This window comes from Rosa chinensis, chromosome 1 (genome assembly GCF_002994745.2).
Source record: "Rosa chinensis cultivar Old Blush chromosome 1, RchiOBHm-V2, whole genome shotgun sequence".
NCBI classification, from domain to species: Eukaryota; Viridiplantae; Streptophyta; class Magnoliopsida; order Rosales; family Rosaceae; genus Rosa; species Rosa chinensis.
The window spans coordinates 28,293,385-28,362,098 of record NC_037088.1 but is presented as its reverse complement, the minus strand read 5'-3'; the positions used below and the strand labels follow the sequence as shown (position 1 = coordinate 28,362,098).

The following is a 68,714-nucleotide window of genomic DNA, read 5'->3' as shown; positions in this document are numbered from 1 at the left end:
GCATTTGCTCCTGCAGCTTGACAATTTTCGAAAAAGCTACACTACTTTTAGCCAAGTTCACCTGTTGTCCGGAGGCTATATCATAAGTACGCAGAATATTCCGTATTTGCTGACATTCACTGATTGTAGCCATATATAACAAAAAGAAAGGAACCATCAGCAAAATGATGCAATTTAGGTGCTGTTGAGGCTAGTTGAACTCCTTGCAACAATTCTGCTATACAAAATGAGACGAAAGTCCTTCTGCACATAATATATACAAATATGGAGACAGAGGATCGCCTTGTCTGATTCCTCTTGAAGGAACAATATATCCACGAGGCTCACCAATAAGATTAAAAGGATACCTAACCATTGTTAAACATGACATAATCAGGTCCACCCAAGAAGCTTCAACCCCTAATTTAAGCAACATGAGATGTAAAAAATCTCATTCCAACTGGTCATACACCGTATTGATATCCAGTTTTAGAGCAAAACTACCATAACCCACTCTTCTATTAATGTGCATCTAATGTGCCACCTCATTGGCTACTAATTATATATTGTCAGAAATAAGCCTGCCTAGAACAAAAGCGCTCTGTAGAGGGGAGATAATATTGTAGATACAGGAAATTTAATGAAAATAAAATTCATTAAATAAATCGGTCAATCTTTGAAATTCTGACTAAACAAGCTTAGTTGATACATGAGACCTATAAACGGTACACGTGGCTCGTACGTCACCAAAATTATGTGAGCTTCGAGGATGACACATGTCAAAACACGGTGGTCCACTGATGGAATAATGTGGAAGCGTTAATTTATCGTTGATCGGTTGTTACTCGAGTTAAGCATTAAAACAGATCAATCATATTAAACTGATTGATCTCGATGAAAATCAAGTATTCAATACAAATATCGATCAAAGTAAACTGTTTAATTCTAATTGAAATCAAGTATTATATACAAATATCACTCAGATTAAATTGTTTAATTCTGATTGAAATCGGGCATTAAATCAAATCAAAATTGATTGGCATATTCCTTAAATCAAAAATAATTAAATCAATCAATTAAAACTGATTGATTTAATTACACAATTAAGGTATGTGATTAATGTTGTGTCATCAATGCATTTCAAGTTGAGGGAAAAGCTGACACTATAAATACCCCCTCTCAAATCAAGAGAAGGGAGGACGACGACAGATGACAAACAGACGCAAGCAGACAGAAGAAACCTCTTCAAAGCTCAGAAGTCTCCCAAGCTCGTGAAGAACCATCAAGCTGCCAAAAGTCAATCTCTTCACCTCATCGACTTCAGGCAAACAAGGGAAATCACCTGCAAGCTCAGAAGTCGTCAAACTCGCGGAAAATTAACATGCACCAAGAAAATGTCCCGATTTATCCGCTTCAAAGCCATACTCGCCACGTGACATCTCTCGTGGTTCAAGTCTGATCAAGATCAAGCCTCTTCAGCCCTTGATCATCCGTCGTCTTCAAGTCGTCAACAAAGCAAAGATTCTGCTAAGTTCTTCATCAAGCTCATGGAGAATCAACAAGCACTAAGCACACGTGCCGATTCATCCACCATCAAAGCAAATGAACACTCACCACGTGAAATCGCTCGTGGTTCAAATCCGATCAAGAGCAAACCTCCATCCCTTGATCAACCGCCTTCTGCAAGTCATCAATAAAGTAAATCCTCTACAAGTTCTTCATCAAGCTCATGGAGAATCAACAAGCACCAAACACACGTACCAATTCATCCCCTACCAAAGCCGAAGAACGTTCACCATGTGACACCACTCGTGGCCTAAATCTAATCAAGATCAAGGTTCTACAGTCCTTGGTCAATCATCTTCCTCAAATCGTCAACATAACAAAAAGTTCACATTACAACAGTTTGATTCAAAATCAAGTGCAGGCCACCCTTGGATCAAATCAACGTTGGAGATCGAATCAGAGGAGATTCTTGTGAAAGAGCATCTACAGAGTTTGCAACCATTAAATTCATTAATAAAAAATATATTATTTTGTACATGTGTCCTTCATTCATTGCAGGAAATTCGTGATTACAAATATCTCCCAGCATTTTCTTTAATCGATTTGCTAGCACCTTTGCACAAATCTTGTAAATAACATTACATAATGCAACTGGTCTCAACTGTGTCATATCTACTGGATTCTCCACCTTAGGAATAAGAGTAATGTGAGTATAATTGATCTCACGAAGCATAGAGCCAGACTTTAAAGCCTCCTTTACTGCAAAACAAAAATCCGGGCCAACTGTATTTGAGTACTTCTGATAGAAAAAAATGTGACATTCTATCCGGTCCCGGGTTCTTGGCTGGATGCATTTGGAAAACGGCTTTACTAACTTCATCATCTTTGTACCTTGCTCGTAATTTGGTATTCATTGAGGGTGTAACTCATTGAGAAACAGAAGCCAAAATAATTCCCAAAGCTTCCTCATTCACTCCTTGTGAGGCAAATAGGCGATCATAGTAATTGGTAATAACTTTTTCGACCTCCCCCAATCAGTAACCCACTATCATTCTCATTATTCAAATATCCAACAATAGCATTATGTTACTTTCTGTTTGAAGCTAGTCGGTGAAAGTAGGCTGTATCCCATCTCTCAACCAATCAACCTTACTACGTTGACGCTAATACACGTCTTCCATAGTTTGTAACTCATGGAACCGGGCTATCAGTACTGTCTATTCTTCAACTTGTGATGGTGAGAATGGAGCACTAATCAACTCATGTTGACGTTGCTGCACTGCTTGCAACTCTTCAGGGCAATGCTGGAAAAACGCTGGCTTGCCATGTTTGCAGAAATTTACTGGTTGAATTAATCTTTAAACACACCTACCTTATAGGATCATCCGTGACGGGCATAGCCCAACCCTTCGTTACTATATCAGTACAGTTTCCATACCTTGCCTAGTATTCCTCAAACTTCAATCCTTTCTTCCACTGTTGACGGGGAAGGAACAATGTTCTACCTAATTCCACCGGTAGAGGGACATTGTCTGAGTCTCCAGGTTTAAGGTGGATTGTACAAGAGTGTGGAAATAGCGCTTGAAGGGAAGATGTCCAAAGATTTCTATCAAGCCTCTCCTTGGTTTGATGACCCCACCAAGTGTAAGGGCTACCTCAGAACCCATTTTGATCAAAGAGCAGTCTACAACAGCTACTCTAAACCAAGGTTTCAAATTTCGGTTTCAATTTCGATACTTCAAATTTAAGGAAATTTCGGAGAAAGTTTCGATTTCAGTGGAAATTTCGGTTAAAAATAAAGAAATCAAATTAATTGCATTTATAAAATGATATTTTTGAATGAAACTTTTACATAGACTAAACTAACTTATAATAAACCTATTTACAATGTAACATCTCTAAAATTATACATTTATAATAGAATTATGATATTTTATATGGACGAGTAATTAACTAGTACTGTAGTCGGTTGCTAAACTAGTATTTTTATCTATGTGTATTGATAATGTGTTGTATATTGATAATGTAAATATGATTTACTTTTTTTAATAATTAGAAAATTACAAGAGGGTGGGGCGGGGCACGTAAAACCAAAACCCCGTGAATGAAAATGAGCAAGTACAACAAAAGGAATATAAAAGCTACTATGATGTGGTTCGATGTAGCTGGTTGAACTGCTTTCATTTAGTATCATACAATATTGCTCCCAAGTATATGAATTTTGGAAATGATTTTCGTACTTCATCACATGATTATTGTATGTGTACGTGTTGTTCCATTTCCACATGCAATCCATATATCAGATATTGCGGAATTACCTAATATGATGTTACAGTGTATGAAGCATACAATATTTGAGACGAAGTAAAAAGGAAATCATGTTATGGTTGGAGCATTCAACTTTGTAGCAGATAAAAAAAAAAAAAAAGGTTTTTTTGTTGTATTCAACTTGATTGCAAAAAAAAAAAAAAAAAAAATCAAAATTTCATATTTTCTCTATAAAAGTATGAAGTAAAAATTCATTGTAGGTGACATAAAAATTTAACAGAAATTTTGGACAAAATTTTGGTGTGAATTTTTAAATATATATATTGTGTATGTAGATATTTCGGAAATTAAGAATTTCGTGGAAATGTACGGAAAATTTCGGAAAATTTCGGGAAACTTCTGACGGAAATGATATAGCATATGAATTTCGTTTCGGTACTTTCGGAGCAATTTAAAACCTTGCTCTAAATTCATTCATCTGTGATATTTCGACAAGAGGCATTGCCTGACTTCTCTCGAGAATGAAGAATTTCATTAAAATCTCCCACTAATAACCATGGCAATGTAGACTTAGAATGCAAGTACCGCAAGGTTCTAGGTGATGTTTCTCTGCGGCGTAGACACATATCCATAAATAATAGTAAATCTGCATTGATCTGGATCCCCTGGTGCTCTAATCCAAGCATCTATATGAAGAGCCAAAAAGTGATGGAAGTTCAGCGACATCATCCACATAAGCGCCAGACCTTGACTAAACTGGCCTTTTTCTTGACAGACAGCATGATCAAACCCTACTTTAATCCTCAAAGTGTCTATTTGTTTTTGGTTGCACAAAGTTTTGGCCAGAAAAATCAATCGGGGTTGTTCTTTACGCAAAATATCCAACAAATTTCACTGGGTAACATGATTCACAATACCATTACAATTCCAAATCAAGATCCCATAGGCCATCCAAACGACAGAATCACTGAGTAGTAGTGGCTAAAATTCTTCACGGCGGCTAGGGCGACAAGGGCGCTCTGCTAGGGTTTTTTTTAATGAAGATGAGGAGATTATTCAGGGGCTTACAACAATTCACATTATAAATCATTCTTAAAACATTACATTTAGTATAGAAAAACAACTTCTTTACAACAATCTCAGCTAACCTCACATATTATGTAAAGTTGTTTATCTTATATGCATCTATTCTGGGGTGAAGTAAGGCTATAACTTCATACGAAATAACGAAAACCACAAGCTATAGCTTTCCACTAGAAGAAAATTTCTTAGAGTGCTATAACACCAGCAACATCCCTATCTAGACTTGAGGTCTGAAAATATATGAACAAAAAGTTAAAAAGTCAAAACATGGATTGTGGGGAAGTCAAACTAAAGATCATAGCCCAACATATAAGGGTTTCTTATAGTCTTACATAATCAGAGATCCAGAAAAGTAGGAACCTTTGGATCCAATATCATCAAAACAATAATCTCAAGTCACAGCTAATCTTTGGTTGCCAAGAAAATGCAAGACGTTTAAAAGTTAGAAGAGTCCACATCCATGGACAAGATACCACATTTTGAAAGACCAATTATAAAAACCAAGATTCAAAATTGAATTGCATTTTTTTTCTTCTGATATTCTGACCAACAACTTGAATGTTTCCTATTCCCAATCATTCATCAACACTGGCTCGCTGATCACGTGCATGAAGAACTTCCCCAAGAGCCGCAACTCATTTTAGGGCTTCTCAAGTGCTACGTCGACCTCAACAGAGCCGTTGCTCTTTGTCAGTCTAGTAATCTCAAACTCTGATCTGAAATCAATGTCAATCAGCACCTCCCCCATTCATGATCACATCAAAACTGAGGAGGATTTGAAATCAATTATTATAATCCTTTATTTGGCTGCCATAATTTTTGATGTTTTGAGGCCGTCTCGGTCTATAGAGATAGAGAGAGAGTGTGGCACATGGTAATTTTACAGAGGAGCTGAGCCTAAAATTATCTTTCTGCCTTTATATGGGGTGTGGCGGCACACAAATCTATTAGTAGGATAACTGGTTTCCTGTTGGGCCAAATTTAGGCATGTGGCTAAGGCCCCTTAAAACAAACTTAGTAAGACATGGCCTAGTGTTATTGTCCTGCCTAACCATATCACTAATACCTAGTTTTGGAGTAAACAATACACCAAGCATTTTTTTTTCAAGAGAATAGATAATTTCATTACTTTTTCATGGCTAGAAGGCAAGTACATCAATCGTTGTCTTACACCAAAATTATAAATGGCACATTGCCCCGCCAAACAAATTGACATGTACCCTCGTTGCAAAAAAATAAGCTCACTTATTTAAGCTTACACAAAAGAACTCAAACCTAACAACCTAACTCCCCTTTATAGTAAAGCCAATGGCCTGGAGACCTCAATTGGTGTACCACTAAAGAAACTAAGAATTAAGAAGACAGAGATCAAAATCCAATTGCAAGGAAAAGCTAAACAAATAGATTAGATTTTTCCTTTACCCTTAATGCTAGGGCTAACCGCATCACCAGCAATAGTAGAATAGGTAAGACGCAAAGGGATAGCACCTTGCTTCTTTGAAGCACGAGAGTTCTTGTTCTTACTGCACTAAATTAATATTTAATCCAAACAGATACTTTGAATTAGCGGATTTTTTGTGGCACAAAATTTTAAAGTTAATATCAACCCAGGTCTTAGTCATCGCACTAGGTTTAATGTGAGAAAGACCAAGATCGAGGCAATGCGTTTGTTCTACCATATGGTCTCATTCAACATTTTACTGAAATTGAAGCACAAAATCTCCACAATCATGCCTTGCAGAAGAAAGATCAAACACATAAGATTTACTGAATTTAAGATCAAACACATAAAGATTAAAATCCTTGATAATATCTTCAATCTCTTTGTCACAACTAAGACTTAGGTAACACTAGCCTTCCCCAACTAATATCAATCACAAGCATATGTTGTAGTATTTTGAATAACTATAATTGATCATCATTAATCCTTAAAGAGGATATTGATCATGACCAGTATGCAAAAACTGAAGGGCATGCCTTGTACATAACTCATGAATTGATCTTGCACGTTAACTAATTAATTGATAAATGATAATTAAACGCAATTGTAGGAGTGTTTTCCATTAGGATGTGCATGGTAATAAGATACTGCAGATTGCAGTCCCTACTGCTCTATCTGTAGCTACTGATTTTATCGCTTCCTTAATCGACATAGCATTCATTGGTCATATCGGTATATATGTATGCTTTAATTACATTTTCTTGATTTATTTCAGGCTGCACTAAACTTGTCGGAATTCATTCCTAGGATAAATTTTGCTTTTGACTAATGTATGATATGTCCACATCCACACTAAGCTATACTTGTACTAAGCCCTGAGTAAACTAGTCAATTGTTTAGTGTATGAATATGTCCACACTCCACACCAAGCTATACTTGCACTAAGCCTTGACTAACTAGTCAGTGCTTCATTGAAAGATTCAGTCATGAATTTTGATTTTTTGTTTTCAGGTCCAGTGGAACCTGCAGCAGCATGAGCATCTATTGCCTTGTTCAATCAAGCTTCAAGGATTACTAAATTCCCACTTGTTAGTATTACCACCTTCATTGTTGCCTAGGAAGATACTTTAACAAAAATGAAAATAAAATCAGGAGAAGGCCAAAAATTGAAAAAGGGTTCAGACATGTTTGATGACATAGACGATGAAAATGGTGAAGCCGCAAAAATGGGTAAGATTTTGGGAAATGATAAAGACAAGGAAAATAGCGAGAACTCAGCCAAGGGACTAGATGAAGGCAGTGAATCAAAGAATTCCATACAAGAAAATGCTAAATTGGAGAATGGAGAGAAAGATGTACCTAAAACTAAGGCTGTCAATTCCGACACGACCCGATAACACTACTCGAAACCCGCACGAAATAAAGCGGGTTGAACCCGCACGATTAAAAAGCGGGTCAGCCACGGGTCAACCCGCCATGACCCATTTAATAAATGGGTCGGCCACGGGTCAACCCGCCAACACGAAGTGAACCCGTATAACCCGATTATGCTATATTTTATCCTGAAATTTTAGACGTTGGGAGTATTTGATCATAAGATTAGACAATTTGAAATATTTTTCTTTATAATTATTTATATTCTTCGTCTTGTGGAGTTTGTAGCAAATTTAATCAATTTATGCATTTTTTTAGTTAAATGGGTCGCATTGTTAACCCTTAAATGAGTCATTTTGTCAAACACAACACAACCTATTTATTAAATGGGTTAAGCGGGTTGGAAACGGGTAACCCGTTTAATAAATGGGTTGGGTTTGGGTTTAAATTTTTGACACGATTATTAAATGGGTTGAGTTTGGGTTTGTATCTTGTAACACGATAAATACCTTGACCCGACACGAACCCAACCCGACACGACCCATTGACAGCCCTACCTAAAACCAATGAACCACAAGAAAATGGCACTCACTTCCTCACTCAAATATTAATGAACATCTTGATAAAAAGAATATTATGATCGTGACATTTGGTATTAGTTATTGAGTTTTTCTATTGGGACCTCCATATTTACTCATTTGACCTCTCATGCTCTTTACACCTCTTATTTGCTTTTTAAAAAGTAAAATTTGCTATCTAAACCTCTTTCAAATACCTAACTTAACCTTACTTATAAATGAAATATTTCGAGCATTAAAGATGGGTTTTAGTCCTTCCATAATTATTTGTTTGCCAAAAAAAGAAAATTTAGAATAATTATTGAAAAAAAGTCATAGCTTGATAACTAATTAAAAAAATATTACCATAATTATTTTCAAGCCTAATTTTTCATGTTTTATGGTTATAAAAATTAAATTTTCTCATATACAAAAACTTCTTCTCTTAATCAACCCTAGCAAGGTGAACGTGCTCTCTCCCGGCCGAACACCGCTGGCTTTTCCGCCGCAGCGTTCCGGCCCGAAAGAGGATAGCGTTTCTGAGTAGTGGAGGGATCTCAAGGCAGGGGCGTGGCTCTGGGAGAGAGGATGGGTCGCCGTTTCCGGTTTGGGTGGATCGATTTCGATCTGTCTCTATCGGATTGAGGGCGACGATAGCGAAGGTGCAGCGACGGAACTCGGAGTTCCAGTGGTGGATTCTAACGTCAATGTCCCTGGTTTTTGGGCTATGGCTGATCAGATCTGAATGTGGCATTGCCGATCCCAGAAGGGATCTGTTGCGGTCTCGGTTTTGGACTTGTTTGAGGTCGTTAGCTTGATGCAGGTGCTGTTTGTGGCGTGTCAAGGTGGTGCAACTGTTGAGGCTAGGGATTCGGCGAGGTGCAGTTTTGACACGTGATGAATGAAGGAATGGATGGATTTCAAATTTTTTTAATTAGTGCGGAATTAGTTTAACCATTAAACTACTAACTAAACATAAAACACATTCCTTTAACCCATGATCTTGGCTTATTATGATATGTATATAAACATAGCATGCTTAGTAAGGAAGAACAAAGAGGGAGTTTATGTTCTACTCACCCTTGGAGCGTGATCTCAATCCGATCCAAGTTAACTACCAAAGTTCCTCTCCTTGATCTCTCCTTGTGTGTGTCTCCTCCACCTTGAAGCACCTTGGATTAAGAACTCCTTCTTGTGCTTGTAGACTCCTCCTTGATGTTACAACTAGAACCACAAAGGATGTGGCCTCTAAGGATCTTCACCAAGTGAATCAAGAGATGAAGAAAGATGAAAGGAAAGGAAGAAGTATGCAAGTGTTCTTCCTTCCTTGTTATAACACCAACTTGTGCAATTAGACAAAAGGGAGCACTCTCTCTTTTGAACTAAAAGATGATAGTGTGAAGACACACTGAAGCTTACTTCTCTTCCTCTCTTTGTCCATACTTTCACCTTTTATAATAGGAAATAGAGATAATGACCAATAACTACAAAATGACACTATTAATTACCAATAGCAGACTCCAAAATACGGAGTCCGTGCGGCCAACAACCATTAGCCCATCGTAAAGAAATAACTCTCAAATATTAAAAAAATTATGAAACATGCCACTGACCAATATAAACCATTTCTCCCAAAATCAAAGCGATCCCAAAATCTAAACCGTATGAACTAAATCGACATCTAGGGCTCCGGTGAATCTAGGAGACGAAGCAAGGGCGCGAGCGCGACCCTAGAGGTGAAGCAATCGCGTGACCCCGGCAACAAACCGAGCGCGCGACCCTGAGGCTAAGCAAGGGGACGACACGGCGGCGAAGCAAGCTCTCAACCCCGGCGGCGAAGCAAGAGCGCGACCCTGCGTAGAAGCAAGGGCGCGACCTCGACGGCGAACCAAGCACGCGACCCCGACGGCGAACCAAGGGCGCGACCCCAGTGGCGAAGTAAGGGCGAGACACCGGCAGGTCAGTAGCTATAGTCTTGAAGGTCAGTAGAGAAATTTGTAGTTACTAAAGGTCAATAGCTATGGTCTGATTTTTGTGCAATGCATTCAACATTGTCGAAATTTGATTATGTTTAGCAGCTTTACCTGAGAAATTTTGGTTGAGAAATTCTGAGGGTCAGTACCTTCAGCCTCGTGTTTTCATAGTCTCTCCCTCAGGTAAATGATTTTGGTTGAGAAATTTTAATTATTCTCAATGGTTGAGAAATTCTGAGGGTTAGTAGCTTTAACAAATTAAGAAATTAACATTTAGGCTATTGAGGGTCAGTAAATCTATGTGTATTGCAATCTCATTTTTATGTGTAGCTAGGCGGTGAAAATTGATGTTATGTGGCTGATAATAGTACAAAATGAATTGTCTGAGCTTATTGACAGTTAGTAGCATTAAAATGCTGCAATATGTGCAATCTATGATGATTAAGAGTCAGTAGCATTAAAATTCCGCAATATGTGCAATCTATGATTATATGGACCCTCTAAAGATCATTAGCTTTAGTTTCTGAGGGTCAGTACCTTTAGTTTATGAGATTTCTTTGTTCTGATGGAAAATGATGAGTTCTGTGACCAACAATAGTACAAAATGAATTGTACGAGCTTCAGTTTCTAAGAGTCAGTAACCTTAGCTTCATGATTTCACTAACCCTACGTTTATTGCAAGCTCATTTTTATGTTTATTTCTAAGGGTCAGTAGCTTTAGCTGATTTTATTAGGCTCTATGGATATTTGATCTTATTATTGCTGTTAGTCTTTATTTTCTGCTTGAAATTCTGGTCATTGATTTGCTGCAACTGTGAGTATCTTTTGATTAGGTCTTTTGCATTCTTATAAGCTATAATGGTTTTTAAATCAAATTGAGGGTCAATACACTATTGAGGGTCAGTACTCATATATTTGCATTTATCATATACAGATTAATCGCAAATAGCAAGGAGGAAGGCTGCTGCAATAGACAAAGAAGATGTATTGATTGAAGAACATGAGAAGAACCATGGTGGAGAGATTTCTTTTATGTGTATACAAACAATCCAATAGGTTAATCATTTAGAATTGCCTCTAGAAACTGGAAAGAACTGTAATTCGTGCATGTCAGAATGATACTGAATCTCAGTACATTAAATCTGCAATGCCTCATAATGATACTGAAGCTCAGTACTTTAAGTCTATAGAGGTTATTTTGGTAATTTACTAGTTAACAGAATCAATTTAAAAAATGGCCGCATGGGCTTGGACCTTGCGCAGGGTTCAACCACAGTATCTCAAGGGAATTAAAAAAAAACAGGTCTGCTAGTGGTAATAAATGGGCTGAGGTTGTATTTATTGGTAATTTGCTATAGGAAATAACTCCAACTACTAAAAGTGAAATATTGACTTTCACAAAGCCAATATGTTGGCTGGTCTATAGATGCTATTGGGCACTAAAAATGTGTCTTGGACTTTCATTCAAGTCTCACTTAGTGAACCCCAAGTCCACACCAAAACTCGTCAATCGTTTAGGCCCAATAGGTTCGGTTTTACCCGAAAAACCTAATTATGTCCAAATAATAAATCTAATTAATTATTTGGTCATAACCAACTCTTGTTTAATCTTCTTCATATACTATCTCAAGGATCCACTTATATGGTGTGTGTGATCTTTTAAGGCAGTGAAGTTTATAGAACCATTCTATTTCGTTTACGAATCAAAACTCTTTTTTGATTCTCCCTTGTTTTTAGGATCATAAATGATTATCAATCCTCGGGGACTTCACAAGTCATGAGTGACGTCTTGCAACATATAATACTACCCTAGTTAATATAGAATTACAATTAACCTATTCAATTGGAATTACAATACAATACGGTCCTTCTCTAACGCGATGTTCTAAATCACATCATTGGGGTATGGAATTGATATGTCAACCCCCTAATGTGATTTCCATTCTTATGTGATTCTTAGAATGTGATTAGAAACTCCTTTTTAATCCCATTCATTGCTTTGGCCAAAGACTTTTGAATAACATCTTTGAACATACACCTTATTTACTTCAGGTTAGAGATTCCTTATTGTACACTCACATGTCTCTATGACCGAATTGATTACACCAATGAATGCATCAATCATATCCATTAAGGGACATAATATTATTGTATCATCAAGAGCTAATCCACTCACTCATAAGACAACCATGGTGTCTCAGGTCAAAGGACTAATTTGTATTATTGCAATTTAGAGTTCAAGTTTGACATGTAAGTAAAACTCCATACAAGAACTCTAACGATCGCGTTCAGTGTACTCTTTAAGATAAGAGCACCCACATACTTGTATTAGTGTCTCCACACGAATGACAAGAGACATATCATCCTCCATATTAAGCATACATAGTATGTGCTAGTCTTTCCGGATTATCAATGTCCAAATGATAATCCTATGACTAGGAACCTTTTAGGATAAGAGTGTAAAAAAGTAAAGGTCTCACACATCTAACTCAAATTAGTTTCTCTTTAACTCATATTCGTTGGACCTTGTTCAATCAAATATCAAATATAAGCAATTAACAATAAACTTGCCCTTTTGATTAATAATAATTACAATAATAATTATATCAAAATGATTGTTTTAGGACACAACTCCTTCAATGAAGGCGTGTCAGCGTTGGGGCTCACTGGTAGCGGGAGGGTTTGCCTGCTGCATTTGCCCTTGGCTGGGGATGGTGGTCTTTGGGCTGGGCCTATGTTCTTGGGCCTCTCTGGTGTGGTTTTTGTGTACTGTTGTTTAGTTATTTGTTGTTTGGTTTGTGGAGAATAAGTCCCTCCTCTTGTGAGCGAGGGTTGGGGGTTTCTAGGTAGTGTCGATGCCATTGTTTGGTGTCTTGGTCATTTTGGTGTTTTTGGTCTTTTGTCGGTGCTTTTTGGTTATCAGCATGATAGTGAATCACCCTTACACGTGGTCTGGCTGTTTTGGGACGCGGTGTCCGAACGGGTGAAAACAGTTCATCTTAATGTTGGTGGCGGGGTTGTATTGTTATACATAGGTCTGGTTATAGGTTAAATTGGGTTGGGGTTTAGCTTTTTTAGCTCATGTAAGTCCCTCTCGTTGATAGTCCGGAACTTTGGATTCGATGATTTGTAACTTGTATGGTTATAATAGATTGTTTATTCTCTCAAAAAAAAAAAATTAATTTGCTCATTTTATTCTTTTTATTTAACTTTATCTTATATGCCGCTTTATAGGCTTATTTAGTTTAGTTTACATGATGGCTCTCTATCCCTGGTTTCATGATCTTGTTATACTAATGAGATGAACATTTATCTAATATTTATCTATTGCATCATAGCTTTGTTCTTGTATAATTCACCAAGTAATTTTAAATGCATTTTCTTTTGAATCTTTTTAATCTTCGAAAGCTTTCATGAATAAATAAAATCATAAATGAGATTTGAAAATGGAAATGAATAATAAAATTAGTATAAAGCTTTGGAGAGAGAACAAAAATGTATATTTTTTCTTAATATTTTGTTGTCTGTAACAGTTTTTTCATATAAGGATATATAGGTCATTTAATAATTAAAAAATAAGAGAGGAAGTAGATTAGGAGGTCCCAATAGAAACTCCCTTAGTTATTTTATTGATCTGGTTCCAAGACAAGTATTCTAAACGAATACAAGGCTAGAAACAGATCCGTATGCGACACCGTCAGGGCCAAACAATATGATACCCATGTCAGTGCTGTAGGCTTGGTCATTCCAAGGGATGTGAACACTTTGACCAAGGCTGTGTGCGCATGCAACCAATGACGGCTGGACTAGCCTTCAACGACACTAATTTTAAATTGTTACACTAGTAGGTTATTCAATGGTGAATGTGGGCCAAATATGGAGCACAATATGAGAGTCGTTAGGATAGGAAAGGATCAAAATGGCCAAGAATATTGAAAAATATTGAACTCATGTGATCCCAAATGGGGGGAAGGAGGTTATATGAGAATTCGCAAAAATATAATACCCGCATATTTTTGGCATATATTCCGTACAACTTTCTTAGCACAAGAAGAAGAATGAGCAAACACAAAAAATTCAATGGTCAAATTTTATAGAAAATTTTTGTGTGATCCCTCTACTCCAACATTTTATATCAATATAACTACTCAATCTACTTCATTTTCCTATAGTACTATAAATGAGGCCGGGTACAAATCTAAGTTTTCGACCATTCTGTAGCAATATAAGGTAGAAAAATCACCAACGAAAGCACTGCATTAATTGCAATTTAAGGGCATGCATATGAACTCATTGTATTGCTTTACCTAAACCCATGAACCCTTGATTCTTGCCGTAGGTTGTTTTGTAGTCAATCTGTCTTATGAAGCTATGGGTTTTGATCAAACAAACCTTTTCATGAATTAGTGCTTTGACAAGAGAAGAAGTACCCTGAGCAGATTACCTAGAATTCCCACTAATTTTTCACAGACAAGGTTGATCGATCTGAGTGCTACTGACTGTTGGTGGTGGTGATGTCGTGTTTCTCTCTTAGGATTAGGGTTGTTGCAATCTTATTTGGGCCTCCCTGCATGTCTTTGGCACGCATATTTATCTATGTAACTTTGTTATCTTCCTATTAATAAAAAAGACAGCAATCCTCCCTTAGTCTTCAATCTAAACTTATAATATAAATATATATATATATATATATTGAGCCTTTCGAGAGCGGACGTCCGCAACCTAGAAAAAGTGCGGACGTCGTTGCTCCTGTCTAAATCAAGTGGCGATGGCCCGGTGCGGCTTGCCGGAGGGAGGCCGAGGGTCGTGCAGAGGGGTCTGCAGTCGGGTGGAGTCGCCGGCGCCGGGTTTTGCAGTGCTGCACAGAACCTGCAGTTGCAGGTGAGGTGGCTGCCCAAAAACCGACAAGCCCGACCTCCTCCGACCTCAAACGGTGCCCAGAACTGTCCGGGACGCCTCCGGCCTCCCTCCTGCAAGCCCTGAGCCGCCGTGGCCGCCTGGAAGCCGCCTGTTGCATTGACGTCCGCACTTTAGCGACAGTGCGGACGTCCACCCATGATCGGGCCTATATATATATATATATATATATATATGTGCGTGTGTGTGAATCAGTACGACTTTCTGTTCATGATGAAATTTTGATATATTGCTAGCTTCTTCTCAATGTAAACCTAAGAAAATGAAGGATGATGTCACTTGTATATATGGATGTCTTGGGAAATAAGCCACAGCTTGAATCAATACAACTCAAAGCATATGGCTAGCAAATTTCCTATTTGATTTCCAAAGATACTTCTACTACATACGTACAGTATCTAGCTATACATATGCTGTACTTTTTCTCAGAATGAGATCTATAGTAATTGTGAATCCAGTGACATGTCCGCCAAGAAATGACAACCTAGGCTACACGTACATTTTTTACATCATTAATAAGTTCAAATAACGTGCAGTGGGGTGTACTCTGATACGGTGCATATGGAAAGAGCGAAATTGTTTGAGATATGATAATGTTACTTTTTGTTCTTTCCAGTTTAATCAAAGTTTCTATGTTAACTTAAAAGAATCAGCTGCTGCCCATGGTTTGCCGGCTTTCACCTTATTTTTCACCGATGAGAAATTGAGAATATCTGCCCCATCCTTTATTCCAGTTCAATGGGAACCTCCCCCGGAGCATTGGATTAAAGTGAATATTGATGGGTCTTTTCGTGTTGTGGAGGCATTTTTAGGGATTCAAATTGTGTTTTTTTGGTGCATTCTCTTTCAAGGCTGAGATACCTAGTGCAGTAGATGTTGAGATCCTTGCGGCTATTAAAACCCTTCGGGTTGCTTGGGTGTGAAACTGGACACATGTTTGGTTAGAAACTGACTCCTCCTTAGTAGTCCATTACTTTAAAGTTCCCAATCAGGTTCCTTGCAGGCTGAGAACATCATGGTTAAATTGCATTCACATGTCACAACTTAACTTCAGAGTCTCACATATATTTCGCAAAGGCAATTCTCTTGCACACAAGCTTGCTAATTACGAAGCTATGAATGACGGTTCAATTTGGTGGAATTCTCTACCAAATTTCCTTGCTTCTGGTTATGGTGACATGGCATGTATGCCTAATTATCACTTTAGATGATTAGTGTGCTTTTCTTATTTTGGTTATTCTTTGTCATTGATCTCCTTCCTCTATTATATGTAATATCTGTTTAGGTCAGGTTTATGACCCCCCCCCCCAAAAAAAATTGTACTTTTCTATCTTTCAATAAATTTATAAATAGAGGGACGAGCAGTGGGCTTTTGGTTGTAGTGGCCCCCTTTTCTTTGGGATTGTGGGAGGGCGCTAAACTCTCCAGATTGGTTAATGATGTCGCACCTTTTTTAATAGATGAATTTTTTATTATTTTTGGAGAATGGAAACTTTTATTGAATAACTCAAAGAAGAATTACAAATCAGAAATTAAAGTTGCATGCAGAGCTATCTCCACACCAGCCATCCCTTCTACCACTACTAGTTACGGGACCATCATCGTCGATGACTTGCATGAGCCAATAAGGCCCAACCCCTAACCAACAAATCCGCCCTTCAACCCGGGCTACATGTTGAGCAACCATATGAGCTGCCCTATTCACCTCTCTAGGACTAAACACAACCCTTGCATGTTGAAATCTCACCAACAACCTTTGGACTTCCCATGCAACAACCTCATCCGCTGACATGCACTCTTCCTCCCTAGAAAGTATATTCACTACCTCCAGACAATCACACTCTACCACCAGAGCTGACCAGCCATTCTCCAAAGCAGACTCCAGGCCGATTTTAATTGCAAATAACTTTGCTATACCGGGAGGAATATTAAAACTCAAACGCTGCCCCACCGCACCAACAAACCAACCTCTATTATCTCTGAACACAACCCCAGTGCCCCACCTAAACCCCTCCAGGAAAAACCGACCCATCACAATTCATTTTAATTATACCTGGAGAGGGAGGGGACCAGCGACTGCCACATCGTTGAACTGCTCCACCACATGTGACTCCACTTATCACATTCATAGCTTCCACCGCAAGAATGCTTTGCCAAACCGTCATTGCCATTTCATATAATACATTACTGGGCTTTGCATGCTCCCCATGCAACAACGCATTACGTTCTTTCCAGTTGATCCAAAAAATTATAATAAATAGCCTTAACTCATCTGCCTCTAAGACGTTCACCGTATGCTGAAGTAAAGAGAAAAATGTAGGTGACTGACCAGGATGCAACTTAGCATAAAACCCCGCCCTCTCAAGCACCGCAACACAATCACCACAACTCCAGGGGTGCGTGCGAGGGCGTTTCCTCACCTTGTTGACATCACTGACAAACCGCGTCCTGCATAATCCTACGTCTAAACAAGGACGCTTTACATGGCACAAAACCCAAAGAACAGCGGCAAAGGAAGTGTAGCATCTTTGGAGGCAGTTTAAGCTTCCATAGATGTCTCCAGGACTCCACCACCTCAGGAGCAGCTTCCCCTAATCTTTCCTTTTCCCATCAAGTTTCGAAGCCAACCAATACCCACTCTTCGCTGAATACTTCCCACTCTGATTAAAGTGCCATATAAACTTGTTCGGAGCTGCCGTAGAGACAATTGGAATTTGCACCACAGCATCTCTCTCTCGATCATCACACACAAGCTCCATCATTTTATCATTCCATACACCCCCATTAGTAACTAGATCAGCTACTCTTAATTTAGAGTCAACCCCATTCTTCAAACCAATTCTAAAGCTCTTCAACGAAGGGACCCAAGGATCTTGAAAAACCCGAACTGTTTCACCATTACCAATCCTCCACCTTAGACCCTGCTGCAACAGCTCTCGACGCCAAACAAAAGACCTCCATAGTAAAGAAGAATTAGCCCCAATAGCAGCTTCAAGAAAAGAGCCTCTGGAAAAATAGCGTGCCTTGAGCATTCAAGCCACAAGAGAGTTTGGGGAAGTCAAAAGTCTCCACCCTTGTTTTGCAAGTAAGGCATGATTGAATAACTGCAAGTGTCTAAAACCGAAACCCCCTTCCCTTTTAGGAATACAAAGCTCCTTCCACCGTCTCCAGTGAATCCCTCTACCACCCGGTTTACCCCACCAAAATCTTGCTATACAACGGTTAATACTCTCACAAGTACCCACCGGCAATTGGAACACCCCCATCGTATACGTCAGAATTGCCTGCACCACCGACTTAATTAACATTTCTTTTCCACCCTTTGACAGAAGTTTGCCCTCCTAACCTTGGATACGATTCCAAACCCAATCCTCCAGCCCCTTAAATACTCTACGCTTATCCTTCCCAACCATCGTAGGAAGCCCCAAATACCTTTCGTGACACGGAACGACCTTCATATCAAGCACATTACAACAATCTTGACTAATCAAGTTTGAAGTTCTGGGACTAAAACTCAAAGCCGACTTATCCGTATTAATTCGTTGCCCTGAAGCCATCTCATAATTCTGATAAATCTTCTTCAACTTCATACAATCACTCACAGATGCATCACAAAATACGAGAATATCATCTGCAAAAAACAGGTGTGACACCGAGGGGGCACCTCGAGCAATAGAAACCCCATGGATTGTTTTCTCTCGTTCTGCCTTCCGCAGCAAGGAAGAAAATCCTTCTGCCACTAAAAGAAACAAGTACGGAGAAATTGGGTCTCCTTGACGGAGGCCCCGAGTCGGGACAATCCTCCCAAATGGTTGCCCTGAAGGAGCACTAAATAAGTAACAGACGTGATACACCTCATCACTAAATCAACAAACCTCCCTGGAAAGCCCATAACTATCATCATCCTCTTTAAAAAGCTCCACTCGACATGATCGTAAGCTTTAGGCATATCAAGTTTGAGGGCCACTTTCCGCCTACTTTTTCTCCCTCTACATTTCAGATTATGAACAATCTCAAAGGCTGCAGTTACATTGTCATGGATAAGTCTATTAGGAACAAAGGCACTTTGAAAATCCGAGACAACCCCAGACAACACTTTTTTAAGCTGATTAGCCAATGCCTTCAATATCAACTTATACAAAATATTACAGACTAATCGGTCGAAACTCAGTGACCTTCCTCGGGTTGGGAACCTTGGGGATTAAAGCTATTAGTGTCTGATTAAACATCTCCACCAAATCCTGCCCATTCAAGACCCCCAAACACGTTGAAGTCACCTTATCTCCCACCACTGCCCAATACTTCTGAAAAAACACCGGAGACATGTCGTCAGGTCCTGGAGACTTTGTTGGACCCATACCTTGCAGAGCTGTCTCAATTTCTAGTCTAGAGAAAGGTCTAGACAAAAAATGTCCCTGTTGCACCGTAAGCTTATTTGTAGCTGCATCGAAAATCTCCTCTACCATCTGACCATTTTCAGAAGAAAATAGCTTTCGAAAATATTGAACAAAAACATGCCCCACCTCATGTGAATCGCTCCTCCATCTATTATCCCCAAGGATGCCCATAATCCTATTAGATCTCCCACATTGCTTAGCATACTGATGAAAGAATTTAGAATTACGGTCACCGTGTTTCAACCAGTCCACTCTGGATCGCTGCCTCCACATAATCTCATCCTTCTCTAAAATTTTGTCCAATTTAATCTCCACCTCCCGCCTTTGTTGCAACGTACTAACAGAAGGATACCTCCTCTGAAGCCCATCCAATTCCTCCTTTGTCTCCTTCACCAATCGACGCACACTCCCAAACTTCTCTCCTTCCCAACTTTTTAGCTCACCAGCAACCACCTTCAGCTTATCAACGATAGAAACGTGACCAGCGCCACCCCATGCATATTCAATCACTTGACCACACTCTGCCTCTGTTGTCTACATCTCTTAAAAAATAAACCTCCTTCTCCTCCTACCAAACACAGCACCACCCCGCAAAGGCAGGTCACTCTCAATTAAAAGAGGGCACTGGTCAGATGCCATGGTAACCAAGTGATGTATAGTAAAACCTCCCCATTTTTGAATCAACGCTAAATTACCAAAGCCTCTATCAATCCTCTCCTTCACATTTGCGTCCCCTTCCCGACGATTATCCCACTTAAATTTATAACCAGTAAATGCAAATTCAAAAAGGCCATAGGTCTCCAAAGTCCTTCTGAATTCATCAATCTGATGTTGTGGCCTAAGTACATCCCCAGTCTTTTATGAAATATCCAAAATCTTGTTAAAATCCCCACAACACAGCCAAGGTCCCTCCTATCCTCCAGCCAGCTGTTTCAATAACTCCCAAGATAAATAACGCTGACTCGCATTAGGCTCACCATAGAATCCAGTGACACGAGACTGAAGCCCATCCTCCCATTTGACCACAACATCAATGTAGAAAAAAGATGACGAAAGAAAAGTAACATCAATATTCCTCCACCAAAGCATACATAACCCCCAGAAAACCCACCATTTTCCGTCTCCACCCTTGGTACACTGAGAACTTCATCCATCTTCAAGCAAGTCTTAAGTTTCCCCATTTGAACCGAAGTCATCTTCGTTTCCAATAGGAAAATTAAATCCGGCTTATGTACATGCACAAAGTCCTTCAGGTCCCTGAACGTCCGGGATCGCCCCAAACCACCCATACCCCGAACATTCCATGATAACAGCCTCATTGCTCGTGGTCGGGTAGCTCCGCTGCTCCCACCACGCTAGGAATACCCTCAAGAAGCATCACCTTTTTAGTACTTTTTTGTTCCCCCTCCAGCTCGTCCTCCGACTTACGTTTCCCACCCTCCACCGAGATTGAGTTCTCTTCAGTAGCTAAATTAATAATCGCCAATTTCTTTCTATTAGCTGACACTTTTAGAAATCTCTGTCCCCCCTTGGAACCACCCACTTCCTTCTTTCCCATTAAATTACCCAACTGGAACTGAAAATTCTCCTGAACTCCCTGAGTAAATTCAGATCTAAAAATCAAGCCTAACTTCTTAACAAACTGCTCCGACTCCATTTCAAGGGAGGAAGGCACTTTGGGCTTCTCCAGAAACAACTCCCTACCCCCCTGCTTACCACCAACATCTGATGATTGCACTAACTTCTCTGCCTCCTCCATTTCCACAAGAACTACCTCCTTCAACTTATCTTGCACAACCATAGCCTTACAAGGTGAGGAATCAGTGGCATTTAGCGGACCCTCTAAACGAAATTGCTCATCCAAAGCCTCTAGTCTCCTACGTGCATCCTCACTTGCCTGCTGACGCCGTCTAGCAGCCTCCTCATCACTGAAGGGAAAAGATTGAGAACCACCAGTCGAATCACTCCATTCACTTCCACTACCTCCATCACCAGACCGTCCTCTACTGACTCTCTCACCAATTCTCCTCCCATGCAAATCAATCTCAGCCCTAAGAGAGAGACGATATGGCCTATCTTCCTCCTTCTTATTTCTGATTCCCAAGCGATCATCACAAATACGAGTCGGATGGCCAATAATTCCACACTCCTGACAGAACTCTGGCAGCCTCTCATATTTAAAATCAACCTCCTCAAAACCAATACCAGGAAACTCCACCCTAGTACGGCGTAGAAGCGGGAGAGAAATATTCATCCGAACCCTAACGCTTAAAAAGCTCCCCACACAATCCCCACCTGCCCCTTTACCAACGTCTACAACCTATCCCACCTCTACCCCAATATCTTCAGCTACCTCAGAATTTCGGTAGCGTAACGGGACCCCATGAATTTGAACCCAAAATAGCGTAGTCTCCAAGGATACCGCTGTTATCACATCCTCCTCTCTGAGCACTCCCATAACTACCAGAGACTTATCAAAGTCCTAAGGCTTCCTATCAATCACTCTCTCCATATCCTTTTCGTTCCGAAATCGTGCCAGAAATAGATCAGCCTCCATATCACTAATAGTAACCCCAGCACCACCACCCCACAGCCTCGAAAACAGATCAATAAAGCTCTGTCTTCTAAAAGGACGAGGGGTAACCACCTTACAGACAATAGCAAAACGACATCTCCGTGCCGCCTCGACTGCACTAGCCCTTATACGTACCCCTTTTGATTCCCTCTCCGTTAACACCAACGAACCTGCAAATCAACGTCCCATCTCTTCCATCTCCCTACCCAAACACCTCTATTCACGCACCAACACTCTCCACTACCCAGACAGATAACCCGCACTCACCAATCCGGTCAAAACCCTAAGAACAAGAGCGAGAAACGGCCGCCAAACTGAAACCCTAGAGAAACCTCAATAGCTCCGAAAAACCCTCGTGAGAGACTCAGAGGGACAGTTCCTTCCGTAAAGTTAGATGAATTTCTTTAATTGTTCAAATGGTAAGAAGCAATTTTATATCTTTGGAAACCACACATTCTCCTTTCAATATAAAGTTTTTTTTCTTGAATGTTGAATTTAAAAACTAAAATAATTGACTTCTTTGGAGAAGAACATTTTACCATCTTGCAACATCTTAATCATATTATATATGTTGCTGAAATAAATAAATAAAAAAAAAAAAAAAAAGGGCGTACGCAAAATCAACTCGCTTTGGCTCCGTTTATTGGAGAAGAAGAAAAACAGTTTTAGTTTTGGAGAGGCATCGAACCGCTGTGTTCCCATGTTCCGTCCGGCGATATGTCTTCATGATGTCGTCGTCGGACAAATAGGTATAGAATCTCAGTCCACCAATCAAGGTCCAAGGCAGTTTCGAGGACGAAGTGGGGAGAAACGAGAGAGGACTTGTGATATTCTATGGGACCATCTACAACTGCAGATTCTGACTTTTGAAGTTTGGATCTGCATTCCACCACAATTGTGGCAGCCTGGGAAGGGCGACGACATTCTGGGTCGCACTCTAGTTTTGGCTATGGTGGTGCAACAGTCTGCAATCTAGTCCTGATGGTGGTGGTGCTTCACGTATGCACGCATGTAGTGGAGGGACTGCTTGGACGTCTATGTGATTCGTCGGCAGTAAAGATCAACAGTGGCAGGTTCCGGCCTCTAGTTCTGGCCGAGTATCTATTGCAGGGTGATTCAGCGGTTGCTGTGCCGCCTTTCCTACCGGGAAAGGTAGACGACCTTGGGTACCATGGATCGTGGGCCTGGCATAGATCGTGGGCTTGGCATGGATGGTGAGCCTCTCTTCAGTCATTGGGCCTCTGCTGGTGGGCTTGCTGTATGTGAAATGTAGTTTTAATAATTTTTTTTCAAGTTTAGGTGTAATTTATTTACAATAAATCCCTGCCAACTCTTGGTAAGGTCATGTGGGCTATGTACCAAGTTGTATACTCAGTATGCCTTACCTGCCCTAGTGAGAGGGTAGATCATGAATTGGGTGACACCTCCTAGTGGCAGGATGGAACGTCGTGTCGGCGGAGTTTTTCCTTGTCGTCAGCATATTGGGAAAACTATTTTATTGGTTTTATGGCATTGCTTTAGCTTTTCAATACGCCACCATTATTGTAAAGCAAATGGAGCAGTCAATATGACACTCTTTGCTACTTGGTGCATGTTCGAATACATTGCAGTAGTGGAGACTCCTGTTATTATTCAAGAGATATTCTTGAGGTGTATTGTAATATGAGGTTTAGGCTTTATGTCCCCCCCCCCTTTCTCTCAGGGCGTATTCATTAGTTTCATCAATTAAGGCCTGAGAGCGGCCACACTAGCCCTTATTTCAAAAATATATGTTGCTGAAATTGCATATGTTACAAAGTTGCACTCTCTCTAAATATGTTTAAAGCTTTCTCTCTATTTTTTTTTTTTTGAAACAAAAGCTTTCTCTCTGTTTAGATCCTCTTGCTTTGTAGATATTATTTTTTGTTAATATGAAATTCCAACAAAAAATAATAATAAGATAAAGTTGAGAGTCGGGTTGTAACTGTTGGTGGTTTCAAGCGGGTTAACGGTAGGGCTGGGCGTCCGGACCCGAAAGACCGAGGACCCGACCCGAATCGAGGAAAAAAGCCCGATTCGGTTCGGTTTTAGAATAGAAATTTTCTGTTCGGTCTAAAGCCCGACCCGAATTCATGTAATCGGTTCGGTCTCGGGTTCCATATTTTCAGGGCCCGAAAGCCCGAACCGACCCGAAAATTTTCCTTACATAAGTTTTCCTTTCTCTTTTCTTTGCAGGATGACTTGTAAAACGTTCCAATGTACAACCTAGAAAGGTTCCCATGTAGTTTCCATTAGGATAGTTATATTCTTGTGATACTTTACAATTTATATATTACAACACAGTGACACACCTTATATTAGGTTGCCAGAAAGAGACCTATCCAGGGGCCCCGTGGCTGCTGGTGGCCTTTGATTTTGTAGCTAAATGAAATCTTTATCTTGATCACATGTAACATATACAATGATGTGGTGTTGGGCATTAGAAAAGGAAAAAAAATGTTTCGTTTTTGTTTTTCGGTGGAAAACTGAAAATAAATGTTTGGGCCCGAAAAAGCCCGAAAACCGAACCGGCCCGAATGGGTTCGGTTTCTGTCAGTTTTCAGTTTACAAAAAGACCGAACCGGCCCGAACCGACATTTTCGGGTTCGGTCTCGGTCTCACTAATTTTCAGGCCCGGCCCGACCCGAGCCCAGCCCTAGTTAACGAGTTCGCAACCCGGCCATTTTGCCAGGTCACACTGGGTCTGGCTGTCGCGTATGCATGAGTGTCGACCATATAAGATTATAGACACAACTGGACGTACAGATATTACTCAATTCTCGAGAAATAACGTCAGCGACTCTCCGGGGGGTGTATTGTATATGGAATTACTGGCACTTTTAAAGAAATCCATGGAATTTAAAAGTCTGGGTGTATTTAATAGAGACTTTTAACAGTCCATAAAAGTCTGGGTGTATTCAATTAGGATTTTAAAAAATCTTTATGAATTCCACCAAAGTCTAGGGGTATTCAATTAGGACTTTTAAAAATGAATAGAAGTTTAGGGGTATTCAAAATATCATTCATACATACGGAATTAGAAAATCATGGAAAATCATGGACTTTGTAGTGTTAAGTATAAATACCAAATTCCAATATTTTTCCAGCCACCAGAGCAAAGATTTTGAGCGTGGAAAAGTCTGTCAAAGTTCTTCTCTCTGCGCGTTCAAGGTTGGTCCTCCATCATCTCTCTTTCATGATTTATTTTTTCTCTTCTCTATTATTTTGTGATATCAACCTCTAATACCTAACATGTTCATTGTTGTTGTTGAATTTGATTTTTTTTTTTTTCAATTGTGATGCTTGGAACCCTAATATTATCATCAACTCCTAAAACAAAGCCAAATAATGTATATGCCTAATGCTTTTACGGTTCGATCATAGTCCTGCATACTATTGCGGTTATTGCTATTGTCGTCGCTTGTTTGCTGCGTATGTTTCTTCTTCTTTGTTTTTCTCGCTAGGTTTTCTGTTTCTTTTGTATTTGTTGCTGTCCTATATGGCATGGTTCTCTTTTTTTTGCTACTGCTTTGCCCTTGTGGCTCTTAAGTTCGGGTAGATTAGCCAAACGGTGGGTGGTTTTTTTTTTTTTTCCTTCATGCCAGAACTTCTTTTCTATACCTAATAGTGTGTGTGATTTTACCCTGCATTGAGATGGGACTTATGTTGACAATCTCATGTCAACTTTCTTAAAATGATAGTAATGTCAGAGGTGCGATTTGGTTCAAGCTTTGGGTGAATCTATACAGAGTTATTAATTTTCATTCAAATTTTGCTTTAACCCTTCAATTTGAAGCCAATGTTGGCCACCACTAAAGTCGGCAATGGCTGATAAAATTATGTCAGGTTATTTATTTTCTTTTTCTAAAATTTTAGTGTTCTTTTTTATGCTTTGAGAATATTATGTGTATGTTAAGCAGAGCTTTAATGTTAGAAATTTTACTTTGGGATTACAGAGTAGTAGGTTGAGTAAATAGGATCACTGAATCTTCAAAGAGTTAATTCAGCTAAGTTTGTAGTCAGCTGAGAGATAGGAATATTGTTTTGGAGTTTTGATTCATGTTGGTTGGGCAAATTGCCATGATGACAGTTGTCTGGTACCTTGATTCAGTTTTGTCATCTTTATGGACCTCAATTTCTTTAGGATTCAGATTCTTTTTATTTTCTCCTTCAAATTCCCATGGAAACAGATCGTGATCAAGTTTTGGGGTTATGAGAGTCTGATTTGTGCAATTTATGAGTACTGTTTATAATCATATTTTATGGCATGCTATAAAAAACAAACAAGTGTGGATCAAAATGTAATTGAATGAATAATGAAACAAAGAAAAATTAATCAAAGAGAAGTTGGCTAGGTAATAATCAATATGAACAATGTATCAAAATTTGCTATTTTTGTCTCTGCACCCAATTGTCTGAGTTGGTTCCTTTTGTATGCTTAATGCATGTTTAAAGAAAAGAAGAAAAAAAAAAAAAACCTTGCATACGTTTTGAAGTAATGCTTCTTACCAGAATGATTCCTTATCCCTAGTAGCCAAAATCATTGCTCTTAATATGAATAGCTTCAAGCTGATGAAGGATACCAGCAACTCTTCTTTACTTTATTATTTTGTTGTGTCAGAAAGCAATTTAGGAGAGTATGAAAACAGGACATTGGTGCATGTTTATATTGATATACACACTTGATAGTTGTGCGTCTTGATAACAGAAGGGTCGTCATTTGGGGTCTAATATCTTTCTTGTTTCTTTGTGGAGCCATGTACCTTGGACTTCTAATTTTTTTTTTTCCAGTCTATACTTCCCTTATGTTTATATTGTTCTAAATTATAATGTTTTGATTGATAAAAGTTGCATGTATGATTACTTTTACGCAATCGTATAGATGGGAGATTCACAAGGGAATGGTAAAAGAAAAGATTACAAAACTTGGAATGCTGAAGAGAGCAATGTTTTGCTTCAACTTATGGTTGAAGGCGCCAAACTTGGATGATATTAATGGTGTGATAAGCAAACAAACAGTAGAGGCGAAGCTACTTCCTAAACTGAAGGAAAAACTTGGTTGTGAAATAAGTTTTAGTCATTACCAAAGTAGAGTGAAATGGTTTAAGAAACAATACACCAATTACTCTCAACTTATGCGTCATAGTTCTGGATTTGGGTGGGATCCGATCACAAAGAGATTCACTGCTGATGATGAAGTATGGGCAGATTATTTGAAGGTGAGCTTATTGCTTTTTCATTTTATTCTAATTTAGATTTATAGTTATTTCAAATGGTTATCATCATATTGACACGTGTATTTTTTTTTTCCCTACTAGTCACATCCAACGCATGGGCACTTTCGGTCAGAAACTTTTCCAGACTATGAGGACTTGAAAATTGCAGTTGGAAATGGAACTGCAACTGGAATGGGCTCAATCAGTTTAGGTGATGATACAGATGCCTCTACATTTGGAGCGGAAGAAAACAGACCTTGGGGAATTGATGGATTAGTTTTTGATCGAAATACTAACATGTTCGTGCAAAGTGAAAATGAGTCATCACACCAAGAAAACTCGCCATCTCTTTCACAACAACCCTCCCAAGGTACCAATGTAGATGCTCCACCACATAGCAGGACTCAAGGAAAACGGAGTAGGACTGACTATGAAAATAATAGCGGCTCAAAGGGGGCAACTAGTCAGGCTGAGGTTTTAGAAAACTTATCAAGTGGCATTGGTAAAATTGTCACAAGTTTTGATAAAATTTGTGGCTTAATGGAGAAGAGAGAATCAAGAGAGAGTGATCTTTTGGATGCTATGAACGAGACCCCAGGATTAACTGATGAGGCTTGCTTTATGGCTCTTGATTTGCTTAATACTAAAGCAAAGCAAGATTTCTTCTTGAAGATGACTCCTGAACAACGACATAATTGGATCACCTATAAACAAATGCAATAGGTGTGGGTCAATCTCCACTAGCGACACCTAATAAGCAATAGGCTATGTTCTATTATTAATTTTAAGTTATGGAGTTTGATTTTATTTTGTTTGAATTGCAGCTTATTTTGAATGATTTTAAACTGGTATGTTATGAATTACAATTTGATTTTTTGTTTGAATATTTATGATTTTTGATTTGCTTTTGAATGAATGTTAATATGAATAGTGATATATTTTTTTTATAAATATGTTTAGGTGCTTTCTCTATTAGCAATGTCTGAAATGGACATGTATGGAGCTGATGAAGAGGAAGAGCAGTTTTACGAGGCTGTTAAGATATTATTAATGGCAATACAAGCAGTGATTTATGTGTTATACGAACTTGTGTTCATCATACGTGGTGAACATATTAGACGTCCGCTGACTCGTCGACCAGTGACATCAAGTGGATACATATATATGCACAACATATTGGACAGAGACCCTCAAATCTTTAGAGATGTGTATAGAATGTATCCTGACGTGTTTCGAAAATTATGTAGCATCCTAAAAGCGAAAACACCTTTACGGGATACAAGACACATTTGTGTTGAAGAAATGCTTGCAACCTTTTTACTAGTTGTCGGCCAAAATAATCGATACAGTGAAGCTCGGCTGATATTTGAGCGATCTCATTTTGTTGTTAGCAGAAGTTTCAACAAAGTCTTGAAGGCCTTGAATACAATAGCACCACAGTTTATGGCTAAACCTGAATCCATACCACCTAACATAAGAGAAAGTACAAGGTTCTATCCTTACTTTAAGGTAAGCAATGCAACTTTTATGGATGGTTAATTATTTATTTCATTGTACAGTAATGAAGATATTATTTCATTTTTTCTTTTCAGCTATTGATATCTTTTTTCATTATTTTAGGATTGTGTCGGAGCTATAGATGGCACGCATATTCCTGCAACGGTAGTTGGACGTGAGGTAAGCAGATATCGAAATCGCCATGGGAAGATATCACAAAATGTATTAGCAGCTTGTAACTTTGATTTACAGTTCATATATGTGATTAGTGGATGGGAGGGTTCCGCTCATGATTCAAAAGTGTTGAATGATGCGATTTCTAGACGAAATGGACTCAAAGTGCCACCAGGTATAGTTTTACGTGCATAAAAAAAATTCAGAGTACTTATTACAATTTATGTCATATAACATATATATAACATACTAATTGCACATGTTTTTTATTATTAGGTAAATATTACTTAGGGGACTGCGGATTCCCAAATCGACGTCGGTTCCTAGCTCCATTTCGAGGTACTCGATATCACCTCAAAGATTTTGGTGGTGAAGGAAATCATCCTGTCAATGCAATTGAGTTATTCAATCTTCGCCATGCTTCCTTGAGGAACGTAATTGAGAGAATATTTGGAATATTTAAGTCGCGTTTCACAATCTTCAAATCAGCACCACCATTTTTATATAAGACACAAGCAGAACTAGTTTTGGCTTGTGCAGGACTGCACAATTTTCTTCGACAGGAATGTCGTTCAGATGAATTTCCTCCTGAACCAGAAGAAGATCCGATAGACAATCACGAAGATAATTTTGAATGGGATGATTTTCAAACCCAAGATCAGCAAAGAGAGAATGCTAATGAATGGAGAATGAGTATTGCTACTCATATGTGGACAGTTGCCCAACCAAATGCCAACAATGAAAACAATGACAATCAAGAAAGTGAAAATGAGGGAGAAGAATAAATCATATCATTATTTCAAAGACGTCTGCTTATTTGGCATGAAACTTCATCAATGTGTTTTTTTTTCCCTTCTCTTTTTTGGATATCTTTTGGTTTGGTTGATTATATTTGGAGGCTTTTCCTTTATTTTCTTATATGTTTGTTTCATGACATTATTTGAGCTTCTCTGATTCCTACGCTAATGGTCATTAGTTAACATAGCTATGGCATCGTATTTTATTCTCTGACTAATAAACTAGCTTGGTTTTTCTTTTTTATAAGTATTGTGAAATCTACATAAGTCATTCATATAAAGTCTGTAGATTTTTACAAATCAGTAAAACTCTGTGCTAAAAATCAGTAAAAGTCAATGATTTTTAAAAAATCAATAAAAGTCTATGAACTTTTTATAGAATCCATGGACTTTTGAAAAAGTCTATCATTTAAAAAAACTCCACACAAATCCAAATACAATACACTCCCTCCATCTCTCTTGTTTTCTTGATCGTGATCGATCAATAGAATCAAGCAATGGGTTTTCATGGAAGAAACCTCTTCATTCCTTTTCTGTTCATCATAATGGTGATCGGAACCTCGGCAATTTCTCAAGTGGCCGCATCCGACGATCAAGAGAATCCGGTGAACGTTTCTCAAGTCTTCGAGGAATGGATGGTCAAGTACAATCGCGTCTACGAGAGCAAGGAAGAGAAAGAAAAGCGTTTTGCCATATTCAAAACCACGTTCGAGTTTGTGGAGAATTTCAAAAAGCATCGGAAACACGAATTGTATACTGTAGGCCTCAACAACTTTGCTGATAGGTCCCCCGCCGAATTCCCCATCGGAGTACTTATATGACCCAAAACTCCCATGAATCTGTTCACCACCGTGCCTGATCGATTTCTGCGCTACTGATCTCTGGTGGTGATGAGGGCGCGTTTCTCAATCTGTTCGTGTTAGGGTTTGCTGTTTGGGTCTCTTAATTTGTCTCCGTCTTTCTTTCTTTTTAAATTCACATTTAAATTCGTATAAGAATCTACCACCTTGCGTAGAGTTAAACTTCTATATGATATCATCTAGTTTATATATCTTATGCTCTTTGTACTGATTTTATTTTAGCTTTACTTTTTCAGTCACACAAGCTGTTGATTCATATTCTCTGAATTCTGCTTAGTATTGGAATGCGTCTGTGCTATTCTACAATATGTTTCGGAGAATTTTGTGGGTGTATTGTTGATTGACAAGAGATTATTGCACATACTGCATTGTGTTTATGTGTGTGTGCGCGTGCGTGCGCGTTGTTTACAAGAACCCAAGATATATATAGAATCAGCAGGGGAAAAAAAGTAGTCTATTAGCTAGCTCATTGTTTAAGATAGCAAAATTTGATATTTCTATAGGCACTGCATCTCAGCTAACATGTAGTTTCTCTACTATTTTGGGGATGATGCTCTGTACCCTTAGATGTTTGGTCGGTAAAGCCTATAAAAGTTCTGCACAGCAAGTTAAATTTTGTATCTGCATGATTAAATATGTTTGGTTGTTTGAAGTGTTGATGGGTTCTTATTACCGGTTCATCATGAAGATTAATATTATGCACAAGTTACAAACACATGTAGTTGTTCATGAGGATGACTAGAATAACTGCTGGATTCTCTGTAGGTGAGTTGTTTTGAAATTTTATTTTCAGATTTCAACAGATTAGTTAAATGGCTATTCCCTTTATTGAAGTAGGCTAATGATCTCTGTTTGAATTGAAATTCTTTTGTTATAGGAAAACAGAACTTCACTACTTATTTCATGATAAATGAAAGTTGCATACCCATTGATAAAAAAAATTGTAATTCGGTCATATTGTCAGATAGGTTATGTAGGTATTTTTAGATTTTTCTTTCAAGTATAGGTTACATACTCCCATGTATAGTAAATATGGATAGATTTTGGTATGAAGTGACCGCTTAGTTTCAAAAAGAAAACAGTGGCTTAAACAGAAAAAAAAAACAAAAAAATTAAAAGTTGCGTGCTTAGTTTCCTATTCTTACTGGATATTATGAAAATTTCGTTTGACAAAATTAAGAATAAGGGTTTGGAGATAGTAGGAATTTGCTTCTCTTCTGCTATTTCTGCTCATACTTTTGCCCTGTGAGTGGGTCTAGGTCTGTTCCAATTACGAGGGCACACTCGAACTTAACCTGTTGATGGACAACAGCAATTGAAATGCCCAGACTAGAATTATGAAGGGATAAATTTCTAGCAAGCTGTTGGACTTGAATGTTTCCTTTAAGGATCATGTATAAATAGCAGACAAAATATTAAACGACGTGGTACCAAGAGATCCTAGTTGTAAAGCTGACAGCAAGATCTTGTGTATAAGGGCTGTCATCCATGTTTTGGGGGAAGAATTGGGAAATGAGGATATGGACATTGAGCCTACATTTGTGAGTACAAGTATACCGGCAATGGAGAAGTTGGAGAGGGCGATCATTGTCCAAGTAATGACAATGTGTTTGGTATGTAGGGACGACATGGTGGCTGGTTCTGAAGCAACTCGGATGCCGTGTTTGCATCTTTACTATGGGAGTTGCATTATAGAGAGGTTGGGGAAGAGCAAGTGTTGCCCACTGTATCGATATTCCATGCCGAACGAGTGATTTATAAAAGAAATTATAGTTTGATACTTGATATTTGATATGTAGTTGATAATTGATATGTAAACTGGAAAATTGAATAAAGCCATGGCAAAGGGGAAATTACTGCAAGGGGATCAAGGTCTCTATCTAGTATCGGATCTATAAAGACAAAAAGTACCTTAAAGACTCCTTTTTTGTTTCTGCTACTGACAAAAAGCCTCAGCATTTCTCAAGCACTTGGTCTAGCTGGTGTATTATTTGGAGCTCAGCTTTTGAAGAAAGGATTACACTGGAGAATCGGAAATGGTTCGCTGGTGAGTTTTTGGAATGATAATTGGTTTAGCCTTGGTGTGTCAAGACAATTTTCTTGTGATGTGGATAATATCAATGATATTTCCACTGTTAAGGAGTTTTCACAAATAATTTGTTAGCAAAATTATTTTTATCATCATTATTCAGTCCAATGATAAAGTAATATGGGGAGGTACCTCCAGTGTTTGCTTCAGTCAAGTCTGCTCTTCGGCTTTTATGCAGTGATCAGGATGTGCATTCAGGTGGAAGGAAATTCAGTCTTTAATTTGCTATTCTTCCAAAATTAAAAACTTTTTTTATCTCTGGATTATATATAAGGAGAATTGTTGACTAAAGATTAATGATTATTACTAGTACTAGTCTAGATTGTGGTTTTGATCTGATACTCTAGAGAACATTGTGCATTTGTTGTGAGCTATGACTGTACAAATGCTAAGCAGGTTTGGGAGCTGTTACTGTTCTTGCTACTATGGCAACTTTTAACCTGGGATGGAAAGAATGGATCATTGCCAATTTGAAGCAAATGAGAAAATCAGTAGCTTGCAGTGAAATATTTTCTTTTTTTTCTGCTAGCTGTTGGTTAATTTAAAAAGGTTTGAGCCTACTTTCAATATTCCTTGCAATATTACTGAAGTTATCCTGAACCATGCTACTGAATGGAATACTGCTAATTGCAACTCTGAAGTTCAGAAAATTTTGCATACTGAGATGATCTCATGGTGTAAACGTGGTACAGGATGTTTTACGCTGAATATTGATGGCTCTCATTTGAATAATGATCTGTTAGTGCTGGCTGGTTTCATTAGAGATAAGACTGGTGGATGGATGGTTTTATGGCTAATGTTGGAGCTGGGGAAGTCATTCAAGTTGAAACCTGGGATTTATTCCACGGTCTGCAGCTTGCTACCTCTTCAGATATTAACAAATTGGAGATTGAATCTAAAGTTGTATGTCTGGAGAAAATGTTTGGCTGCATCCTCTTGGCACCCTACTACTGAACTGTAAGCAGCTGATGAGTCAATTTGACTCTGCAAATCAAGCAAGTTCACAGTTTGATTTTGTACGTAACATGGTGGCTAATATTCTTGTGAAGGAAAGTATACAACCTTCTGAGGGGTATATATTTCATTCTTCCCCTAATCTGGTGTTTGAAACTTTGCTTGATGACATTGTTCGTGAGTTAGGCCTAGGAGAGTTTGTAATAGACTAATAGCGATAATGTTAGTTTTGTATTTTTTTTTTTTTGTTTTGCTCAACTTCTTCCTCCATTTTGCCCAACTTTTTTGCTCAACACTAGTATAATCAAGTGTACTCTTGGATAATAAAGTATAAATTCTTTAGTATCTATTTTCTCGTACAATGATATACTTCTTTTTATTTCCTTATGGTCAGTGACCCAAACGATCGTTACATAATCAGTTAATAGCCAACCATATAATGAATATATGTGGCCTCCATTCTTCCATATGCACTTGACATGTTTTTCTCTGTACTCGCTTTGTGTGCCATATATCTGGGCTCCAGCTTCAATTCAATTGCCTCTCGATACAAACCCTCTTCTGGCCTCATTCTTCATGGGGTTGAGAGAGAGAGAGCTTGTTTAGTATGATGTCAATGTTTGCTACTATGTGTTATTGTTGCAAACATTTTAAGAACTTAAGCTCTTCGGGGTATTGGTTCTTATTACAGCTAACAGACTATTATTCATACATCTCTGCACCATAAACCTCCCGGTGTTTGTTAACTTCTACATATTGGTTTTTTAATGGTAGAGAGACCCCCAAATTAGGGGGATGCTAGCAAATAAATACTGGAGCACATTTTAACAACTTAAACTTTTGTGAAGCGCGTTACACTAACAAAGTTTCTCAAATCACAAGTGTGAGACCTAATAATTGTACTAAATTATTCAGTAAACTGGAAACCATATATGCTAGACTGAAGTGTTGACCTCAATGACCTGTATATCACTTCGTTCACGTTATATAACAATTATCAATTGCTTTCTAACTGAACTAACAACTGATAGTAATCAAATGAAGTTCTCTATGAAATTATCAATTGCTTTCTAACTGAACTAACAACTAATAGTAATCAAATGAAGTTCTCTAGTTCATAGAGGGAGGGAGCCCAAGTACTTTTACAGTCTTCTCCATGTTGTAACCATTTAACACATTCCTCCTGCACATAATAGAAGATACCAGCAAAGCAATTGTGAGACTTTGCTCAAAAAGATTCCAATTCAACATGATTTTAAATTAACTTGAAGAGACTTGGTGTCAATTATAAGCAGTGAGAAAAGCATTGATATATCAGTTATAGGATCAGTTATAATCAGTGAGAAAAGCTAATGAAATATAATCAATAAGCAAGGAGCAAAAAGGATAACATTGTTCCAACAAACAAAGTGAGGAGTCCAAAATTTCATCTGTCAACTCTTTGTTAACAAATCATGCATACATGTTACTACTTAGAACCATAGTGGCCAGGCTAAGGATGGAAAAGAAGTGCATCCATTCGGAATTAACTCAAACATAGAACACCGATTGTAGAACCAACCAATTCAGAAATTTAACCAACAAAACTCAAAAGCATAAATAAGAATGTCAAATTAGGATCAAAGCTAAATGATTTAATTCGCTAATAAAAATGCCATGTTACTCATTCAAATTTTAAAATAGTAATTGTTGCAGGTCCATATGTACAGCATATGCAAAACCCAGAGAGGGTATAACCAATAGCTAAGCTATTAGCCCTACGCCAATCTCTCTGCCAGACATCCTAGTAGCCCAAAACTCTGACTCTGCCCTTGTAAGCAAGTCTATCTCGATAAGTTTATCCTATAATTAAAAATGTCAGTGTCTCTCCTACATATTTAGGCTATCTTCATTACCAAAAGACTCAAGATTGTACTGCAACTTATAATAGCTTGTTTGCAACCACAAATTTCAAAATTCAGTATCTTTTGCTATGGCTCTCTCTGTAATTGACAAATAACAGACTGACTCTACACAAACCATTATCATGATCTCAAGATGTTTGTAAAAGAGTAATCAAAGAGTTCCATTAATGTTTTCAATTTCTTATACCAATTAGCAATGCGAAAATCGTCCTTCAAAAAAAAAAAAAAGAACAATGCAAAAATTGAGAACTATAGAAAATGAAACCACAGAAGTTCAACACAGCTGGTGGAAGGGCCAAATAAGTTGAATGAGAAGTAGCAGTAATAAGTGAAATATGCAACAAAATTTACAATTCAATTCAAAAAAACAAAAATCACGTAAAAGCAACAACATAAATGAATTGAAAAGAAAAATCATAGCATGCTCATTCCCTCAAATCTCTCAAATTATGAAATTGCATAAACAAAACCTATTTCATCCGAGAATCAGCAACATAATTTACTGGAGAACCAGAAATCGGGCAAACACAGAAATAGACAGAACCCAAGCAATAATCCGATTAGAGAAAGCTCAGAGGAAGAGGAAGAAACACTACCTTCAGTACCTTGCCTGGCCAAAAGCAAGCAAGCAAACAACGAACACCGATCAGTCTGTGATTCTAGCTTCGGTCAACAACCAATGGCAGAAACTCGGAACTCTCTCTCTCCCAATTGCAAACTTGTGTTCTTTGATTGGTGCCTTCAAGTTGTTGCAGCTTCTGGGCTTTCTTCAAAAACCAATTGAAATTTGAAAGATCCGTACGGCTCAAAGCGAGAGGAGTAGGAGAGCGAGAGAAAGCAGAAACAATTCGTTTTAGGTGTGAGAGAGAGAGAGAGAGAGAGAGGAAGAGAGAGTGAATGGCAGAGGCGTAAAAAAAAGATACATTGAGGACAGAACCGTCCTTTTTGTCCCTTATGAACAGTGCACTGACGTAGTAAATGTTTGGATGTGCACCGTTATACAGGAAGTATGTGCAGGAAAATCAATTACTTTTCGTGGCCTAATTTTATTTTTATCAGATACAAAAGTGTGACTATTCAAATGAATTGTAATAAAAGAAATGGCACAAAAATATATAATAACGTAAATAAATTACTTTACAGCCACAAAAATATATATATAATAAAAGAAATGGCACGTGCTCTTTTACAGCCAAGTTACAGTTAGCGTTTCTTGAGCGGCAAGAACGTAAAAGCTTAATCCTCACGCTTCTGAATAATCCGTACTTGAATAGGAAACCAATCCTTATATATTTCATCCCCTGCCCCAGTTTCTAATTCTCACCGTTGCAAACATTTTGGAAACCCTAAATTGCAGTGGTTTGTGATTCACCAAGTGCTCAATACCCCCCCCCCCTTCTTTGGGTTCGGTTTCAAAATCCTAAAATCAAACGATTTTGATCGATCTTCTTCTCTCTGTGTTTCTGTTCACCTAGATCAAGAATTAATTTGAGGAAATGGATCAGGAAATTGAGAATTCTAGCACTGATTGCTGGTTGGAAAGGATTGACGATCCTAAAATCGAGTTGGGTGGCACCAAGTTGGTGATGGAGATCGAAGCCACAATTACATGTCCCAGCAGATATGCGACGGAAGAAGAAGATGATGAGGACTACTCCGATATCAATCGAATTCTAGCACAAGACAGCAACAGTTACGAGGGCACACTCGAACTTAACTTGTTGACCGAAAACAACAGTGGAACTGCCTCGACTCGATTTATGAGGGAAGAAATATCTAAGAAGCTCTTCGACTTGAATGTTCCCTTTAGGGATCATGAATCCATAGCAGACAAAATATTGAATGATGTCTTTGCCGTGACAAGAGATCCTAGTTGTAAAGCCGACGGCAAGATTTTTCATATGAGGGCTGTTATCCATGTTTTTGGGGAAGAATTGGGAGATGAGGATATGGAAATTGAGCCTTACTTTGTGCCTGCAAGTAAATCGGCAATGGAGAAGTTGGAGAAGGCGATCGTTGTCCAAGTCTCGACAATGTGTTCGGTATGTAGGGAGGACATGATGGCTGGTTCCGAAGCAACTCGGATGCCGTGTTTGCATCTTTACCATGAGAGCTGCATTGTAGAATGGTTGGGGAAGAGCAAGTACTGCCCACTGTGTCGATATTCCATGCCAAGTGATTAATCAAGAAATTGGTTATAATTTGATACTTGGTATTTGATATGTAGTAGTTGATAATTGATAGCTAGGTATGAAATGTATGTATAGAGATTTCAACTGTTGGGGATTAATAAAACTGGAAATATGAATAAGCCATGTTTGCATAGGCCAGTTGGATATTACTGCAAGGGGATCAATCAAGGTCTCTAGTCTCGGATCTATAAAGACAATTACCTTAAAGACTCCTTTTTTATTACTCAAAGCCTCATAATTGGTCAAGCGCTTGGTCTAGTGTATTATTTGGAGCTCAGCTTTTGAAGCCAGGATTACATTGGAGAATTGGAAATGGTTCTCAAGCGAGTTCTTGGAATGATAATTGGTTTAGTCTTGGTGTGTTAAGTCAATTTCTCTTGATGTTGATAATATTAATGATACTGCCATTGTTAAGGAGTTCTTACTGACAATTTGTTAGCAAGATTATTTGTATTATTGATCAGTCCTCTGATAAATTAATATGGGGAGGTAGGTAGTATTTTTTTCAGTCAAGTCTGGACTATTATTCAGGTGTGCATTCAGGTGGAAGGAAATTTGGTCTTTGGCTATTCTTCCAACATTAAAGACATTTCAGTCAAGTCTGGACTATTATTCAGGGAAAACTGTTTACTAACGATTAATGTTTATTGCGACTATCCTAATTGTGGTTCTTGATCTGATAGTCCTGAGAACATGGTGCATGTGTAGTGACTGTACTAATGCCAGGCAGGTTCCAGCTAGTCAGCTACTATGAAGACAACTTTTAACCTGGCAGTTTGAACTTTTAAGCAAAAGAGGTATATGTTTCTCAGTCACTTGCAGTACGTACTGAAATATTTTCTTTGCTTTATGCTGTTGATTTATATGGAAATGGAGTAAAAAGATGTTTGAGCCTACTTTCAATATACAATATTACTGAAGTTATTCTGAACTATGCTACTGAATGGAATACTGCTAATTGCAACTCTAAAGTTCCGAAAAGTTTGCAAACTAGATGATCTTCTGGTATAAGCCTGGTTTAAGCTGAATGTTGATCGCTCTCATTCCAATTGATCTGATTAGTGCTGGGGGGGCTCCTTCGAGATGAGACTGGAGAGTGGACTAGCTAGTGGATTAGCGGTTTTATGGCTGAAGTTGGAGCTGGGGGTATCATTGAAGCTGAAGCCTGGGACGTATTCCACGGTCTGCAGCTTAATTGTACCTCTTTGAATATTAACAAATTAGAGATTGATTCTGATTTTTCTTGTCTGGTGAATATTTGGCAAGGTCAAAGTGCTGGGCTAGCTGCATCCTCTTTGCACAGTACTACTCAACTGTAAGCAATTGATGAGTCGGTCTGACTTTCTGGAAATCAAGCATATATGTTCACAGGGTAGCTAGATAACATGCTTGCTAATATTCGTGTTGCTGACATTCTTGCTAAGTATACAGGGTGTGTATTTTTCATTCTCCCCCTAATCTGGTGCTTAGTTGCTGGATAACGTGCATTCTTGGTGTAGTTAGGCCTAGGAAAGTTTGTAATAGTCATCAACTCATCATGGCTAGTTAGTTTTGTAAGTTTTCTGTTTACCCAAAAGAAGAAAATAGATTGAGTAAGCGAAAATACTCTTGGAATATCATAAAACATAAATTCATCAATTAATTTCTAATTTTCTAATTTCTTGTACAATTTCTTTCATTCCGCTTTATGGTCAGTGACCCAAATGATCATTGCATTATCAGTTAACCGGCTTTAGAATGAATATATGTTAGCCTCCATTCTTCCACATGCACTCGACATGTTTTTCTCTGTGCTTGCTTTGTCGAGCCATATATATTTAGGCTTTAGTTTCAATTCAATGGCTTCATTAGCTTGCCAGATTTTAATTGCATACATATCAGTCTTGCTCAAAGACACTTTCCACAATTATTAATCGAAGCATGTGCAGCATTATATGCTAGAAAGTAGGAACCTATTGTATCCATATGTGAGGGTCTCAATTGAATCTGGAACAAGCAAAACAGACTGCTGTGCACTTGTGTAGTAAGAATAACAAGACTGACCTACTACAGTTCAGAAATAAGAGACTTTATGTCTCCATGCGAAGTATATAGTTGGTTCAAGTCACGACATGAATATGAGAGAGTGTTAGATATAATACCAATTGAATCTATTAAAGATGCACGTGAAATGCTAACCAAATCCCTTATCACAGAAAAACCCAACATCTCAAAGATATGGTGAAATATCAAAGCAATGGAGCTTGAACTTTGAAGACCAAGTAGTATTGGTGAAATTAACAGGGAGAGTAAAATAATCAATCTGCAAAGGAGTGAAAAAAGTTAGTTACTGCCACTGTCTCAACAAAAGACATGTAGAATATCATACTGTTGACTATGGAGATTTCCCATGGATGGATATCACTCATGAGTACAGCAGAACTTGGTTATATCATCATATCGTGTACATTCAGCAAAGAATTCCCTACTTTCACATTTTTTGCACAAAAACATGATCTTCAATGAAAGAAATAATTCAGACCTCTCTATATGAAACAAACAATTTCTGATAACATTAACCAGAATTAAAACCCTATCTCAGTGATATTCTGATCGTCAACTACTAATCCCCAAGGTCCAGGACGTACCAGTACCTTTCAACAACAAGAAGACCAAATGCTAAAAGTTTCACATCCGGTAGCTTATTAAACAAGTGACATCAAATTTGAAGCAGCAACTACAAAACCTGCATTGTGTTGTGGGGTTTAAAGACCAAATCATATTGCTTATTCTTACTTAACCAAGCTAAAATAGAAGATAACGTTGCTGACTCTTGGTATAAAGTTAAACTATTTTGTGGCCAACAAAATCCAGATAAAAAAAAATCCTACAGTCTGGTACAAAATCAATTGGATAGGAATCGTCCAATTACCATAATCAACTAACAATCTCTAGTTACAAATCTATACAGTTAAATGAGTATTGCATGATTCTTGAGTTTATTAGAGAAATAACCAGGTCTTACTGCATACTTCAACTCTAGAGTGGCTCAATGAATAAGGCAATCAGGCAAGTCCGTCCCTCTAATTTATACAAGCAATCAGGCAATCTGATATTTGAATAACAAGAAAAACAAGCTGATTTGCTGGTAACGACTAACGACAGTATTGACTATCCATATTAATATGCTACTGAATGAAAGCCAAAAAAAAATAAAAAAGAAGAAGAAGAAGAAGAAGAAGAAGAATTGGTATCTAGGAAGAGTAACAATGCAAAGGAGAGTGATAATGAGGAATAAGTATCGGTACGGTGGAAGGGGTGTGTGTGTGTGTGTCAAGATCTGTAGGTTTCAGAATCATACTCAACCACTTATTACTGGTCAGATCCAATAATGGGATCCATCTTTTTGTGGTAACCAGATAAGTCATCAACTACTCTACAAAGCCGACAGCTCGACAATCATAGAACCAAATACACTCTTATATGTTTATCATGTCACTTCATGGCACTTTCATCTCATGCAAGGTCTAAGCCATCACCAGGTAGTGGTAGTGGTTCGAGGATTATAGAGATCGATGACGAAAGATAACTAGATAAGTGTTCATTCCACAATATATTGGAATTCCAATTCACAATGAGGGGACAAAAACGGATGCCAGTTATTATACCAAAGATAAGTGTTCATTCCATTTGCAATTCTATACAAGTTCTTTACATGTGCATGAAGCAACCTAATTAATTAAAGAAAAGAAACTCTGAGTATGAAATACCTGAAACTTGGCAAATTCACGCAACACATTACTAGATAAGTAGTTGGCACCACAATGCCAGCCACGTGTACCAGCAGCATCAAGGTAATCGCTAAACAGGGTGACTAAAAAGGCTGCATTAACCACACATGCATACTGAAGAGGTTTAGGCCCGCCATGATTCAAATGGATCAAACCACCATGCGACATTTGCCAATGTCAATAAAATCATAGATTGGAAGGAAAATTCTACAATGTGTTAACGTATGACATGCATACAATTGCCTTAAAAGTGGTAAAATGAGTCCTCAAAATAATAATATTAGTCCTCAAAGTAGTAACATGAGTCCTTAAAGTGGTAAATTTTCTTAGTTACCATATGAGTCCTGAAAATAGTAATATTAGTCCTCAAAGTGATAACATGAGTCCTTAGAGGAGTAAAAATAGTTGATGTATGAAAAATGTTAACATACCATAGCTTTACCTGAATACCATATTTAAATGCATACGTGCATGCTTGAATCAAATGTTGAACAACAAAGTACTATTCCATTACACACTCACGCACATCGAAGATCACAGATTGGGTAGGGAAAACCATATATACCTTTGGTTCGGTTAAATTAAACTTAGTCCATATGTTATCTTTTTTGTTTATCAGATATATATTATTTATTTTCTTGAGGTATTTAATTTGATTTTATTTTCTATTCTGCTTTAAGAGGTATAGTCGCATAAAAAACTTGCTTTTTTAGGTAAACTAGGTCAACTTTTTTCTCTTTTTTCTCTTGCTGTTCTCCAAAATCAATCAAACCCAGACGAAAAGCTTTGGTTCTTCTATCGACTGCCGTTTTCCCTCTTCATTCTTCAGGTATAAGTTTATCCTCTATTTCTTTTAGGTATATGATCCTTTGCACCTCTTCGGTTTTTAATTCATATATTTTTTGTTTTTAGTTCACAATTGATTAATCAAATCCATTTGAGTCCTATCGCACTATTGCTACTTGATTAATATACTAATTTAGCTTGCTGACTTTGTTTAAGAGGTGTACATGCACTGGTATATATTTTTTTTTATTGACCGTACCAACGTTTGACTCTATATGTATTGTTAGATTCTTTATCAATTCTTAGATTGTATTTTTCTTTTTCAATTAAGGTTTGGGATTATGCGTTTGCTTTTTTTGCTGATCAGTTGTCTCTTCATTTTATCGTTTAATGAATTGTTAGAGTAGTGTTTATGTTTAACTTTTGATTTTATAATAGTTGATTACTTGATTTTATTGTTGCATTTGTCAATTGGTGATGGTTGCATATTTAAATAGAATGTCTGATCATAATCGACCAACCAAGAAAGCAAAAACTCTTGATTCATGGCTCAAGAAAATAAGAGAAGATCATAATAGCAGTACACCACTTGCATCTAATGAGCATCATCATGTCACTTATTTGCCGGTTTCTACAGCATCTACAGAAAGAGCATTTTTAGCTATGAAACATATCAAAACAATATTGCGCAACAAGATGGAGAATGACTTTTTTTGGCTGATAACATGATTGTCCACATTGAAAAAGAGTTGGCCGAGAATTATGATACAGATTCAATAATTAAAGATTTTGTTTCTATTCAAGGGCGTAAGGTATAATTTGAGTACGTACGTTCTTTTGTCTTATACTTCCGTTATCAAGTTTCTATCAAACGTTATAATGTTCATTTTTTAATCAGTTAGCTATGTGATCGTTTGATATGTCTTTAATATAAGATGTGGTTTGTAAAACTTTAAAAAAAAAAAAAAATTAAAAGAATTAGTAAACTTTTATAAAACTATTTTTTTAGCCCACCCTATTCTAAAATCCTAGCTCCACCATTGGTCCACAGAATTTCTTCATATGGGTAACCATGTTTCAAGAATAACCTTATGCGGGTCAGCAGCGCCTACAGAAAAGAACATCAAGATATGCATGTTGTGAGAATGAGTGATACAGAGCAAAAGCAACTAAAGTTGTGACGTGCGACACAAGTTATTAAAATGCAGTAATACAATATATTCGGTGATAGAATATTGCAGTCATCACATGAATCAAAGCGTGAACACCACAAACTAGGTTAGCTTACCTGAGCACCAGCAAATTTGTTATCCCAACTAAATACCCCATAGTCAGGGCCACCCTTATAGGCACCAGCATGCTTGGCAAGGGAAGGATTTGTTGCTAGTTTGAGGTAATAGTTATCCCCGGTGGCCAAATAAATCTAGGTTGCACCTCATACATATTCATCGTAAAATCCTGTGGACTTGTAGGTTTCTGATTCATCAATGTTATACCCTCTACCCTGCCCCCTTCTGAACTTAAACAGCATTTGTGCCCCAGAAATTAGCTAGAGCTGCAGCCATCTCAGATGCAATATCAGCACATTGAGAGCAGGCAGTAACAGGGCGGGCGTAATCAATGTTTTCAGGGTGCATCCAACAGTAACCATCATTGGGGATGCCTCTAGAACCATTGCATGAACCAACTTGGCTTACAATCATATTGATAGTGCCTCCAGAACTATTAAAGGTCTTCAATATGTACTCCAACCCCCATTTGATGATCTCTTTGACATGATTCAGCCCCCCTGCAGCCTCATATGTTGAGACTAATATTTGCTATATTTTTAGTACATTTCTCTCTACATTTTGCTTAGTTATTTCCTTAAAAATGTCATTTCTAACTTCTTTTGTGTTTTTAGGTAGTTTTGAGTCTAGAAATGGAAGGCAATGAGTAATGAGTGTAGAAATGAGAAGAAACAGAGAAATGAAGTTTTCCCATTTCTACCAGGAAAAGGAATCCCAGTTGAAGTAGGAATCCTAACTCAATTAGGAATGAACTCGAAAAAATGTTGTTCGGAAATGAAGAAATGACAGAGTTCCAGTTGGACTAGGAAACCTGATCACACTAGGAGTCCTAATGCTGCTAGGAGACCTGGTGAGGCTAGGATATGCTGTGTCTTGAAGATGACTCAAGATTGTTCAAGAATGTTCTAAAAGAAGCAAAATGGTGTCACATTTGAAGATGGGTTTCGAATTGGATCATTAGAATAAGCATGGCCCAAAGATTGAATCATGTGACTTGCACATGAGTCTCTAGAATCATCTATGACGTCTTGAGGAGTCCATGGCCCATTAATATTGCTTTTTTCCATGAGAAATAAAAGAAATACAAAGGAATTTCGGCAATGCACAATTTGGGATAGTTTTGGATTTCTATAGAATTTTGGAGAAGAAAATAAAGAAATAAATATTGAATTGAGATTCCTGATTCCATTCTACATGCTAGGAGGCCGAAATATGGTCTAGGTTCAAGGAAGATTTCAGCAAAAGAAATGTGACTTGTTCTCTACTTCTCAAGGAATATTTTCATTGGCCAGATGATGTCACAAGTAGATTTCAACCTTGATACCCTAGCCTTTGCCGTTCACAATATATAGGAGGTTTGTGAAGCCATTCTGTACACCACATGCAAAATTCAGAATCACAAACACTTCCCCTTCTCTTCCAAGTTTCGGCAACAATCCAAGCAACCAAGTTCAAGGCCATGAAGCATCCTCCTCTCCATTCAAGCATCCTTTCCGTGATCCTCATCCATTCCACCACCTTTTGAAGTTTCTTGCATCCTTGAAGATCAGAAAGTGTAACCATGAACACCCTCTTTTGTTTTCGGTTTTGGATTGTAAAACTATTTCGGGTTTTTATAAAATTACGATTTGGTTTTATGATTTGCGATTTCTCGTGATGATGAAATGTTGATTTTAGATATGTAATTTTCGAATACTATGAAGCATGTTTCAGGTTTTAGGTTTTTAAGTTGAAAAATTGCGATTTCTTATATGTTGAGCGTGATTGTTAATTTCGAGCTTCAATCCCATCTTTTATGTGTTAATTGATATTTGGATGCATATTTAGGTTGATGAACATGTAATTGAATCCATATTAAGGTACTAGCGTTCATTACTTAGGTAAATTAACAATGAGTCTTGCATGCTTGATTAGCGTTCTAACTTGTGTTCTTGGCTTGAATTCATCAAACTTCCAATATTCTTAATGCGTTGAAAGTGTTTTTATTAGAGCAACTCCAACAGCTTCCCTATAATTTTTGTATTATAGAGAAGCAAAAGTCAAACCTTTAGCCTATTTTTCTTCTCCAATTCTAACAGATTCTCTAGTTTACAATAATCTATAAAATTTCCATATTCTTCTTTAAAATTTTGGAGTTTGCTATAAATATAGGGAATTTAGTTTTCTCTCTCCTCACTTTCCCTAAAATAGAGATAGTTATAGGGAATCTGTTGGAGCAAAAGGGACTTATTTTTCCCTAAAGTAGAGAAAAATCAAAATATAGGGCATCTGTTGGAGTTGCTCTTAATAATTAGCTACCACTAGTAATTGCATGCTTAATAGGATTAATTATGGTGCGTTCATCTAGTTAATTTAATTAAGGGAAGTAAAAAGAACTTTGTATGCGTTCATCTTTGTTCTTGATTGATTCTATGCTATAACATATTTTGATTCGTGATTTGATGTTTGAAACCTTGCCAACTTATTAATAGTAGTTAATTCTATCTAATTTCGTTCCATCCATTTATTTCTATTTGATTATGTGTTTTGATGTGTCACATGTATATATTTAATTAGTTGTTAAATTAGAAAATAAATCCTAAATCTCCTTACTTTGTATAAATCGTAAAAAAAAATGTATATCTATTCTTTGTTTTATTTTGTCTAACTGTTTTATTTTTTAGGAATTAATAGATCCCTAATCTCCGGTTGAGAATGATATCCTATTTACTCTTACTACATTGATAGGGTTTTAAATTAAGCACTAACTTTGTGCAGGTCTGTTAGGAATTTGACCTAAAATTCCTCTTGCGGAAGCAGACAAGTGCAAAGCAATATAGATAAATGATCAAGAAAACAAACACGAACTTGTTAAGGAGGTTCAGCAAAGAACTTTGCCTACGTCCTCGGGCTACTTGGGTTTCACTATAGAAGAAGAAGAATACACAAACAAGAATACAAGAAGTTCTCACCAACTCTCAAGACCTCACTTGCTCTCTCTGTTTAATGCTTCAAAGACTTGATCTACTACTACAACCTATGCCCCTATTTATAGATATCTAACTAGATCCTATAAGACATTGGAAACCTATTCCCAATAGACATAGAAACCATTACCAAGTAGGATTATGTAAGTAGGTAGGAAACAATCAGAACTCCTCTTTGATCAAGGAATAACAAATCCTTATCCTATGAGGAATCAGATCCACACACCCAACAGTCTTCCACTTGGAGCCGATTACGCCAGTAGCTAACATTCTTCAATACTCTTCAATCATAGCCAACACAAAACCCATTATCACAGCCAACATCTCCTTCTTCAAACTTGGAGACCAACTGAAGCCAAGCACAACTTCAGTTTACTTATTGACCCAGACTTAGTCAACCTATCAGCAGGATTCTCACTTCCTTAAATCTTCAACAATTGCAGCACTTCATTCTGCACGAGTTCTCGTATGTAGTGATACTTCATAGGAATGTGTTTAGTCCTTGAATGAAAAGCAGAGTTCTTTGCCAAGTGAATTGCACTTTGACTATCACTGTGCAACGCACAATTCTCTTGCTTTTTACCCAATTCCTCCAACAGACCCTTTAGCCATACCATCTCCTTACCAGCCTCTGAGATTGCTACATACTCGGACTCCGTTGTAGATAGGGCCACTTGCCCTTGCAAATTTGAGACCCAAGACACGGCAGCACCACCCACAGTATATACATAACCAGTAGTACTCCGACAAGTATCATGATCTCCTTCCAAGTCTGCATCAACATATCCTTGTAATTCGCACTACCTCTCTTGAAACAAAGAGACATATCAGTAGTACCCTGAAGATACCTCATGATCCACTTCACAGCCTCCCAATGTTGCTTTCCTGGATTACTCGTGTACCTACTCACAACTCTGACTGCATGAGCAATATCGGGTCTAGTACACACCATAGCTTACATTAAGCATCCCACTGCCGATGCATAAGGTACATTCTTCATATATTCTTTCTCTTTTTCACTCTTGGGTGATTGTTCCTTTGACAATTTAAAGTGAGCCACCAACGGTGTTCCTACAGCCTTCGATTCATCCATATTGAATCGCTTAAGCACCTTCTCAATATACTCTGCTTGTGAAAGCTTCAGAGTACCAGCCACTTTATCACGGATAATCTTTATACCTAAGATTTTCTTTGCCTCACCCAAATCCTTTATCGCGAACTGGTTTGACATCTCTCTCTTCAACTTGTCAATCTCATTGAAGTCTTCCCCAGCTATCAACATATCATCCATATATAGTAAAAGAATGATATATGATTTATCAAACCTCTTGAAGTAACAACAGTGATCGGATTGACATCTTGTGTAGCCACTCCCACACATGAAAGCATCAAACTTCTTATACCACTGTCTTGGGGCTTGTTTCAAGCCATAAAGGCTCTTTTGTAGTTTGCATACCAAATCCTCCTTACCAGGTGCTATAAAACCTTGTGGTTGCTTCATGTATATGACCTCCTTCAAATCACCATGAAGAAAAGCAGTCTTGACGTCTAGTTGCTCCAAATACAGACCTTCAGCTTCCACTAAACCAAGCACCACTCGGATTGTGGTATGTTTCACAACCGGCGAAAAGATCTCATCAAAATCAATTCCCTCCCTTTGCTGAAAACCTTTCACAACCAACCTTGCCTTGTAACGTTTGCTCCCATCAACTTCTTGCTTAATCTTGTAAATCCACTTGTTATGCAATGCTTTCTTACCTGTTGGTAACTTAGCTAACTCTCAAGTATTGTTGGACATGAGAGAGTCAATCTCATCTTGCATGGCACCCTCCCACTTAACAGAATCTTTATGTTGCATTGCCTCATCATAACTCACGGGTTTACCACAGTCAGTTAACAACAAATAGTTGGCACAAGGCGAGTATTTATCAGCTGGTATTCCTTTAGTACTTCTTGACGATACTCTTGGCACAAAAGGAGGTGTCACTGGCTCATCACTAGGAACTTGTTCTTCAGGTTGTGCGACCTTAGGAGCTTCTTGTTGTTGTCGTTTCTCCCGATGATTTCCCTTAGACACATCTTCATTGGACAATTCTTCCAACCTTGCAAACTGCCGATCTTTTCTTACAGGACTTTTAGGTTCTGCTGCTTGCCTATTCTTGTACATCACCTCTTCATTAAAGATGACATTCCTGTTCCTTACAACTTTCTTATTCTGCATATCCAAAAACCTATAGCCAAGCTCGTCACCGCCATAGCCGATGAATATGCACTTTTGAGACTTGGGATCCAACTTGCTTCTCGCACTGGACTCAATGTGAACATATGCCACGCAACTAAACACTCTTAAATGCGATAGGCCTATCTCTTTTCCACTCCATTTTTCCTTAGGTAGGAGATGATTCAATGGTACTGATGGTCCATGGTTAATTAAATAAGCAGCAGTATTAACCGCATCAGCCCAAAACATGTCTGGCAATCCTGCGTGTATCCTCATACTCCTTGCGCGCTCATTCAGAGTCCTATTCATGCGTTCAGCCACTCCATTCTGCTGTGGAGTTCCGGGAATTGTCTTCTCCATCCTAATCCCATTCTCTGCACAACACTCTTTGAAATCATTACCACAGTATTCACCTCCATTATCTGACCTCAGACATTTGATCTTCGACCCGGTCTCATTCTCTACGATCGCTTCCACTTCTTGAAAGTATCAAATACTTCCCATTTATTTTCCAAGAAATAAATCCATACTTTCCTTGTGGGGTCATCAATATAAGTCACATAGTACTTTGAGCCACCTAAAGAAAGCTCCGGTGCATGTCCCCACACTTCAGTATGAACCAACTCTAGTTTTGTATCTTTTGGCCTTTGAGAAACTAACAACCTTTTGCTTCCCAAATATGCAGTCTTCACAAAGCCCAATCTTCACTTAGTCCACACCATGTAGTTTACCCTTCGACTGAAGTACACCCATACCTTTCTCACTGAAGTGCCCAAGTCTACGATGCCATAAGTATGCAACTTCATTTTTCTCAACGATCGCAGTGCCTTCATTGTTCTCAACAATAGCAACAATATTCAAGGTCGTATGCAAAGAATATATTAAAGTTAAATCCCCCATAAAAAAAAATCATTTGAGCATTTGAAGTAAGTTTGTGGCGGGTTTTGACTTTGAACTCTTGTACAGGCTTATTGTTGTGATGAATATGGAAACTATTGTACTGGACTGGGAGCTTATTGGGAATCCAAAACAATATGTAAAGTCTGGTACAACTGCTCAAACTGCATTGCCTAAGAACAATTTCCAGCAGTCTGCCTATGGCAACATTCATATGATTGGCCAAGAGCCTGTTTCCAAATGGCAGAATCCCAGGCCCTATTTTCATCCTGAAAACTCTGTTTCCAGTATGCCAAATGTCAGACCTACATTTCAATCTGAAAGCTCTTCTGACAGTGTTCCGAATCCGAGACCTACATTTCATCCTGAAAGCTCAGCTCCCAGTGCAGGGACAGAACCAAAAAATTAAATTGAGGGGGGGGTCTAAATCTTAGGTTGCCAAATTCTTCCTCCAAGTTTTTTTTATTTCATGCTAAGCAGTTTTATGTCAGAAATACCAGTCGACTTTGGAGGCCTATATTTCTCACCTCAGGAGAGCATAAGCTCTGAAATTTTGTGGGATTGTACATCTCTATGTCTAGTGTTTTCCTGTAAAAGGATTTTTATTTGGAATCGTAAAACTTATGGAATATTGGAGAGTCAGAATAGAAAAAATTACTGTAGTTTGACTTTGGAAGGCTATAGTTCCTAAACCAGCGGGAATATGGAGCTTAAAATTTAGGGAGTGACTATAGGTCTGCAGCAGTTTGCAGAACAGTTTATCAACTTTGACAAGCTACCAATTTCCACTTAAGTGGAAATTGGGTGACCTACTTTCTAGTTTAAGAGGAATCACTCCATTCGGACTTTTTTATCTCGGGTTGTGAGCATTTGAAGAAGGAATGGTCAATGCTGAAAATTTCTGATCTCATTATTTCTTGTCTAACTTGAAATTCTTTTCCAAAAAACTGGGGTGGGCTGCAGCACAAGCCAGCCCCACTCTAGTTCCGTGCCTGAATAACAGTCGCACTCTAGAATAATAACAAGTCTATCCATACTCATGGATCATCCATCCATTCAACGATGACACCAAAATGAGCATTGAGTTTAGATTCTCTAACGATCATCTCGTCATGATCTCATCTCCTAAGCTTGGATTTCATCCGCTAGTCCACTGATACTAGTGGACTTTCATATTTCAAGAGAGCTAGAAATTAATTTCACAATTAACGTTACAGTCGGAGAATTAACTTTAACCATGGGGCTTCTCTTTTTTCTTTACGCACTCATTATAATGTTGATCCATTCCCTACTTTTTGATGGTTTCCTGATGGCTTTTGCAAGTTTACCAAAGTGAACGCCTCATTTGAATATCACCATCCAAATGCTTCAGTGTATGCCTAAACAAATACCAGTCATGTAAAGTTTTCAATATCCAAACTGGGACTTGATATTTATTGATTTATTGCCTATAGGACAATTATTTCAAAGATGATACATGTAATGATACAAAATTACGTCTATTGATTCAGCAAAGAGACGAATACGTAATAATAGGAAATTGCACTGATGCTACTTTACATGAAGAGATCTTTCTATTGTCCTTCCACAATTCATTCATCACTGCAATAAGCTTCAAGAAACTGTCTGATTTTAAGTCTTTCGTGCGTTGTTAGATCAGGATCATCACCCATCAATCTCTTCCTTATGATGGCATTAACACTGTTAGGATCATCCTCAATCTGCACAACCAAAGCAAATCAGAGGACGATAAAAAGATAGCCAACACTAACAGCAAATTGCTGCAGAAACACCAAAAACAACAGTTCCTGTAGTGCATGCAAACAATATCTGAAGGAAAGAGCTCAATATGCTCCTACAGACTGCAAACAAAGCCATGACCGGACACCAGTCAAAGCTAAAACTTACCTGAACATAATTGTTGACATGACCATCCTTGTTTGCAGAGGCAACAAGCTCATTTTTATTGTGTGTCCATTCACCATCAATGATGTACTTATATTCATATCGTCCTTCCTGTAAAGATCGTTCATTCCAACAAACTGATCACTAAGATGCAACATTCTATGTTTGAATGCAATGTAATCCATTTAAAAGCCACCATTCTTGTTTGAATGCAATATATCCAATTTAAATATCTATGTACCATTAAACATATTGGCCTTATGTTTTGACCTGAAAAGGCCAACTATAAGCATACTTTTGCATTCAGACAAATGCTTACCGGCAATTCCCTCTTAAGAATCCATGAACCCTGTTTGTCATCAAACTCTAAAGGTATCCTCTGTAAAGGCATCACAAGAGAAAATCAGACATTAAAAAAGAAAAGAAAAAACATATATCTTGTATTACCAAAATTTCAACAGTATGAATTACATTATCTACAAGTACTCTTTATTCATGTCCTATGAAATGAAAACTTCCTAGTCATTGTTCAAAGGACAAGAAGATACTTATCAAAGGCATTAAACTTCAAAGGATACAGCTATAGTTCTCCACTAAACTCAACTATTTAGAAAGATAACCAGCAAAGTAGTTGGGGGGGACTAGGCTCTCAATCAAGAAAGAATCCATCCTACTTTTTGTCTCTCCTTTCTTGCTCTTTCTAATATCTCTGTCCAAGCTCGATACATTAGTACCAATTGTTTGAATGTTAGGATCATTGGCTAAACTCACACACACACACACACTCTAGCGACAGTGCAGACGTCCGCTCTAGATCCGGCCTATATATATATATATATATATATATATATATATATATATATATATATAATATTCTCTTCTTACACCATATTCTTCTTTTGTCTACCTTTGCAAAAATTTCCTATTAAAGTCCAACCTCAATTTCCAGCCACCAAAATCTGAACACCCATAGCTTTGCACAGTAAAAGCAATTACAAGCAACACACGCACAGACCATGTTGTGCATATTTCCCACATGCTGTCATCAAACGGCTTGTTCTGTTCTTTTTCCTTATATAACAGCAGTACCTGGGGGATCTATTAGCATCAGGCAAAACATAGTAAAATTCATGATCCCTAAAATACTCACTCATATATTGTGACAAAAGTCTGTGGACCTTCAAGACATAGCACACCATGAGTTGATTTTTTACTATGATGGAAAAACTTGAGCCTGACACACCAATGCCCCGTCAACGTTTGACTGGTCTCAAACTCACAGATTCTTACTCTGCGACTCATTGTACACAACCAATGGTATCATGGAATTCAAAATTCACACACTACACAACCAAGCATCCTTGCTAGCCATCAACAGAAGATATGCTGCTAAGGAAAATGCCAGCAAGGGAGTATCAAAAGCACCAGTGAGTGTCGGCATTGACGATAGACGAATGTCATGAACCAATGTGATTTTAAAATACTGTCTTTCCCAAGTTCTAATTCTTGATTGCTTCCTAAATTTGGCTATGCTGTTTAGACTTAAGAAACTAAGAGGAAAATATTGCACAAATGGGATCCACAGAAATGATTTTAGAACAACTACTCAGCAATATTAGTTTTTCTAGTTCCACGACCTAGCAGCAATGAATCATAAGTGAGTTCTATTCTTTTAGTAACTATCAACATTCAACACATCATGTACACTATGAGTGGCAGTACTGCATCAAATATTGATTTTATGGAAGTGAAAGGAGATTATCAAGTCTTCAAAGTCAAATTTAGCCTTGCCTGAGTGCCATCAACTACAACTATGTTGTAACTTGTAAGGTGTCTGTTCCATCTTTAGATCTACAACTACGAATAGTCCAAATTACCACCCCTAAATTACCTTTCAAAACATAAGGAGGTGCAGTTGTGTTTAAAGACTAATTCAATACGAACTTTCGTTCATTATTATACGCTAAAAATCAATTGACTATTGAGAATGATATAATCACTGACCAAGATATAAGGACTATGATGAAAAAGTCCTACCATGAAATTACATTACTTAATTAATTGTTAAAGATCAAGGAATATCTTTCAAGGAAATGGCAACTACAATCAAAGATGAGAAGATCAACCAAGAAGTTATGGAGAAAGAGTCCTTTGTTCCTCCTCAAACCAACCCAGACACATCATGGACAAGAATGTCTTGAGGAAATCAAAGTCATGGTTGTTATAGAAGATAGAAGGTAAGGGTACATACACTCTTAAAACACTGAGGGTAGACAGTCAAGCAACTTTTCAACTGCAATAAAAAAGATCATTACCTGACCCCATCCGATATCAAGTCCAGAGATTTCCACAGTAGAGCAATTATTACCGCCCCATGTCAACGTGACTGGCTTTTTTGTCATGCCTGTGAGCTTCAAATGAGAAGATATGCGACAAATGAGTTTGTAATAACTTCCCCTTATAAAACAAAAGACGGCAGGCATTGGATCTGATAAAACTTAATGTTTATGTTAACTAAGTTCCTTTTAAATCAGTAAACCAGTCTAATGAAATTGTTGAATTTGTTGCAAAGAAAAATGAAATGTAAGAGAGGTAGTGACATTCTATATTCTTATTTTTCCTTCTCTCACTGAAAGACTAGGGACATGATGAGCATGACAAATGACCAAGTTTCTTGAAAGATTTATATGCCACTTGCATGCAACGTAAGCATCTAACAGAGACAGAGGTGTCATTAGGCAATATTAACAAGTTAAAAAACCACACTGCAAGGTGATCTTGAATTCAACATAACACACCCAAAACTTCTATTTTTGTCTCAAAACCTTTTTAGATGGACTAAATACTAATTGGAGAAAACTTTAATCAAGTGATATACAAGTATGAGATTCTGAAATTTGGGGGAGCCTTTCATAACAAATAGACGGACTGATATGAGTAAAGACTTCCTATTCCTAAGCATGGATTTATAGAAAATAATAAAATAAAAAAAGGAATAAGAGACTCACAATATCAGCAGTTGCGGTTTTTATAGCCTCCAGTTTTGGGAAGCATGAACGTTTGCTCTGCATAAAATTTAGAGTAAGATACTTCTCCAGTATTAGAGATCCATAATTATTTATGCGTTGAAGTGGCCCACTTTCTCATTTCTCAAATTAGCCATCATATCACCAGCATCGATTTTCCAGAACTTTTTCTTCCAAAAATAAAAAGCAATGTCTTATAACTGCATAAAATTCATTATTAGTTTTGAAACCTGACAAGAATGTCCTCCTGTCATAGTTTCAGAATCTATAATCAGCATTTAACTTGTTTCTTTTTTGCAATAAATAACTTTAAACTACCACTTTAGCTATATGAAAGGCAAGGGACCTTTTACAACTAGTCAAGTACCCAGAGCATAATGAAAGAAATAAATGAGATAGAAAGCTACCAGAAGTAATTTGACCGCATCTTCAAGTTTGTATCCTTGTACCCAGAACATGTAAGCCAACTGAAATCATAACAGGATATCAGAACAATGACAGAAAGACATAACCAGCATACACAATATGAAGTTCATGGGTGTAAGAATTTAATGTAATGAGTATGAGAACCCAGTAAAGCTACAGAGAAATATTCATACTTCAACATGAAAGCACCTGCTGGCTAGTTGCCATCACCCCGATGGAATAAATATAATTTATATGCATATATGTATATACACACACACACAAATATTCATATCATATATATAGACTATAGTTATGATATATGTAGATATAATAAAATACTTCTTTTGGTTGGAAAGACACAAAAAAAGAAAGAAAAAAAATACATATAATAAAATACTTCTGTTGGTTGGAAAGACACAAAAAAAGAAGGGGAAAAAAAAACCCAGTTCTGAAAATGCACAAGGGGAAGAAGTTGGAGAATCCAGCATTTAGTTTCTTCGAGAGTTCAGAGATGGTTCCTATTTTACTATGACAAAAGTGGAGAGCAGTTGTTATTTAGCTTCTCAGACTTCTGCCAGTATGCTTATTTCTGTCTCTGTTGTTTTTTTTTTTTTTCTCTCTCTTCCCTAAGTTTAGTTGAATTCTTGTCCATTGTTCTGTACATTCTGTAATTTACTTAATGAATTGCTGTCTACTACCAAAAAAAGAAAAGAAAAAATGCAGGGACCCATTTTGTAGCACCAAGGTAATGCAAATACATTAATGCTAATGAAGTGTGAATAATTTAAAAAAAAATTAATTAAAAAATAAAAAGCTAGTTTACTAGTGCACAAGATTTATAAGAGTAATAGATGTAAAGTTAGTCCCATAAGGTGCTTACTGAAAATTGGAAAAATAATAATGATTTCAAATATAATGGTAACGGGCATACCGCAGTAGCAGGAGCTCTTCCAAGTCCAGCAGTGCAATGTACATAAGTGACACCTCCATTTCTGTTTATGGCCTTATATAATTTACTAACAACAGCAGGAAGCCGGAGACGTAGATCATATGAATCAAAGTCCCTGAAGGATCAAAAATTAACCTGCTGTAGGGTTTATAGTGAAGCAACAATAACTGAAGGTATCATGTGTCCTTATGCACACAGGGATATCAAACTTGAAGTTAATCACTGCTTTTACTTTTCAGTATTAAGAAACAAAGTATCATGCTAGCATGTCGGGAATTTATTCGATAAAAACAAACAAAAGAAAAAACACCTACAATTTCGCATAACTAACCTTATTTCAGCACGCAAGTGTTCAATGTCATCAAATTCTTTGGCATAATCTATAATGGCACCAATGTCGACCCCAAAATATCTGGAAGAACTGGTTAAGGATTTTATAATTTTATGGTATGAATTTTCTCTAAACTAATATATAATTATCACAATGGTTGTAAATGATGAGCACTTCACACATATTGCGTCATGCCTAATGAAGTGAACCACACCAATAAACTTCTTCTTCTTCTTTTTTCATGCAAGGACCATATACCCAATTGAAACTTTTAGGAAAAACTACTCAGGATACTCCAAATCTGAATTTTGTTGCAAGCAGAAAATAGTCTTCACTCCAATGCTGCGAAGCTTGTCAACATCTTTTGGAGTCTGGTGATGAGTAAACAATAAATATAGGACAAGAAAACTTTCAGATATAAAAAATAAAAAATAAAAAAAAATATGTGTACATATGACCTGTTATAAAACAAGGATCACCTGAAGGCAAGACCCCACAATCAGATCTGGACGTATGAAGTTGTAGTTCATACCCAGCTCATGCCTATAGGTCAGGACTGCATCAAAATGTTATATATGAAATGGTTAGCTGCAATCTCAAAAACAAAGAGATAATTAAAATGCTATATGAACAAAATCATGGAGAGTGCAAGCAATTATAGCTAAAATTCAAATTCCCACCACAAAGATAATAACACTAAAACTTAACTATATTGTACCATTTATGCCCAGATTGCCAAAATACTAGAACCTTACACTATCCTATCAAGTTTCAGAGTATACTGAGCGAGGCAACTATGAAACTCAAGAATGATTTAACTTACCAGCACCCATGGCCTCTGTCATGACATTACTATATACCTCAGATTTTTCCTCCTTCACTTCAGCACCACTTGTCTCAGCACTGGGAGTGGAACCAGAAACTGCCTACAGATAAATACATTTAAGAAAATAGAAATAACATCAGGTGCGTAGTTGATAACAGCTTAGAGAACAAAATTCCTTGACAACTCAAACAAACTGATTATGTGAAAGGCATTCTGCTCATGCTCAATTACTCAACAGAGAAAACACTAAAATCTACAGAAATACAAACATAATAACTTTTAAATAAATTGAGCCATCATATGCTTGAGAGATTTACATCAAGGGAATGATTTCCATTACCTTGATGAAAGTTTCAGCAGATACCTTTTAATTTAACTTTAGTGAGAAACACAACCCTTTAATTATGACAGAATGTACATATAAGTTGCAGACCACTGATGTGTAGTTAGGAAGGACCACTCATAATGCACCATATTATGTAAAATGCCATAACCACAAGTTAACTTAAAGGCTTAAAGATATGTGGATCATGCATCTATCTGGGTAGCTTTTATTGAATTAATCATAGGAAGCACAAGAGGAGAAAAAACTAGTAAAGACAGATAGAATTCAACTGCCATCTAACAAGCCTAGTCAGAGAACCCTAAACTACAACTGCTTCCCAATCATACACACATAGATACACACACACGCAAAGAGATGTATACAAAATAGAACACAGCTCTTCGAGCCACAAATATGTACATTCCATTTCCATTTTCTTGTGCAAAAAATAATGCGGTTGCGAAATTGGATTATGTGTGAGAATATATATATTTATGATATAGAATGAGCCTCTTGGATGCAAATACTTCATTTCCATCTTCAAAGGACAAGAAAAATTATAAAGAAAGAAAAATCCAAAGAGAAGAAATAGGTATGAGATCCATATTTTCAGGTAAAAGAAATATTTGACCCAAAAACACAGAAATTACAACAACAACTAACAATGAATTGTTAATCTACCTTGACAGCCATGCTTCTTGGTGGATCGGTATTACTAGTCATCATTCCCTGCATTAATGGAGCAAACAATTTCGTTAAAAGTTTCAGTCATGGATATAATATATGTAATGTATAGTGAAAAACGATATAGATTGTACCAGACTAGTAGTGGCGGAGGAGGAGGAGGAGGAGAAGGACGGCTTCCTGGGATTGCATACGAAACCCCGCAGCGGCAAAACAGAGGACCTGAAATGAAATTAAGCAAGCAATTAATCAAAACAATAAAGAAAACTTAGAATATGTGAAATTGATTCAAGCTGGGATTGAGAGTAAAGTACCCTGGAAGATTCTGGAGACAGTTCATCTCTGATCACAGAAAAGAAGATCTTTCTTTCTCTGTGACTGTGTGTGCGCGCGTGAGAGAGAGAGAGAGAGAGAGAGAGAGGTGTGAGTCCTGTGATATTTTAGTGGCTTGGTTCATAGAGACCGTTGGTTGCGCCTTTTTTTGGAGATTCTCCGAAATGCCATTTTCCTGTTTTTTTAATTGACCGTACAAAAATATCCTCCATTTAAAAAAAAAAAAAATTATTTCTTGCAACTTACGTTGTGATAGACACGTGCTTAATCTTGCTTTGCGGCAAACATGTAGAGACTGTAGAGTGGCATTAAGTGCTAAATTTGGCACGTGTAGTTTTTGAATTGGCGTTTAGTGAGTAAAGTAGCGGGTCCAGACAGGACAAAATAAGTGAAAAATGATCATCCGAGGCCCCACCACATTCACCCTTGTATTAGATTGCAGCACATGCTTTGTAAATGAACATTGACTACACAAATGAAGCGGAGACTCTACTTCAATGTCACACAATACACCAAACTTGATTGCAGCACATACAGAAACAAGATTTTGAGGAGCTTATGTACGTACTTGTTGTGGATTGTGTGGGAAGAGAGAAACAACAGGGTATGGGAACAAAAATATTCTAATGCTTATGATGTTGCTCTACGTGCTACTTCGAGGTTAGTAGAATTTGGGTTTCATAATGGAAAGGTTGGGGGTGCTGGTCAGAGATCTAGAGTGGATAAATGGGTTTGTCCTCTCCTCTTGGGATGCTCAAAGTTAATATAGATGGCTCTTACTATGTTGCAACACGAAATGGTGGTCTAGGTTTTGTTATTCGTGACTTTTCTGGTACCATGTTAGCAGGAGGAGCTACTCCACTTCGGAACCTGCTATCTGTTGAACATGTAGAAGCATTAGCATGCCATGCTGCGGTGAAATTTGTCTTACAACACAACATGATGCCGGTGCTCTTGGAGACAGACTCTTTGTTGGTGCAAAGGCAAGTTTCTGCTCAAACTACTTCGAATACTTCTGTGTTGGGAAGATTATATGATGATATTGGCGAGATGATGGATTTGTTTCCAAACGTCAGGATTGATCATACGAGGAGGGGTGCTAATTTGGTTGCTCACCTTCTTGCGCTGATCATGCCAAGTCTCTACAGCAAGAGACTTTTTTCTTTTCTGCACCTACTTTTTTACAAGCTGCTATAGCAGCAAATTCTAATTTTGTGTAATTCTTTCAATTTTTAATAAAGGGTTGACATCATTCTACTCAAAAAAAAAAAAAATGATCGAGATTGAATTTACAATTTTTTTTTTTTTGGGATCTTGAGTCAATGCACCAATTTTAATTAAAACACTCTCACTCACCCCTGTAACTTATTAGTATTCTCATTCACCCAATTTGAAAGCGAAAAGTCGCTTTTACACTTGGATTATCTAGAACTTACGCCAATGCCACACACACACACACTCTCTCTCTCTCTCTCTCTCTCTCTCTCTCTCTCTCTCTCTCTCTCTCTCTCTCTCTCTCTCTCTCTCTCTCTCTCTCTCTCTCTCTCTCTCTCTCTCTCTCTCTCTCGCCCCTCTTACCCCCCATGAACCGAGTCCACCTCCATCTCCGATCGACGTCGTGCTGGCTCAGTCGCCGTTGAGCTCGAGGATCATGGATAGGAGCTCATCCTCCATCGTCGGAAATCTCTTCCTCGAAGCTCTTCGTGAACGTGTCGAGGTCCTAAATTGCTGGAACACGATCGGAATTGTCGTCTCTAAGTCACAATTCGGTATACCCACCTTCGCCGCGACGAAGATCACGGCCTTGCTGGTCAACAAGTGCAAACCGGAATGATCCGACTCGGTCATAATGGCCAATGCCTTCGATACCTCCCACTTTGGCTACTTACAGAGGTCCAGCGTCACGGAGTTCATCGTCTTCATGAACAGCACCGTCACCAAACACACCCCTCCCGATCAACGCCAGTCCGTCAATCCCGAATGTCCCTTTTCTCTCCGCTCCGATACGATCCACTACTTTCTTTCTTTTTTGCTCCAACACATTGAATTATTCGCACCTATTCTATTATGTGTTCTCAATCTGATTAAGATCTGAATCGTTTTAAATTTTGGTGAAATTTCGTGTTTTTTAGCATTTAGAATATGAATTTCAATGGTTTACGGCACTAGATGCAATTGTTTGTAGATATATGATTTTATTTGTAGGTATGATGCTTATATGAAATCTGAATTTTTTTTTTTTTTTTGGTAAAATGGGGGCAAAAGGCCCAGAAGTAAAGAAAAAAAATAAAAAATTATTGGGGGGCAATAAATGTTTTGAATTGATGTAATCTCCTCGTTTTTTTCTTTAATCAAAGTTTTATTTGTCTAATTTTAGGAAATTAGTTCCCATTCTGGCAACCGAAAGGTCTATTGGGGAGCAATAAACGTCTATTGTGGGGCAATACAGGTTTATTCAGGGGATAATAAACCTCTCTGGCCCAATATGAGATCTCCGACAATCTCTTTGGTGACTTCCAACGAGGTTTCATAAATCTATTGGGGGGCAATATTAGAGGTCTATTGTGGGATAATAGACGTCTATTTGGGGGCAATAAACTTTTCCAGCGACCTATGAGATCTCCGACAACCTCTTTGGGGACCTCCAACGAGGTTTTCAAAGAAGTCCGGTTGGTGAAGGCTGGTGACCTATGGCCGAAATCCGGCAGCTGGTGATCGGAATCCGGCCTCCAGCGAAGTCTCCTATGAATTCTCTTTCTATGTAATAAAGGGGTAAAGGTAAAATAGCCTCAAAAATAAACAAAAAACAAGAAAAAAAAACATAATTGGGTATTAGGGAAGACCTTATTAGAGTCTTCATATGAGTAAGGGGGAATTAAAAAACTTAATGGGGTAAGTGGGAAAAAAAAATCCCTGGAATTAGGGTAAATGGACAAAATCCTTTTTTTTTTTTTTTAGTTATGAGATAAAATTTAGGGAGCTTCTATTCATACCTCCAAAATTAACATTTGGACCTCCCTCTTTTTCCAAGTTATAGTTGACTTTGTCAACCAATGTCAAATTACGAACAATGACACAAGAGAGAGAGAGAGAGAGAGAGAGAGAAAAAACCTCTTCTTACCTCAACGAACAATATATAGTCTTCAACTTGGAGAAAACATTCTGCTCCAACATAAACCCGCAAATATACATCAAACTCTGTGAAAGAAAGTGACGATTCAATAATTGAGCAAAGCATCATTTTGGAGTCTTTGCACAAGTCATGGGTTTAGAAGTAAATGACTGTTATCTAGGTCAACAGCGCAGATGATTATTAGTTTTGAGTTGCCACCAATTGATTCCTGAAATAAATGTGTTAAGCAAGAACACTAGTATGACACATCTTCAGATTTTCCAAAATGATGTGCTTTTGCCAGAGTATTTACCAAAAGTCTGCACCAAATTAACATCAACCATTAAAAAGTCACATCAATGGCCCAAGGATAACTGATCTCAACAAAGTCTATATATACTTTGATATATGATGATACTTTGATATATGATGATACTTCGATATATCATAATGCACATGTCAATTGATCAAAGAAATTGTTTCTCTTGTATCTTCTTTAGAAATACATCTATCTGATTATAACAATACCACCAAGTTGTCTACAATCTAGCATTTGAAGGGACCAATATCAGGGGCGGATCCACTTGAAGGGCTAAACAGCATATGTGTCCATTTTCCATCAGACCTACATTGGTTCAGTTTGCTGAGTGCTGGGGTGATGTTGTTGTTCCTAATTCCCACCTTGGTTCGAATGCCATTACGCCCTTTCCTCCTTTGTTCATGTTTCTTTGGTTTTTTGCTCTTTCCTTTTTCTTTTTTTTTTCTCTTCTTCTATTCTTACAAACCTTCAATTGTTTGATTTTTTCCATTAGTATTTCTTAATAGTTTCTTGACTTTTTTTTTATCAAAAAAGAACTTCATTAATAATGAAATATTACAACGATTTGTGGAACAATACTCGGCAAAAGTGCACCGACATGGTGACTATTACCCGAGTAGTGATCCAATTAGACTTCGCAATGGAAATCCATACTGACAGACTGATGGAGCCAAGAAGGCCCCGACTCCAAACAAAGCAAAGGTTGACTAACTTTTAACGCCTCTTTTGCAAGCCGATGGGCAACCTTGTTGCCTTCCCGCTTCACAAAATGGCAACTACGAATGTGAAAAGACTTAACTAAAGACTTAACTTCATCAATAATATGACCTTCAAAACTTAGATCATCAGAACTATCATGTAGAGTGTTGATGACTGAAAGAGCATCACCTTCAACCTCCAGGTTTGAGAATCCAACGTGGATCGCAAAGCGGAGTCCATGTAATAGTGCTAAGGCTTCTACTGACCTGGGAGGAATATTGCCCACCTGTGGAACAGCTAAGGCCCCTTTTAACAACCCTTGATGATCCCTGAACACCACACCCAGTCCATATACTCCATTTTTCACATCACAGGCCCCGTCAAAATTCATCTTCAGAGATCCTACTCTTGGAGCTGTCCAAACCACTCAATTTTGGAGACCTGGAACATTTCCAGCTTTATTTGAATCCCTTATATGCACACCATGATTATGCCACTCACCAGCTAAGCTAGTAATCTCAGCAGGGTCCATTGTCTTTTCTACATGTCTAGAAAGGTTTCTATTTCGCCACAGCCACCAAGTTATAGAACAAAAATAATCAAACTCGTTGCCGACTGCAGTTGAAAGAACATGGAGCACAAGATCCATAGAGGAAGGTTCTTGCCACACTTTGCATACCCAACGTAGAAAAGTCTTCTTCCATGTTTTTTTTGCTTTTGGACACTCCCATAATACATGCAAGACCGACTCCACAGGGTGACCACACTGCCAACAGCAAGAATCTTCCTTCTTTTCAAATTTTCTACGCATGGCAAGAAATTTTGCATTGCTCTCTGTTAGATCAAATATGGACTTAACACATATCATCATAAAATAATTGATGATTAGCTAAATGTCAAACCTAGTTTAACATGGATACAAACTGTAAATCAATACTTGTAACTTAATGAAAGAGTGTATCAATTCATTAAGGTAAGTAATCCAGTTCTTGGTCTGCAAGAAAGACCACAATGAAGTGTTACATTATGAATCTAACTAGGAAATCTAATCCGATAAGGAATGCTTTAATGGGAAGCTTCTTAAGGTTTAAGTCTCCTATATATACAGATGAATTGGTCCCTGATTACTACCACGACTATTGCATAAGTTCTGTCCATTGAGAAGCAAGTTGGTAAGTAACAGAAGGCCATATTCAGTGATCGTGTTTGCAGCTGCATAAGATGGAATCCAGCCAGTGATTGCTGAAGGTAAGCCTTGATCCCTTTTATGATTGTGTGCATATGTTGTGAGCATGTATATGGTTTCTCACAATTGGTATCAGAGCATAGGCTCACAAATATCAAAATCGTTTTAGGGTTTTGCAAAACAAACACACCAAAAAAAAAGAAGGGGTTTTTGCTTTACGGGTCAAGTAACTGACCAGGTAACTGACCAAGTAACTGGTCATGTATCTGATCAAGGTAAGTTACTTAAGTCGATTGCTGCATCTGGTTAATTATCAAATTCACGCTTCCGCTGTGATTTTTAGCAGCAAATTGGGGAAAAAGCAAAAACAGGTTTTTCTGAGAAATTGATTTCGATTCATAGCATGATAATTGAATTTTGATTGTGCTCAAGAACACTAGTTGCATTCTCGGCGTGCGTTAGGTTAGAGTAGATGGTGACCGGATGAAATTTACAATTTCTTGATTGTTCTGTGGTTTCTTGGAATCGAAACAATTTTGATTGTGCTTGAATATGCATGATGAATTGATTGATGATATGGTATTGTATCTGTGATTGTGTAAAATTGCATGAAGAACAAAAATCTCCCAGAATTTGTTTACACATTATTAAAATTGACAGATACGAGAGCTTAATTTTCTTACAAGGATGAATCTGGGTAGAATATAAAGTTAAAAGCTCATGAGTTTTGTGGTTTTCTGTTGGCATAAGTGATTATGATGCACAAAGCATTCTTCATTGATGTTGGCAGAAAACAATGATCAGGTCACTGACCATGTAACTGGTCAGGTAACTAATCAAGTACCTGATCGAGTAACAAAACTGAAATTGTGTTTTGTATTTTAAAACTATGCTTCAGTTTTATCTTCCAAAGAAGTGGTCAAGTATGGTTTTAGAATACAAAACAGCAATATGCATGCTTGATGAAAATAAATACGGATACTTAGAAATTTTTCTTCTGTCTAAAGATGTGGATAAATTTCTTTGGATAACTTGTTTTCATTGAACATGGTATATTGATAAAGAACTCCAGGATGTTATGCTTCTACTCAAAAGTGTTGCTTAACATTATTTTTGGTTATGGACTGATATGAATGCAAGTATGGATTGTTTAGGTTTTCTGTATGTTCTTGTTTTAGTTGCTTAAAGCTAAATAAAACACAGAAAACTTAAAGTTATTTTCTTTATAAATTGAGAACTCACATGAATTTTTGTTTTGCTCCTTAGGTAACTCTTACATGAACTTGAACAGTGTCTTGATGTTAACTGGAACCAACTATAGAGCTTGGCTAGATTCTGTAGAGAACTATATGGGAATGCATGAGAACATAGACTATTGCTTCACTGAGGACAAACCTGAAGAGTTAACTGAAAAGAGCACTAAGAAGGAAACTGATCTTTACAAGAAGTGGCATAGATCCAATAGAATGGCTAAGAACCTCATTCGTACCTCTATGTCCAAGACTGTCAGAGGAAGTATAGAAGAACCTGAGCTAGCATCAGATTTTTTGGAACTCATAGGTGCTAAGTTTAAAGAAAGTGAAAAAGCAGAAGCTGCTAGGCTAACCAAGGAGTTTCATGATTTGAAGTACATGGGTTCAGGGGGAGTTAGAGAGCATATTATGAAGATGATCAATATAAATGGCAGACTCAGGGAGCTCTTGATGAGGGTTAGGGATGAGCAGGTAGTGCACTATGCACTACATTCCTTGCCTAACAGTTTTAGTCATCTTAGGACCAGTTACAACTCTCAAAAGGGAAACTGGACTCTAGATGAACTTATATCCATCTGTGTGGATGAAGAATCTAGGATCAAGGAAGAAAAGGAACCAGCTACAACCATTAACCTCATTGAGAAGCCTAAAAGGAAAAAGCCCCAGAATAAGCTCAAGCCTATCAAAGCCATAACTAAGAGTTCAATAGCTGCAGTGGCCAAGGAAAACAGGCCATTTAGGTTCAAGTGCTACTTTTGCAAAAGAGTAGGACACATGAAAAAGGACTGCACTGGCTATAAAAATTGGTTAGCCAAAAAGGGTAAGATTTTTTCTAATACAGTTTTTTCTTTAGAAATTAATCTTCTAAATGTTGAACCACAGTCTTGGTGGATAGATTCAGGCTCACCTATTCATATTACTAATTCTTTGCAGGGATTCATAAGGAGGAGAATCCCAAAAAGTGATGAAGTGAACCTGTGTGTAGGCAATGGCATGAGAGTGGCAGTCAAGGCTATTGGAACCTTAAAGCTCGATTTAGGATTAGGAAAATTGTTAGTTTTGGACAATGTTTTTTATGTACCTTCCATGAGAAGGAATTTGGTTTCAGTTTCTCTTTTAGTAAAATCTGGTTGTAGACTTGTTATGGATAGTAATGGAATTCTTATTTCTAAAAATTCTGTTCAAATTGGTTCTGGTGTTATTATGAATGATTATTTACAGTTAAATTGTTCAATGGCTCAACAAGAAATTTTACTTGTTGAAAATAACACAAACAGTACTAGCACTTTAACAGGTGTTAAAAGAACCAAACTAAATGAAAAGTCTGCATTTTTATGGCATAGAAAACTCGGCCATGTTTCAAAAGAGTAACTGAAAATTTTGGTGAAAAACAACATCCTAAATGAACTTGATTTTTCTAATCTAACAGACTGTGTTGAATGCTTTAAGGGAAAAATAACTAATACTAGAAAGAAGACAACATATAGAAGCCAAAATTTATTAGAACTCATACACACTGATATATGTGGACCATTTAGGCATCAAATTATCTGTGGGAATGTATATTTTATCACATTCATTGATGACTTTTCTAGATACAGTTATATTTATCTACTTTCAGAAAAGGCACAAGCATTGAAAGTTTTTCAAGTCTTTAAGTCTGAGGTAGAAAATCAACTAGAAAAGAAAATCAAAACAGTGAGGTCAGATAGAGGTGGAGAGTTCTATGGAAAGTACACTGAATCCGGGCAACAAAAGGGTCCATTTGCCTTGTTTTTGCAAGACAATGGAATTAAATCCACAACAGAATGGTGTTGCAGAGAGAAAGAATAGGACTCTTTTGAACATGGTTAGATGCATGATGTGTACAACTGGTTTGCCTAAATTTCTGTGGGGTGAGGCTTTAAAAACTGCAAATTATATTTGCAACAGGACACCTAGCAAAGCCATAGAAAATACTGCTTTTGAGCTTTGGTGTGGCAGGAAACCTAGTCTTCATCACTGCCATGTTTGGGGATGTCATGCAGAAGCTAGGATTTATAATCCAAGCTTGAATAAACTTGACCCCAAAACTGTTAGTTGCTATTTTATAGGTTATCCAGATAAATCTAAAGGCTATAAATTATATTCTGCTCATCATTCACCAAGAATTTTTGAAACACATCAAGTAAAGTTTCTAAGTGAAAAAGTTCACAATACAAACCTTGAGGATTTAACCTTAGATTTTGAGGAAATTGTGTCAGATGAGAATATAAGTGTAGCATTGCCTTTAGAACAAGATGTAACTGACCATGTCACTGGTCACGTAACTGACCATGTCACTGACCAAGTAACTGTACCTGGTCGAGTAACTGGCCAAGTAACTGACCATGTCACTGACCAAGTAACTATACCTGGTCAAGTCACTGACCATGTCACTGACCAAGTAACTGTACCTGGTCAAGTCACTGACCATGTAACTGACCAAGTAACTGTACCTGGTCAAGTAACTGACCACGTAACTGAACCTCACCATCCTCCAGTGGCTCAGCCTAGAAGATCACAGAGAGCAAGAAAACCAACTTATGGGGGGGAAGAGAGTGACTACATTGTTTATCTGCAAGAAGCAGAAATTGAAATGGACTGTGCAGAGGACAATGATCCAACTACATTTAATCAGGCCATTGAAAGTAGTGAATCTCATCAATGGCAGCAAGCAATGGAAGCAGAAATTAATTCCATGAGTCAAAATGCAGTTTGGGAATTAGTTAAACCTGACCCCAACCAGAAGCCTATAGGTTGTAAATGGGTTTTCAAAACCAAAAGAGATGCAAATGGCAATGTAGAGAGACATAAAGCAAGATTAGTTGCCAAAGGTTTTACACAGAAGGAGGGCATTGATTTTACTGAGACTTTTTCTCCAGTTTCTACAAAAGACTCATTTAGGATAATCATGGCTTTGGTGGCTCATTTTGATATGGAGCTGCACCAGATGGATGTTAAAACAGCTTTCTTGAATGGTGAACTAGATGAAGTGATTTATATGAGGCAGCCAGAAGGGTTTGTACAAGCTGGAAGTGAAAACTTAGTGTGTAAGTTGAGAAAATCAATTTATGGCCTAAAACAAGCTTCTAGGCAGTGGTACAAGAAATTTGATTATGTGATTTCTACTTTTGGATTTACAGAAAATCTTGTTGATGAGTGTGTTTATTTGAAGACAGTTGGGAACAATTTTATTTTTCTGGTACTCTATGTGGATGATATACTTTTGGCTAGCAGTAACATTAAACTGCTTAAAGATATCAAGAGTTTTCTGTCAAAGAATTTTGACATGAAAGACTTAGGAGAAGCATCCTATGTACTAGGCATTGAGATTAAAAGAGATAGAGCACAGAGACTACTTGGTTTGTCTCAACAGAATTATGTTACCAAAATTTTAAAGAGATTTGGTATGGAGAAGTGTGCAGCTGGAGAAGTTCTCATGTCCAAAGGAGATAAGTTAACCAAGAAGCAAAGTCCTAATAGTGATGTTGAAAAGGAAAATATGGAGTCAAAGCCTTATGCCAGACTTATAGGAAGTCTCATGTATGCACAAGTCTGCACTAGGCCAGACTTGTCTTTTGCAGTAGGGATTTTGTCAAGATTCCAATTTAATCCAGGCCATGAACATTGGGTAGCT

At 37.7% G+C, this 68,714-nt stretch overlaps 3 protein-coding genes, 1 long non-coding RNA gene and 1 pseudogene across 5 annotated transcripts; 1 reads left to right on the top strand and 4 right to left on the bottom strand.

Moving 5' to 3' along the window:
• Nucleotides 1–16,623: 16,623 nt before the first annotated feature.
• Nucleotides 16,624–20,814, bottom strand: LOC112164351 (annotated as a pseudogene).
• A 13,794-nt stretch (nucleotides 20,815–34,608) lies between these two features.
• Nucleotides 34,609–36,552, bottom strand: LOC112192656. The gene is made up of 2 exons (XR_002933567.2): nucleotides 36,176–36,552; nucleotides 34,609–34,858 (listed from the first exon to the last, which is right to left on the bottom strand). It is a non-coding gene; the product is annotated as an uncharacterized LOC112192656 (long non-coding RNA).
• Nucleotides 36,553–37,075: 523 nt separating this feature from the next.
• On the top strand, nucleotides 37,076–37,762 carry LOC112164327 (E3 ubiquitin ligase BIG BROTHER-related). The gene has a single exon (XM_024300542.1). It carries the CDS (start codon nucleotides 37,076–37,078, stop codon nucleotides 37,760–37,762), a length of 687 nt encoding a protein of 228 aa, XP_024156310.1.
• A 13,337-nt stretch (nucleotides 37,763–51,099) lies between these two features.
• On the bottom strand, nucleotides 51,100–58,623 carry LOC112192635 (phosphoglucan phosphatase DSP4, amyloplastic). 2 transcript variants are annotated; one of them, XM_024332447.2, is made up of 14 exons: nucleotides 58,469–58,623; nucleotides 58,289–58,376; nucleotides 58,152–58,199; nucleotides 57,143–57,245; nucleotides 56,799–56,875; nucleotides 56,614–56,690; nucleotides 56,320–56,400; nucleotides 55,971–56,103; nucleotides 55,039–55,098; nucleotides 54,614–54,670; nucleotides 53,921–54,016; nucleotides 51,925–51,984; nucleotides 51,609–51,716; nucleotides 51,100–51,421 (listed from the first exon to the last, which is right to left on the bottom strand). In XM_024332447.2, the coding sequence occupies exons 1-14, from the start codon at nucleotides 58,492–58,494 to the stop codon at nucleotides 51,293–51,295; spliced, it is 1,143 nt and encodes a 380-aa protein (XP_024188215.1). In that variant the 5' UTR covers nucleotides 58,495–58,623; the 3' UTR covers nucleotides 51,100–51,292. The 2 variants fall into 2 exon arrangements, with proteins under 2 accessions (XP_024188215.1, XP_024188246.1); XM_024332478.2 differs by lacking the exons at nucleotides 58,152–58,199; nucleotides 58,289–58,376; nucleotides 58,469–58,623 and having other exon boundaries at nucleotides 56,799–56,907; nucleotides 57,143–57,166.
• Nucleotides 58,624–62,546: 3,923 nt separating this feature from the next.
• On the bottom strand, nucleotides 62,547–63,008 carry LOC112164301. Its single transcript, XM_024300518.1, has one exon. The coding sequence runs from the start codon at nucleotides 63,006–63,008 to the stop codon at nucleotides 62,547–62,549; it is 462 nt and encodes a 153-aa protein (XP_024156286.1).
• Between the last annotated feature and the right edge of the window lie 5,706 nt (nucleotides 63,009–68,714).

Excerpts from the sequence above, each read along its gene's own strand:
- LOC112164327 (XM_024300542.1), top strand. The coding sequence starts at position 37,076 with ATGGATCAGGAAATTGAGAATTCTAGCACTGATTGCTGGTTGGAAAGG.
- LOC112192635 (XM_024332447.2), bottom strand. The coding sequence starts at position 58,494 with ATGAACTGTCTCCAGAATCTTCCAGG. Across the intron at positions 58,200-58,288 it reads CCTCCGCCACTACTAGTCTG|GGAATGATGACTAGTAATAC; the intron begins GTACAATCTATA and ends CCATTAATGCAG. Across the intron at positions 54,017-54,613 it reads AAACCGCAACTGCTGATATT|CTCACAGGCATGACAAAAAA; the intron begins GTGAGTCTCTTA and ends TCTCATTTGAAG.
- LOC112164301 (XM_024300518.1), bottom strand. The coding sequence starts at position 63,008 with ATGAATTTTGACGGGGCCTGTGATGTGAAAAATGGAGTATATGGACTG.